This window comes from Labrus mixtus, chromosome 18 (genome assembly GCF_963584025.1).
Source record: "Labrus mixtus chromosome 18, fLabMix1.1, whole genome shotgun sequence".
Lineage (NCBI taxonomy): Eukaryota > Metazoa > Chordata > Actinopteri > Labriformes > Labridae > Labrus > Labrus mixtus.
In genome coordinates, this window is record NC_083629.1 from 20601531 (window position 1) to 20662478 (window position 60948).

Genomic DNA, 60948 nt, shown 5'->3' on the forward strand with positions numbered 1-60948 from the left:
CAACCAAGATGACAAAGTAGTTACTGCCATACTAAACAAGTTCTCTGCACCTACACTATTAATTACAATCAAGCATGCTCAATACTGCTAAATTCCTCCCTGTATCTGTAAGTCAACAGACGAGGATTTAAAGACACAGTGCACCTGCTGGACTCACAACCACAGCATGTATTTGGACAGATGAGTCTAAGCACCATGGGAATGTTTTTTTTTTTAATGTTGTTTTCTGTTACATGGTGATGTAACTACCCCCAAACTTTCCACTCAATACAAGTCTGCTACAGTAAATCTGCATTACACTGTATTTTTGTGTGATAATGTGCTAAGCCACAGCCTATTGCTCTTCCAAAGGCTCTTGTTGATATAAATAGACTGCTTACAGCCCCGCCACTCTTAATCCTTATTGCCTAGAGACCAGGATGGAAAAAAAAAAAAAGAAGAGGAAAGAGACATGGGGATAGGAGCAGGACGTAGAAGGAGATGAAAACACTGGAATAAAAACCAGCAAAACTGAAGTTACAGTAACGTGCAAAGCGCTGTTACAGGTGTGAGGATGAGACATGTTGTCAGCGTGAGGAGGAGGTGAAGTGAAAGAGAAGAAGCCTTCGAGTTAAATCATCCATGATGTCCCCTCTTTGAACTGCCAAAAGAGCACAAGAGGTCCCTAAGAGGCAAGAATGTTTTAAAACCAACATACTTGAGTTTCTTTTTCAATAAAGCCTTGTTTAAGTGCTATCAATAAACCCCATTGAAAATAAACTCAAACACAGTGTGCTATGCCCAAAAAAAGTCACTCTGTTTCTCCAGCATTACGTTACATAAGTGGAAAGGCATGTCCACATGGTTGTTATTCTTTACATTTATCTGTTAATTTGATCCTTTTAAAAAAAGTTGCATATCTCCTGGCTTACCTCCCATGTGGACTTTAAAAGCAAACATAGCAAGAGTGCACATGTTTTTTGTTTTTCACGCATTAAAATGTCTGTGATTCTTACCAGAGGGCTTAGATATTTTGGTTTCTCCAAAGGGAATATGATTAGGAGTATCCGATCATATTGCTTCTGCTAAATTATCTCTGACAAGCGTCATTAATCATGTGGATGTGCTTCTTGTTTGAAGGTGAGCTGGCACTACAAAAAAAAAGAGAGAGAGAGAGAGAGAGAGAGAGAGCTTGTTTCAAAGCAAAGTTTTTCCGTTCCCTCTCTGAAGTGATGCGTTGACCCTTGAGGAGTTTATACTGACAGAGCTATAGTGTTCACTCGGTCTCTCAGATAGAGTGCATGCCATAGGGAGCAGGTCATGGAAAAGTCTTGAGTTTGACTAAGTGCACTCTCTCTTTTACCCAGTCTGTCTGTCTATCTGACTCTAGTTTATCCACCAACACACACACACACAGGAGAGAACATGTGTATGCTCCCATACGCTCAGGCACATTGACCAATCTTGCACCACATCACTGAATGCTGAGGTAACTCTGTAACAGAAGAACAGCTCATATCTGTGGGTTAAAGAAACAAATGACACATGATAGGATCTACTATAATAGGTTACGTGCGGGGGATTCAGTCAGCAAGTATATCATGAAACTTTGCTTGAGAGTTGAGTAAAACGTTTTAATCTTGCACATTACTTACTGTACATGGGGGTCATGAGGAGGAACATTGCAACATGAGTAAAACTTTACAAGCTCTGAAGAGGACCACTGAGCGCAAAGGAGTTAAGAAACTGACACACATTATCCAATCACGGCTCATCTTTTTAAATCAGTAACATATCTTTAACGTGGAAAATAAGTTAAAGGTGTTCATGTCACAGCAAAAGCAAAGGTTAGTGTCCCAGAAAGAAAGTAGGTTATTAGGTGGAGTCTGTTAAAGCACTGTGAGGCATGCCGGATATTTACTCTTAAAACACTTTGACTAAAGGTCATGAACAATGAACTTTGTGTCAGTGCAGTGTTGAAGGCTGCCGCTGTCATTCTTTTTTCATTTTTACTTATTATTAAAGGAAATCTGTTTAAATAAATGAATAGACGACTTCTCATCTGGATGCAAATATCTGGATGATATAAATCTATACCGATGAACTTTACTTTGTGGTTTTGTTTATTATACACTGAGGTTGAAGGCAGCTGCTTTTAGCTTTATTGTAGAAATAATTATAATTATTGGAAATATTGTGCTTACAACTATAGCTACATGTTACTTTGAAGATAAATTAATCCATGAACAGCTTTTAAATATGATGCATTTTGATCTATCTGACTATCTTCACCGTCACCAGCATTAGAAAAAAAGCTGCTACAAACATCAGGGACATTTTTAGCAAATTGAGCACCTTCATTTTTGATTTAACATTTATATATTTATTGTTCAGGCATATTTGACACCGTAGACTACAACTTTGGTATGGAAATAAAACAGGACTTACACCTATATTTAAGTATTTGCAAAATGTGTTATCAGTGTTTTAAATATAGGCTATTTCAAGATAGAACCACATTAGAATTGATTATTTTTTTCCCCATTTTGTTATCCATTATGGATAATCCTGATCACCCTCTGCACACCCTACTGGACAAACAGCGGAGCAGCTTCTCCAACAGACTGATACAACTCCGCTGTCACGAGGACAGATACAAGAAATCTTTCTAACCGAAGGCCATAACTCTGTACAACAGCTTCCCTCATGCGAGCAGAGAACTGTCATCATGATAATATCTGTCTCTCCATACTGTAATCTGTTCTGCACATGTTTAAATTTACAAATTATCCCTGCACTCATGTACACTTCATTTGTCTGTCTACTCGCAGTTATATTGTATAGTTTCTGCTTATATGTCTACACTCATGCACTTTAACTTATGTCAATACTGTCCATTTACGACTCTGTTTTTGCACATTTACATTCAATCTTCCATATTTAATTTACAACCATTTACGACTCTGTTTTTGCACATTTACATTCAATCTTCCATATTTAATCTTCCTATTTAAGACTAGTAATGCTTAGTTAAATCCAGGTTGTATATATTCACATTCTTAGTTTTGATATTTTTAGTACTTATTGACTTTGTATTTAATATTATATTGTGTTTAAATTTGCTAACATTGTGTTTTTTGCTCATAATCTTCATATTTAAGACTAGTAATGCTTAGTTAAATCCTGGTTGTATATATTCACATTCTTAGTTTTGATATTTTTAGTACTTATTTACTTTGTATTTAATATTATATTCTGTTTAAATTTGCTAACATTGTGTTTTTTTCACTCATATTGTGTGTTTGGACAACCTGCTGCTGTAACGCCACAATTTCCCAGTCAATAAAGTAATTCTATTCTATTCTATTCTATTAGAATTGATTATTTTTTCCCATTTTGTTAATGTCCCTAACACACCCTATAATACTCTCATGAGTGCTGCTAATTTAACTGCTTGAAACACAATAAAAACATCAACTAAAGGTACAAACTACATGTAAAATCTACATAGAACTCAGTATGAGGGCTCACCAAAGATTTTGTTTTTTTTAGTTGAGTCTGCGGTTTGACATCACCATCCTCCATGTGTGTAGCTTGCACGAACAGCGCCCCCTGTTGACGTGAGGGTGTAACGACAGGTGAGGGGTGAGAGGTCGTGTTAGCAATACGGTGAGGCGGTGGCTACACTTGTACTGCACTGTTAGTTTGTAGAGGAAAAAGGGGCAATCAGGTGAGAGACTCGCCTAATATCTAAGTGAGAAACAAATCAGTTTCCGGAGCAATTTTTGGTTTTTTTTCCCGCGTTATCTTTGAGGGTTTAGTGGAGAATTTCCGCGCGTAATCTTTGCTGTCACTAAGCTAACGTTAGCAAACTGCTAGCATGTCGCAACCAAGTGTTTGGACTCAGTGGAGCTAACACAACTAGCTCGCCTAAAACAAGCTTTTATTCTGGAGAGGAAACAAACTGAAAGGTGGGTATATATTGATACTGAAAGTTTGTTTTGCACTCATGGCAGTAGCTTTAAAACAAGTCGTGTAAAGATGCTGTGTAATGTCAAGATTAGACTCGCTACGTTCACGTTAGCATGCACGTTGTTTACCTGGATTAAACGTGAATTACCCGGATGTAGCTTTTCTTGTTGTTGTGGTTGTGGTCGTTTTACCTTTTAGTGTCTGTACAACATTATGGTTAGGTTAACGCATGATAGTTTTCTTATCTTGTAATAAGATGTAATATATTCCTCTGTGATGTCTGCCCATGCACGTACAGTCTGTCTCCTAAAAAAACAAACTTCGGAAACATTATTTGGGTGACTTATTTCGCCCCTTTAATAATACTAATCGGTGTTGTATGTTATATCGTTGGAAAGCCTGATTAGTCGCCTTTACAACGAGGTATAACTTGTAATGATTGTGCATTCGTGGATTGAGCAACACAGCTAAATGTGTGAGTAGCGCCCTAAAAACAAAATGCCAAAATCCCCTGCAATGTTCTCCTGTTGGGATTCACTCCTGTTTTGAGTTTCTTGGTGGAATTGATGATTACACTCTCCCACAGTAATAAGCTTTTTACACTTTATACCAAGGATGGGCAACTTTGGTCACAGCAAGGGGCCACATCCATTTAATTCTCACTGCCAGGGGGCCAAATTGTAGAATACAAAAACGATTACAGTCAATTTTTTCTCAAATTTAATAATAATAATAATAATAATAATAATAATAACTTTATTTATATAGCACCTTTTAAAAACACAGGTTTACAAAGTGCTTTGACAAACAAGAACAAACTAAACCAAACACAGAAGAACATAAACATAACATAACAGATGCAAAATACTAAAAATAATTAAATACAATTGAACAGAAAAGAACCCAAAGTGCACGATACCCAACAGACATATATAACCCGACCATCACAAGAACCATGATAAGAACCCAGGCAACACAAGAACACAACAACACGAGCTGAGAACAAGAGGAACCAAAGATTTAAAAAGATGTAAGAAACTAAAAGAGATAAAAGCAAATAAAAAGAGAACAGCAATAAGAAGGTAAGAGCAGTAAAAGAAATAGAAACAAGTGGTTAAAGGATCAAAAAAAAACTATAATATTAATAAAAATAAAAAGTAAATATAAATATGAAACATAAATAGACAAAGTAAGTAAGATAAGAAATTACCAAGTTAAAACATAAGAGGAGATTAAGATATGAGCATAAATAAATGAACAGGAAGAAGTAAAAGAAGAACTCAACATATATCAGTGATCAAATATTATTATGGACATATTTCTGGTTTTCATGATTTCATGGCAGATTTAGTCATGTTTTCTTCATGTTCCCAATTAATTGATGTGTAAAAATTGACCTGAGGGCCACGTTGAGGGTTGATGGAGGCCGCGTGTGGCCCCGGGGCCTCCAGTTGCCCACCCCTGCTTTATGCATTTCACACTGTCAGGGACCTCAGTAGCGTGTGGAAGATCCATACACAGCCGCAACAGCTTGGCCCCTCCTCCTCGTGCTGGTCACCAGTCTGCTGTGAGATGGCATCCCACTCCTCAACCAGGAGTTGTTGAAGGTCAACCAGCGTCACTCTGGCATGAACAGCACGCCCAAACTCATCCCTGTCAATTAGTTGCCAGTCAGGTGTCAGTCATACACCTGTAACTGGTACACACCTGGCAGCACTTGAAGCTCGAAACAGGAGTGAAAACCAACAGAAGAACATTGCAGGGGATTTTGGCATATATTTTTTTTAGGGCGCTACCCACACATTTAGCTGTGTTGCACATTCCCCACGAATGCACGATCCTTACGAGTTATACCTCGTCGTAAAGGTGACTAATCAGGCTTTCCAACGATATAACATACAACAGCAATTAGTATTATTAAAGGGGCGAAATAAGTGACCCAAATAATGTTTCCAAACTTTTTTTTTGAGGAGTTTATAATGTCATTACCTTTCCAGTAACTTAACTGGTTCATTTTGACACTCCTTCATCTCACTGTTGTTTTAACGTTACCTGCTGGGCTGTCATTTATTTGCATACGGGACATGGATGCATTATTTACGCACGGAGAACCATGCCAACTAAAATAAGCATTTAAAAACAGAGCAAGGCAAAGTCAAACATTACACAACCGATTGGGTTGTGGTTACATTTCCTGCGTCGCTCCACCTTGTGATGATTGAACGTATGTTGTAAGTGTACCAATTAGATATCAGCTGTTTATTAGTCTTATAATTACATTGCATAAACGAGGTGTGGCAGTTATTGTTTATCTGAAAAATGTGTATGGTAGACTGGGAAGGATCTTGAAGCAGACATGCACCTTACTTCAAACTCACGACTTAAACATTAACTTTATGTTCAGCTGTAGCACAATGAGATCAAAAGTAAGAATTAATACAATTTCTTCCATATCCAAACACTGGATATGAAGCACAAAGATATGCATCACTATGGCGTCAAAGATATGCTTATTTATATATTTGAATTAAAAAACAAAATTCCGAGCCCGACCTCCGATGTAGATCCCGGTCAGGCTTGTTTTTTAAATTTGAATAGCAAATAAATAAGTATATCTTTGGGAGCCATGGTGTTGCGAGTCTTTGTGCATCATATCTACCTTTTCATTTTCTGCCTGTTTGGGTAATAAGTTGAAAGAATGCACAACAAATCAACCCTGATACCTGCCTGCTGGGCTTGTGTTAAACACTTGAAGATGCAGCCATGGCGAGATACTTCAGAAAATCTTTTTATCATCATCATCAACGAAATATGCTTAAGTTAAGTCCTTTACAAAAATATCAAATTATCCCATGAGGTTGACTTGTGAAGCATTTCCAGCTCTAAATGACCTCCAGTAGTTCAGTTGAAAGGGATCCCAAACATGCAGAGTTGTAGTGTTTGTTTCCTTACTTGTATAATGAAGAAGAGCCATCTTGTTTTGACATTTTTTTATATATTTGCAAATTTAAGAGTTTGGGAGGTGGCTCCAATCTCAGACGTTTGAAAAGTCTTGCAAAAGGACTGTTTTTGTTTTCACAGTGAGTTGGAGAATAGTACGGCACAGTTCAGAAGGAGGACGGTTCTCTAGAGATGTCCCTCAGTTTGTGAAACAGCCCTGCACTTAAAAGTCTATTTGCAATCATTTTGCAGCATTATCTACTTTTCTCCCTTTCCCTTTCCTTTGTCCATCTTTCACTCACTCACTCACTCACTCACTCACTCACACACACACACACACACCACTGAAGCTCCTTGCTCAGCCTAGACATGCTTGACCTCTTAACTCTGCTTTGCTCTGCTGGGATGTCTGGTCTTGGCTTAAAGTAAGGAATGCTAAATGTCTGCCAGAAACTTTAGAAGTGGAATAAGAGGCTGTGTAATGCACGACGGTTGTGTTTGGGGAAGTGCTCTCAGGTTCATTTCTATGGTGATTACATAAATGTTTAACGAACCCAAATAGAAGGGACTACAACTAAAACAAACTCACAAAAGTGCTTGCTCTGAAGAATGGAAACAAAGTGTTTCACTGTAAGCCACATATTTACAGTGTTGTATCCCAGGTGTCCATGCAAACCAGAACAAAAACATGTTTATTTAACACTTCAATATCGTTCCATTCACTTCTCACATCTCTGGCTACAGATGTGTCATACCTTTCCAATGTTTGCATGAGCAGACTCCTCAGATTGTTCGTGCAGCCACCCAAGGGTGTGTATTCTGTGTTTGTGGGGACGTGGCATAATTGTGGCAGTTGTGCTGAGCAAGGCTGTTGTCTCACCTCTCTCGTGCTTCACATTTTCCGTTGTTAAAAGCAGCAACCCTTAAACCCTTATTGCTGGGATAATCATGCACGCAAACACGTTTGCATCTTTTAAATGCACCTTCAGCCGCTTCAGTGGCCGCCGTGAGACGTGCTGCGTCATCGTGCCGCAGAGGCTGTCGATGAGGGAGAGATGACGGGAGTGTTGGGAGATTGGTGTGAGCTTCGGGCTTGTGCAATCATAACAGTAATTGAGGTGGAAAGGTGTGAACCGCAGTTCAAATACGAGATGAAAAACACCTGCTGGATGAGAAGGGTCCCTGTAGCATCAGCTCCATCTCTCTGCGTCATCAAGGCCAGGGCCTTATTAAATTAAGACTCACTGTATTTCCCCTTTAACCTTTGTCTCAGCAGACTTGGAAGTAAAGTAATACTTTCTCGAGTGTGAAGCTTGATATAAGTTAATTTTATTTTTGGTGAAGGTTGTTTGGAAAGACTGCTTTTTTTTTTTAGTTTTTCTGAACATGCCTTATAAAGACACGACTTATAACTAAACACTTCAATGTTCTTCAGAAAGTCAGATCATGTTTATTTACGTAGTTGTTCATCACAAGTGCTTCAGCATGTACACATGTAGTATATCAAAACGTTTGCCATTCAAGTGACTTGCTCAAGGGAAATTTGACTTGATTGTTTCTTGGAGAGTGTTTTTCTTCCACTCGGGTTTTTGTTTAACTGCGTGGGAATAAATAGGAATGTTTGGGCATGTTAGTCTCAGAGCTCCCCAAAACATGTCTGTGAAGTTTCTCCCCAAAAATCCACTCTGATCATGTCTATAAACCCCTCTATTTCAGCCCTGCTCAGAACAGGCTGTTTCTGTGTCTGTAGCTTTAAATGCAAATGAGCTGTGTCTGACCACGCCCCCTCTCTGGAAAGGCTTGGGTGGCTCTGGCTTTCTCGCTCCATGTCCTATTGTTTACGGTGAGAAGGCAGACTCAGAGGGCAGAACAAACACCTAGCTCTGGGGGAGAGTCACCCACTTGGGGGAGGGGTTACTGCCCTTTGTGATGTCATGACGGGAAAATCTCCAAACGGCCTGTTTGAGCACACGTTTTCTGAAAAGTGGAGCAGGAGAAAACAGAGAATGGACTTTTCTCATAATTGGGGGGTTTTTAGACGGACAAGGCACACATTGTTAGTGTCAGAAAAACATGTTAAAGCAGTATTTTGCATAATATGTGACCTTAAAAGGCCCTGAAAGACACAGCTAGTGTTTAAAAGTTGTCAGGCTACTCAAGACTTTTAATTAAGTTTATGGATAATTTTCCTAATTTAAAACTATTCACATGTTTGGTCGAGCCTATCTAGGAATTACAGGAGATCACAATGTTCTTATAAAGTAAAATATCTATAACAAAACAGACAAAAGGGAGAGGGAGAATCTCTTCAAACACATAGTTCTGAGATGAAGTCTAATCAGTGTGTGTACAACATGTAGAGATATTCAAGTGGTACATGCCTCACAAGTATACCATTACCATTGGAGGCCAAAGTGGTCACCACTGATGTCATTGAATGACAAGGGATCCCCCTTTGGCATCTCCAGATGAGCCCCTTTAAACTGTCAGATGTGTCATTGACAATTGAAGGTCCCGCTACTTGGGTTTGAATTTCAGAAGGATTACAGGCTCAGTCCTCTTCCTGCAGGGATCTAATGAACATGTGGTATTTCTGCTATGTCTCGGCTACTGTAACAAACATGCCATAACCGTGTTCAGTCTACTTAAATCCTCTTATCCATTATGTTCATCCAGAGCAATGATGTCTGTCTGAACTTACTATGTATGACATTTTATTTTAAACAGGTTACCACATCAGCTGCATTCAAAATATCTAGTAACACACACACACACACACCTGTTAATGATGTCTGTGTGCTTGTAATGCATCAGAAAGAGAATTATTAAACTAAGCTTGTACTATAATTATTCATGTCTTTGTTTAAACTATTGTATTGAAAATCTGCTATCAATATTGTATCATGGTATTTCATAATATCACATAATGTTATTGGTAACCTGAATGATTCACCTAATGCTTATTCAGTGGCTAATTTGGGTTATGTTGCATCAATTTTCCTTTTTTAGTAAGAACATCAGAAAATGTTTTTGTCCCCGCTCAGTCTGCACCGACAGTGAATAATTTGGAAGCCACAGCTACTCCTGATTTAGTGACCACCCACTGACCGGCAATTTGTCACCCACAGTCTGAAAGGTTCCCCTATTTACATTCCCCAGTAGGAATGTCAACCCTGGATTTTCCACTGTTTGTGGGAAAATATGTCAGAGGAACAAGAGAACAGCAGTGTTTGCTATTGATGAGGCGGCGGATAACCCCGTTTGTTTCATATTACAGAGTTACTCCTCTTAAGCTCTTTTCCAGAGTGGAATTCCAAAACAGGAATAAATTCCCACGTCATCATGTTTCATCCTTTTTTCTTAATACTTCAGATCAACCCTTTCCACTGCTCAATCCCATTTGAGTAATGGAGCTCTAATTCTGGTCTCCTGTTTCCGCAGATGGCTGTGTCGGTGCGGGGCCTGTACTTTGTGGTGACCCTGTTCTTGGGCAGCTTCTTTGGAAGTGTCTTCATGCTGGGTCCAGTTCTGCCCCTCATGCTGCTGTCTCCTGCTTGGTACCGCTGGATCACCGACCGCATCGTGGCTACCTGGCTCACCCTGCCTGTGGTGTGTACATCAGCTTAGCCTTTACTTAGCCTACTTGTGTGTCTGCCAGATGGTCTTAAGGTACCTGTGTTTACACCGTCACGGCAACCTGCGTCATCTCAGCCTTATTTATGCCCCCTCTGATTAATACGATTTTATTTTTGTCAAGTATCATTTGATCACATCGCCCTGGAGAGCAATTATGCAAATCTTGTTGACAGTGATCAGATGAATTGATGGCATTATTAATTTATGTTCCTCTCCGTCTCTCACCTCTTTTTTACATTTATTCCACCACCTTTCTCCTTCCCAGTCCCTCCTCTCTCTCTCTACATTCTTTACATATGATCCATCTTTTCTCCCCTCCATGTCATCCACCTCTCTGTTTTACTCCCTTCCTTTGCCCCTTCCCATCCTCCCCTTCCTTCTGTTTCTTCTTCATCCTCCCTCCACCCCGGCAACCCCTCCTCCTCGCAGTCCTTGCTGGAGCTGGTGTTTGGGGTGAAGGTGGTGATAACAGGCGATGGCTTCATTCCCGGGGAGCGAAGCGTGATCATCATGAACCATCGCACCCGTCTGGACTGGATGTTTCTGTGGTGCTGTCTGCTCAGGTACAGCTACCTGCGTCTGGAGAAGATCTGCCTCAAGGCCATCCTGAAGGCTGTGCCTGGTTTTGGTGGGTAAACAGTGGGTGCAATTTTCTCAGCACAGACACACACACAGACTTGTAATCTCTGCTCTGCAGACACATACAATTATTGCAAAGCTGCTTCATTCCACAGTAGGAGGTAATAACAATGCAGTCAGGCAAAAGTGAATATATAAAAGGAGCAATATAACCCAAGATTAGAGCACGTCTAAAAAGTTGCAAAAATGCAGAATTGTTAAGAAACCAAATCAAATGCAGTGTATTACAAAAATCATGCAATAAATCCTCACTTTGTGGGTTTAATCATATTTTGTAAAAAAAAAAAAAAAAAAAAAGAGAGAGGTGTTTTTCTGGTTCTGTTATTGACACAAAGTTGGTATCCAGACTTAAAGACACAGTATGATGGCATGAAAATAAACTTCCATGAACTGCAGCTCATAGTGCAAAGTTAAAACACACTAAACATGATGACCTTTGGGATGGTGGGGTTGATTACAGGTCTGTTTTATAACAATCCATTTTTTCTGAATGACGTTTTTAATAAACTCTAAACTCAATGAAGTTTAACATTTAAAAAAATATATATTCTTACAAGAAGACCCAGGTTTGACCCGCCTCAGGCTGCGTGTTTCAGAGCATTGGTAAACACGAGGACCAATGACAGATGCTCTTCCTGGAAAACTTATCCCCTGCCTGCTTTGAAAATCTGAGAGAATCTTTTGTAAAGTAATCAATTTCATAAGGGAAACATTTTCTATTTTCCAGGCTGGGCGATGCAGGTGGCCGCCTTCATCTTCATTCAGCGTCGCTGGGAGCAGGACAAGAAGCACATGGAGAACATGCTGGACTACTTCTGTGACATCAGAGAGCCCCTGCAGCTGCTCCTGTTCCCAGAGGGCACAGACCTCACAGGTGAGACATAAACAGTGCAACAATCTGTCTATTCAGGGGACAATTTGCCTACATGTCAGTTGTTTTTCCTAGAGTAAGCTACCCACCAGACCACCGTGACCCTCCACCTGTCATACACCTTTGCACTGACAGTGTTATGCAAACACAATTTCGAAATGACAAGATGTGGTCATATCCCCTGAACTACACCCCTCTCTCATTTCTGTGGGAATGCTCTGATCTCCCAGCCACAACAACAGCGACACCAGTGTCCAAAGCCATTGCAGATCTTAATTAAGCCAGTCAAAGTCCAGAGTAACTTAATAAGGGGAGGCTTAACTTCTCTTTACTAACCATGATGTCATGAGAGTGGGTAATGAGAGTTGCATCATAATTGGTCAGCAGATTTAAGGCTTTAAACATGGGTTCTGTTCACGCCTCTGCATGTGTTTTTATCTGCAAGTGCACACACATACGTCTGTGTTTAAGCCACTTAGACCTCTAGGATTAATTTGACCTAAGAAACTAGGGGAAGTGAACAGTATGTTCTGTCTTTACACGCCTAATGCTTAATCTCGAGACAAACACACAGACCCCAATCTATAGGCCGTGTCCTGGGTGTTAAGTCTTAAGTTCCTCTCATGACCCTGATTGAAACTTGCAAAGGACTGAATGAAAAGCACTGTCCCACTAGAAGAGCAGAGGCCTGACCAACACGGGTCTGCAAATATTCCCTTTGTCCTACCAGTGGGCCTGAAGCAGCTTCTTGTTACATTATATGATTGATGAGTCATGATAGAGTTTTCATGTTCCTGCACTCATGAGGAGTCATGAATCTGGTCATATCCCGAGACAAACATTGTTACAGATTTACTTCACTTTTCCTATTTAAAATACTCTGTAATTTTCTTATCTGTTGTGATCAAGATTCTGCAGTTTTTTTTAAATATTGAAACCGTATCTGCACTAATTAGTGTAGCACACATTAAGAAGGGAAAGTGTTTGTTGCTTGTGGCTTTGTCTCACACTGACACGAGTTTAAAGAACTAACGGTTTGAGTCCGTGCCTCTTGGTTAGTGGTGTTTTACAGGGTGTTGAAGAAGGTTATATAAAGTTATTCAAAAGTGCACAATTACATGTGTCTGGAGTTTCCACAATGCTCGTCGTCTATTACAAACTACACATCAACCTTACAGAGCGGCGTTGTTTTATCACACATGTTCCTCATGTTAGTGTTGAGTTGAGAGGCAAAAGGGAAAGTAGGAGCTCGGTTACAGCAGGCATCCATTCATAGCACAAGGATAAAACATGTAACTTAGCAACCCAGTATATCTTAAAGGTACATTCCACAATTTCAACTGTTACACAAGAGTTTTGAATTTAACATTGAAATGAATTTTCTTCTTGCAGACAATACAAGAACAAAGAGTGATGCGTTCGCGGCTAAGAACAACCTGCCGAAATTCGAGTACGTGCTGCATCCTCGCACCACCGGATTCACCTTCATCGTGGACAGACTACGAAAAGGTCAGTGTCAGCTATCCACGTCGGCTGTTTCTGAGGTTCAAGATGACACTGATCATGACAACCACCCATGATCCAGGGTTAGCGTTAGTTGGTAGTCAAACAGCTGAGTGTGCTGTAAGTCACCACAGTGATGGAAATATTCTATCACCCAAACCAAAGGGAGAAAACAACACACTGTCATGGTGATTGTAGTTAATCCACTGACGCTGTTTGTGGAACAAACGATCATACCTGTTATTCCTCAAAGTGTCAGACCTTTGCCTCATCCTACCGCCAGTCATTACAACACCCACGAGACTCTCATGTTTCCCTATGAGCTAATTCTGGCAGTCCTCCAGAGTTCTTAAATACCACCTCTGGGCCTGTTGTCTCGTCCCTCACCCGCCCTGGATGCTGAGCATGGCACTAACTCTCCAAGCAGGTGTTGTGAATCAGTGTGATGTCATCACACTTGGCAAATTCTCCTCTCCCTGTCGCTGCACCGCTGACTGACATGCTGTGCATGTTGTTCTTTGTCCAAGTCCACAGTGCCCCTCTCAGCTCTATTTTTACCGTGGTGGAGCTGAGTTATACAGAAGCAGGCGCTGGCAGGTGTCATCCTGTCCACTTGTTATTTAATTCAGTGTTATCTATCTGTTGTAAGGACACCGCAGAACTGTCATGTTGATTTGGGCTCGTGGTACTTTTAAAGGTATAGAGCTGCTGGATAATTAGTGATACATATGTGATGGAGAAAGAGCCGGTATATTAAACACAACTCCACTGACATGTAGATGTTGAACAAAGAAAATAGTTTCCTTGCAGTATTATGATGTGAAAACCGAAACTACTGGTTTACATGAAGTGAAGAGTTTAGTTGAATGTTATTTTGGATTTAATTATGAACTAAGTTAAAAGTGCGTCACAAAGAGAGCCGAAAAGAACGGATAAGTCATCAAATCATCAGGTTAAAAAAAGAAAATAGGATGTCAGTAAGGTGCTGGTGACAAATAGGAAATTATGATATAAAAGAAAAACACTTCAAAGAGAATGTGTGTGTGTGTGTGTGGGGGGGGGGGGGTATAGAGGTCAGAGATTTAGCAGGGAGTAAGGCCATCAAGAGCCTCCAAATTAATCAACAAAATCCTAAAATACACCCAGAGCCAGCGTGAAGAAGCCAAAGCAGTCGAGTGTTGTGATCATTTTGTCTGATTTTGGTTCAAATCCAGACAGCTGAGTCCTGAATCGTCTGGAATGGATTGAGAGATATTTGATTAAGGAGATAAAAAAAGGCTGTGGCAGCAACTGTGATATAGGATTGAGACCAAAAAAAAATGAAGTATGCTAAGCTTCATTTTTGATGGTTCAAAATTGTGTCCTGTTTTTTCATAGGAGACAACCTGGATGCTGTCCATGACATCACAGTGGCATACCCCAAGAACATCCCTCAGACCGAGCGCCACCTCATCCTGGGTCTTTTCCCCCGTGAGATCCACTTCCACGTCCGCCGCTACCCCGTGGACTCGCTGCCCGCCGCCTCCTCCGACCTGGAGTCTTGGTGTCGCGATCGCTGGGCCGAGAAGGAGAGCCGTCTGCGGGACTTCTACTCAGGCCAGCCCCGGGCCTTCGACAGGGAGGGCGTTGCACGTGTCCCGCCTTGCAAGACGGAGCTTCGCGTGGCTCTGATCAAAACCGCTTCGCTGCTGTACTGGACCAGCTTCATCGCTTTCTGCTTCACCGGCCTGTGGCTGTGGGCTCAGTTCAGGCTCTTCTTCATCGTCATGGTCGGAGTGTATATGGCCCAACAGAAGCTGGTCGGAGGGGTGGAGCTGCTGGAGCTGTCCTGCCATCGATACTGGAAGTCCGTGGCTGCTGATGTGGGGGAGAAGAGTAAGGTGCTGGAAGAGAAGATGCAGTGAGGATGGAAGGATGGAATGAATGTCATGTTTTCATCCACGCTCAGCAAGGACACTGAGAACTCAGTCATCTTGAGAGCTTAAGGATCCCTCTGAGGGACCCGACGCTCCATGCCTTAGAAAGGGAGTAATGAGTTCACCTCCTGACAGTCTGCATGGCTTTAGAGGAAAAAAGCTTACCTTTCAGTTTAAGAAGAAATCAGAGGAATGTAATGTACGTTTAGCTGTGCTGGATTTGACAAACGCATCCCACAAGATGTGTCACTTCCCCTGTGATTGTCCCTCCTTGTACATATTGCTGTTAATGAGCTCACTGTTTGTGCATTTTTATTAGTTCATGTTGTTGATTATAATTGTTGGTTCAGAACCTCAGTGTCGAAATGTGAGAAAATTCTGTTATTATTAGTTTAACTATTGCCACGTCTTAGAAACTGGTTTTATTGTTTGTGTTGCCCTTTGTTTTATATCAGTGTCATATATTCTGGAGCAGAGCCATAGCACAGAGCACCCGTACTTATGATGACTTGACGCTCATCGATATTCAAATCAGCACTGTACCGGTCTTTTGAGACTAGTTAGTATAAGTGGTCTCATGTCTAGCAAGGAAAGCAAAGGAGTGATATTCCAGAGAAGGACTATACAGGTATTTACAGTATGTGTACCATTGTTTACCTTTATGGGGTATCTTTACCCTTTTATACAAGTTGGGGGAATGGACATTTCCCGTTTAGTCAGTCAGAGAAAGCCTGTCGTGATTTTTTTTAACTGTATAACTCATTGTGTTTTTTCTGCTTGTTTCTTCAAGTAGCTTGTGCACATGAAAGCCAAAGGTGGGAAAAGTACAAATGATTTACCAAACAGAATGTAGTTTGTCTTTGTCAGGTGAGAGAAGCCTCGACCTCCACCTAGCAAGGACTGCAGCCACACTCGTGTAACACTCTGTAGTCATCAACTCGTCAAGATCACAGATCTGACTGAGATGTAACGTGTGGATAAGTGTAGAAGTAGATGAGTTTTGTGCCCTTTCAGGGACTGAAGGGACGGCAGGATGTGTGGTTGGTGCTGAGGGTGGGGGCGGGGGGGGGTGGAAGAATGTCCTGTTGGGACAACATTACCCCTCCATGTGTAGGGTGGCAAAGAGGACCAGACTTGGAGTGGAAAACTGGCCCTGAACTCGACCTAATCCAAAAAAGCCCTGTAATGCCCACCTCTGCCCGTGTCCCTCTGTAGAGGACTGGCATTGATGCGCCTGCTAAACTCAATTAGCAAATGACAGCTGAGAAAGCTGCTCCAATTGTGCCAAAAAAGGACCGAAATTGAAACAAGATTGGAGCGGCTCTTCAGCCACACTTTTAGCCACCGACTCTCCTTCCATCCAATGACGTTAATTAAGGGAGTTATGAAACATTTGTGTCTGGGACAGTCTGTAGCAGTTTCTGTAACACTGTGCAAAATGTATTCTAGCCAACCACTTGAAAATGTCCTTCAATTTCAACCTCACTACTTTTTTTTCTTTTCTTTCTATGAATCTAAAGCTCCTTGTAGTTTAAGGTCTGAAGGGGCTGTTTCCAGTCACTGTGATCTTGCTGTGTTAATAACTTTATCATCAGCATGTGGTAGTAGTTTACCAAACATGGTTTCCTCTAGCATAAACCAGCTATATTCCCAACGTGATACCCTCTCACTCGTGCTGTTTTCTGTTGCTCATAGTACAATCACTCTTTGATGCTGGACCTCTTTAAAGTTTCTGTCCTCAGGTAAACACAGCAGACACTGTTAGGAGTTGGTTTCTTAAAAGATGAAATGTGTATATATATATAGCTGTATATATATATATATATATATATATATATAAATAAATATACTATATCAACTCATTAATGTTTCCAGTCTTTGCTTTCAACCTCTCTGGAAACAACTCGTAAACACACCTGATCTGTTGATAAATGATGTAAGAGCTCTCATGTTTGAACTGCTCATGGAACAGTGGCAGTCGGTTTTCTCTCACTTATTCATGCATAATAACACTTCACCTCCATTGTTGTCTCATTTTACCACCGGAGAGCGAATGTCTCTGAGGTCTTTTATTTTTCTAGAATGTGCTGTAATATTCACTACTCTGCAGCGACTGAGTCAACAAGACCTTGGATGCTCATGTTACACAACACTAGAGCCCCCGTTTGTCTCTTACACACACACACACACACATGAGCACACACACATTCTCGTCTACCGTGCACAACCAAAAAGGTCAGGAGCTTTGAAGGTGAAGTGCAGTCTCCATAGTAACTAATGTTGACTCCCCTGTCTCCTAGCAACGGGATGTAGAGTGATGTCAATGGAAAGCATGCTATTTTCTCCTGCTGACAGAATGATGTCACTCCTTTGTGTGTGTGTGTGTGTGTGTGTGTTGCAAAGAGAGAGAGGAGTTTATTTCTATATTCTATATCTCAGCTCTCCTGAGGGCGCGCACAGAGACGGAGAGGTGGGCGTGATGTTGACACCCCATGGAATCAGAAGACAGACAAAAGGAGAGGATAAGCAAAAATAGCTTGTCCAGGGGCGATGAATCACGGGCCAATTAAGGGTTGCAATTACACTCCTGGTTCTTTTTTTTTTTTTAGTCTCCTCTCTCATTCCCAGATCATCCTCTGCATCTGAATATATCTCCAAATTTGCTCTGATAGCTTTGACAGTGGGCGGAAGAAAGACAGATGATGCATTGGGACACATGAGCGCATCACTTCAGCAGTGCGTCTACATTTTTTTTTTTCCCCCCCTAATCTTACATTCGCACCTCAAAGACTGCAGCAGGTCGTGGTGGCAGAAAAAAAAGTTTCTGGCCAACAGTCATGAGAACTTGAACAACAGTCTTTTAATAATTAAAATGCCCCGAATATTCCTGCAGAAGAGCGTCGCTGAAGGGCTGTGGAAAAATACTTCCCGCTGTGGACACACACGTCCAGACTGTGTCATATCTAGCTTTGTGCCACATCTATCCAGTTGCACATCCACTAATAGGATCAAGACACCAGTGTAATTATCCTTATCTGGCCCATTGGCCTTTTCAGTATCAGAGAGTAGATAATCCTGAGGTTAAGCAGGGACAAAGTCAAAGAGTACAATGAATTATAAAGCAGGACAGTGAGCTCTGGGGAGACTGAGCCTCCTCTTTTTCCCCTCTAGTCATGATCTCTAGATTCTGTCAGGAAAAACATCAATCTTTCTGTTTAAGCACCAGATCCTTCAAAACAAGAGCAAGTTGCCACAGTGGGGCGAACATAGCTGTGACCACGACTCTGTGTGTGTCCATGAACCTAATTAATATTTGTCTGTGCGTGCATGGTGCAGGGATGTCTCCAGGAGTGACTGCAGGGAGGCAGACCCCTCGCTGTTGATTCCACCGCTGTGACACAGACACACTGACAAAGAAACCTTCCAACAGGATCAGGGCTAAAAATAACTTTACGGCAGCGCTGCAATATTAGTGGGAGGATTAGGAGGGAGTCGTCACTGCCTATTTATGAACCTAATGCAGTCAAACCGCAGTGGAAACTGAACAAATAGGATTAAAACTGAATTTAAAATGTACAGTACATGCAGCATTTTTGTCACAGATGTTCTATTTCTTTTCACCTCTAGTCTTCACTCATTCAACAGGGCTCTGTGTTGAGCGTTTTATCTACCTGCTTACAATGCAGTACACTTCATACAATTTCATGCTCCAGAGAGTAAAATCATTGATATGTATTTTCAGACTGCAGTGAAGCTCTGTAGAGACTGCCAGGCGAACGTCAGAGGAGGAAGGCAAGGGAGTAAGCATCAAGCAACCGAGGGGGAAACATCCTCAGAGATCCGCCCGTCTCTCTCTCTGTGTCCTGCTGCCACCTAGAGGTCTGAGCGTTTTGTCTTACTCATGAGTCACCTCCACTCACTTTATTTAGGTCCCTTTATGGAAGTTAACATAACAATATTTACATTTTAATTAAATCAAGATGAGCTTATTTACAATTATTCGACTATTTGTGTTTAAAATACAACCATCGAAAAAGAAATGGGACAATATCGATTCTCTAAATGTGATTTGCATTTGCTGAAAGAAAATAAATAACAAGCTCCAAACAAGATAACAATGTTGAAAACGGAGCTTTGGTTTAGCTCAGTTGGTAGAAAAGGCACCCCATGGCCGCAGGTTCAATGCCCCAACGTGTTGCTATTTGGTGCATTTCATATCAAATACAGTCATAGATTTGATACAACCAACCCAAAAAAAGACATTTAACCCAGCGAGACGAAATGTTTATTTAGAAATCACATCAAAGAAAACCTTGCTATAGCATACAAGAAGTTCACTTTTTCCAACCTCTCATACATAAAATATTCAGTAAGATAAATGTATCCATTAATAAAATAAAAACAATAATAACCAAAAGTAAAGCAAGAAGAAGCTATGGCCCGCCAATAAAATGGTAAAAGAAAACAAAATGATCATTCCAATCTGCCATTGACTGGACAGTCGAGTTGAGTCGAGATGGACACACCACTGACTTGGGGACCTTTACAAAGTCAGGCAAGAAAACTCAAAACAGTGTCAGCAGTGGAGGCTGAAACCAGTGTGGTTACGCCTGCAGGCATGCACAGTCTGAAATGGCACAAAGTCTCACCAGGGCCATGACGCTACAACCCAGTCCAAGAATCAAATGTCACACAGATTGAGATTGGTTTGTTCAATTTGACATTTTGGTTTAAATCTTCACATGGTTACGTACACATTTTTTTATAAAATTGAGACTCTGGCATTGTAAGAGATGACAGAGTCCACTGAAGCGTCTTTTGCTTTGAGTGTATAAGAAAGAAGTCATCTCATGACCAAACGTGCCCTAAAACGAGGATTATAAAAAGATGTGTGACTATCCTAAAATGAGTTTAACACAAGGAGATGTTTACTGAAGTTCAAAGAAATAGAGTTCCAGCAGTCTAAGGCTTGATTCAAACACATTTTCAATGTTCGTTTTTTTTTAAACAGCATAGTAACCGATCACAGGGAAAAAAATGGTAAATGGATGTCTGCGGCTAACTGTCTGTTAGCTTTTTCGCCTTGCACTGTCGTCATCCTGTCTTTATGACAGCAGAGAACATCTCACACATTTCTCCTCCGCCACACTGGAGTGGAGACACCTGACAGAAAGGTAAATACTCCTGATCATAAGACACCACAGTGACATGTTGCACAGCACACAGGCATGGAAACAATAGAACCAGATAGAGAGAGAGAGCACTTTAACTGAATAAAACTGCAGGATGACTTTGTATGATTGTCTACTGTACACTCTGCTTCCACACTAAATGCTGCATTAATGTGACACTTATATCACCTTATGTTCACTTCAAGCGAATCAGGTCAATCAACATAAATGTGAGCTAGATCTAAATTGAACTCAGATTATCATCAACCACAACAATGAATACTCAAATATGACATCAATCTGTGCAGTCCTTATGATATCCTTTCACATGGGAACAAAGATTTTAAACACAATTACAATAATTTCACTACTGGCTAATTACAAAGAAACTGATATAGCAATAATAATCATGGTCTTAACTGCATTCAGTGTCCACCAGTGACAAATACACTGACACAAAGTTGACGACACAGAAGCCCCATTAAAGCGATATGCAGATTTACAGCTCGTTTAGAATAATGCGTAGGCTTCGCTTGATGACGGACACACTCAGCTATTCTACCTGTTATCTAAATGAACCAAACAACCAAGTGACGCTGCACCCTGTCGTATATCATGCATGTGTTTTAAGAACTATATGAGAAAAGTGTGAGGAGCATGCCTTGTGCAGAGACGTGAAAACTTGTGTGTGACCGTGCAGAAACGCTTCTGTGCTCCCAGCTGGTAAGGATGGTGCCCTGTGGTACATAAATCAGGAAGTATTTTAGGGCATAGAAAAGAGCCAGCGTATCAATCTTCTAATTAGCAGAGGTCAAAGACCAGAGCGAGGGAAGGGGTGTGGCAGGTGAAGCTAAAACTTCACTGAGCTCTAAGTCTGCAGGTGGAGGTGCGCAGCGCAGAGGTAAAGGGAGAGAGGAGAAGGAGGGAAGGAACAAACAATCCCCTGGTTAGCGGCTCACGAGTTGTCTGAGGGGACGTGCTCCTCGAAGCCCTCGCTCTCCCTCACCAGCGCCCTCTCCAGGATGACGCGTCCCTCTTTGTACCGCTGACTGTCCTCGGTAGCAAACTCGTAAATCCAACCCAGCTTGCTGTTGCAGTTCTTGCAGCTGACGTCCCTCACCATGTGTCTCCCAGTCAGCATCACCCTGTCCTGCACCTCGCTATACTGCAGGTTCACCACCTGTGAGGGTAAAACACAGGTATCAACACACGGTTTTTAAAGCGGGGAAATACAATACTGAACGCATTTAAGCTGAATCTTCACAACTAGGCGCCGCTAATGTCTCCGCACCTTGTTGAAGAGGAAAGCTCTGCCCGTGGCTCCTGTGAAGCGCGTTGAGATGAGCTCTGACCTGTTGGTCAGGATGGTGTCACAGTTGGCACAGGAGAAGAGGCGTGTTCCACCAATGTGGTCCAAGAAGATGCGTCCCATTGTTAAATCTTCTTGGTGTGACTAAACTACAGCTGAAGAAGAGAGACAAACTGTTATACTGACATTCTTATCTATGTTTAATTATTCTTATGATTACTTTGCTACAGAAATCAATCAATCAAATACAAAACAAAATAAAACGTAAATATCTTGTATTTCTGGCTTGATAGTTATGAGGTAGAAAACCTTTTAATCAGATGCAGTAGAAACTGGTAACGGTTACGGTGTTGTCCAGTTAACCTTAAGGATAATTTATTTCTCTATTTTGTGTTATAACAACTATGCAGATTGGTTTTATGGCGGCTACAGCGTTTATCATTGTCATTAGTCTAAAAACAACCCTAGAACCTAAGGGACTTTTTTCAGTTGGAAAAATAAAATGATGACACTTTAAATGATCATAATCTATAGCTACTAGGCCATTACCGTAGAGTTTGCCTTCAATAACCTCATAATTACTGCCTGTTGATAGTAAGTTAGGAAGTTGTTGGACATGAATTATGATATAATTATTATATCATAATTCCTAACTTTCTATCAATAAGCAGTGATTAGGAGGGTATAAACTCTTATAAGCGCACAATGATGACTAATAAGCAGCCAGTGTGCTACTAATTAACATTCTTATAGGCAACTAGTTAATTGTGAATATTGTGAGTATTACCAATAAAATCCTTCAAAAAGGAGTCAAATTATTGATTTTTTAGGTTCTCCATGTCAGCCCTGAGCAAATGAGATAAGCACAGATGCAGACAGCAGAGTGTGAAGCATATTTTTAAGTGGTTGAGCCATGTTCTCAGACGGTCATTGGTGGATCAGAAAGTGACTAGGGAAAGAAATCAGGCGTTCAATATGCAATATCAGGCGTTTATTATCCGCGCTACATTAACAGACGTTCAACACATCATGATGTATTAACCTTCTTTGTCTCTCACGTTTTCCGGTAAACATGTGTCTTCATAATTATTTTAGAAATACTTGACCGGTTTTGAGACAAGTAGTACCACAGTACAACTACAAGCACCATAGCAAAATGAAGCCTCTAGCACAGGGACGGGCAACTTCGGTCACGGCAAGGGCCACATTAAATTAATTCTCCCTGCCAAAGGGCCAAATTGTAGTTTCCAAAAATCAATTATGAATCAATTATCCAAAAAAAAAAAAAATCAATTATGTCTCAAATTTAACTCAACATATGCCAGTGATCAAATATTATTATGGAAATATTTCTGGTTTTCATGATTTCATGGCAGATTTTGTCACATTTTCTTCATGTTTCTAATTCATTGATGTGTAAAAATTGACCTGAGGGCCACATTGAGGCCCCCGGGCCCACCCCTGCTCTAGCATATCTGATATTTATCAAACTGTATTTGGAGCTGTCTTCATCTCCTCTACCTCCATGGTGAACATTTTCCTGAAGTACTTTTTGTTCCTGTCATGAGGACTGTTGACTGTAGATGGCAGCTGATCGTATAATGGAAGCCTACTGGGGGGAAATAGGATAAATATATCACCAATAATTCAAAGCTTCCTACAAAACTAATACATATGAACTGATTCGCCGGTCCATGCCATTGTTGTTCTGGACATTTTGTTCTTGTGGCCTGGCACTGTCTAAACAAGTCAAAAGACGCTATCGTGACGTTAGCCTGAAGCTAACAGCTGCTGCAACAACAACAAAACAATTATTATCGGTAAACTTAATATAATGACGTCATACCTTTACAAAATATGTTCCAGTGGCGGAAAACGTCCCCACATGCGATGATGTCACCGATATTTAAGGTATACAGACGCACATCTGTTGTTTGTGGCGTCGTCGGTCGTCGTGGCTTTGTTGTTCTTTCTCAGCTGTTCCTGTCTGCGCTGTGTGGCTCCGAGAGCTGGTATCAACATCCGGTTGTGACGTAGCAGGCTGTGCTGATGAAGCGAGTAAGCGGCTCGTGCGTGCTCCACAAGGTGTCAGCAGAGCGAGAAAAAAAACAACTTTATTTGAGCTATTACAACAAATTTATTAATGAACAGTAAGTAATATGAGTAAATGTCGCTGCCTGCTATATAACACCTTTTGACAGTTCTTTAGAGCAGTGGTTCCCAAAGTGAGGGTCGCGGCCCACTTGGAGGTCGCGGAACACTGTTGGGGGGGGGGGGGGGGTCGCGAGATTCCTTTCAAAAACATATAAAAATGGTTTAAAATTGGATATTTCACCCATTAATTTGAAAATACAGTAGGTTAAAAAAGTAGTTTCTTACAATAAATTACAAAAATAATATGATGGTGTTTGAGCTATTGTTTGCTGTTTTAATGCCAGTGTTTTGACCTAGTGCGTCAAATGTGGGGTCCCAAGTATCTATCGCCGTCATAATGGGGGTCGCAAGCTGAAAAGTTTGGGAACCCCTGCTTTAGAGTATACTTACGGTTGTTTTAAATTAAGGTTCACAGAATTAATCGCTTAAATATTTGACAGATATGCCAACAGTTTTGGGAGTAAACGCCATTACCCTTTATCAAAACATACTCACAAAAGACCGTCTTGTCAAATTCAGGTGTGGCAGTGTGTATTCCAAGTCAGGCCAGCGTGTAATATTTAAGGTTTGGAGGTTAAATTAAGTTTTGCATGACCTATAAAGTGGTTAGAATAGAATAGAATAGAACTTTATTTGTCCACAATTTGGAAAAAGTGTCTTTGGCTTCACAAGACAGAAAAAAAACATCATGATAAACAAGACAACATTCAAGCACAGCGGGAAACCAGGAGAGCGCCTGTAGTCCTCGACAACATCACAGTCATCATGGTTCGTGAATTTAAAATAATAATTTAGTATAATAATAAGCCAGAGTTTTAAGACATTTCATAAAGTTATAGGTTTCATAAAACAATGTGCAGTTAGAGTTATCAAAAATATATCTATCTGGATGGATGTTCTTGTACAGGAACATATCAAACGTGCAAAGTTTGGCTCAAAAGGGCACTGAAAAACTTTTTTTAGAAACATTTACTGAATGACTAACCGGTCATGCACGGACTGTAGTGATTGATAAACACAGTAAAAACAGTGTAGGCCTATTGGTAGATGTAGCAGTTCCACTTTGACTATAGAGTAGTGTGTGCCAAGCTGAATTTTCAGGTGCAAACACTTGAAACTTTTAGTCCTCTGGTTGGAAAATGCAGATACATGACAGATTAAATAAAAAACCTAGACATTGTAAATTCTCTTTTGGCTGCTGGAATATGTGCATGCATGTAATTTACCATAACTTGATAAGATATGAACATTTCCTGCTGCATAATGGCAATCTGAAAAGAATCACAACATCAAGATAACCTGTTGCTTTACCCTGTTGTACCTTTAAGGCTCAGGCAATCTGCAAAGCCAATCTAAGGACAAACTCATAAAGACGTTTAGCAATCTTATCAAATCTCATCACATCTCCAAAACTGAACCTGGGCAGATTTATAGACCCCTAGCTGGTCGTTAACAAAGTCTTATGTCACACTGGTGAAATTTAAAAACACCAGGAAGTTTCTCGTGAATGAGCATACAGTAAATCAGTGCCCTGGCTCTGAGTTAAACAGCAACATATTAAAAAATGATATGAAATGAAAGTGCGCATCCATAAGATTTAAAAAACATCTGTCAACATTGACAATTAGATCTCTCTGTGGGCTGAAAAACTAAGATTTAACAGGCTGATGAAAGCAGAAAAAAAGAAGTTTGTTTGAGCTTTTAAAGCCAAGTGAGCTTTACTATGACGTACTGTATATGTATTGTCCTGGAAAATCTCTGTGGTTACTATCACTGTGTCCACAAACTGTCCTGTTGCTCATAATGATTCTACCTCTGAATGAGATGATTATGTACAATTGTATAAACTACAGAACACAGAGGACTGTAACCCTCACGAGATGATTGCTAAAGATTTCCAACCACAAAAGTTTTTTTTAACCAATGAGCCAGTTTGTACATTGTTATGTTATTTTGTACCTACATAGGTAAGATATAGGTATGACAAGATATACCTGTATGTTTTCCATCTAGTGGACAAAAAAATCCACTTGTACACAAACTATGATAAGGTGCGAGTTAATAAAAGATCATGTGTTTGGTCTTTTTCAATCATTAAATGTATGATGTGATTTACTGATGATTACACTGAGAGCCATAACTTAACGTCTCAGTGACCTTCTGCAGTGTATACATAGGTCTGTTACAAAACATGTGGTTGTCCTGCAGGTTTACAGGAAGAGTTGCTGGACACAGACACACATAGAGATAAAGCAGAGGTGATATAACTGTAGTCAGGTTGATTGTTATCCAGATAAACTGATAAGATCGAGATATGACGGAGAATAAGAGAGGATGAGTGCGGGGAAAGTCACAGGGTTGATCCCTTTTCATCTCATATGAGAAGTGGCTTCCCTCCTTTTTTTTTTCTTTTTTTTTCCTTTTTGCCTTATTCCTTTGCCACACCCCTCACAGGTACGGGGCACTTCTACACTCTTTCTTTCTCTGAGGGGAAAAAGAGGTGGGCATTACACAAACCCCTCAGCGCGGAAGGTGTTCAGTATCTCAACACATCATGAACAGCAGATCTGCCCTCCTGATTCTTGCAGCCATTGTTGGAGCTTGTGCACAGATTGCAGGTAAATCTTTGTCCATTGCCTTTTCATTACAAGTTGTTGGCTCTCTGTATGATGATCGTATGATGTGAGAATTGTATTTTCTGCAGTAGGTTGAGTTTCAGATGCAAACATGAAATGAGTAAATACCACAGAAAGTATTTTAGACTCTAGTTTATCACAAGGGTTGAGCAAACTCTGTTGCCACAAACAAAAAGTCAAAGTAACTGACCATTAAAGTAAAGCAAACCAAACCTATGACAACTTAATAAAGCTATGAAATATCATTTTTTTAATACATTTTAATATGCTTGTTTTATTTCATGGTCAAATGATAAACTCCAAGAAGGCTGACTAACAGTCCTTTTATTTCTACTTGTTAACTTCTAAGGCTGTATTTCATTATTCTTCAACTGAAATGTGAACTCTTTGACATCATTTTGAGTTTTTTTGATGTTCCTTTTTGTCATGTTTAGATGCCTTAATTGTACAAAACAATGAAGCATCAACAGACGAATCGGAGGAGGTACTGTGTGTCAGAAACATATGTCTTCTTTTGAAAACGTAATATTGAATAGTAACCTTTATACATATATGAAATTGTGTCCATGCCCTGCTGAGGAGTTTTGGTTTGTGTGTGTGTGTGTGTGTGTGTGTGTGTGTGCTACAGACAGAAAGCTACAGGCCATATCTCTGCTCACCATTACCCGCCCCCTTAACCCCATCTTCTTCAGGTACTGAAATCTGCTTTAATCACCAATAATCTTGTTTATCAATGATCATTTTCATGATCAAATTTGAGGTATAAAACATTCCTCCTAGTCTTCTATCATGACCTTGCTAACTTCTCTATTTCCCCCCTCCTGATTTGCCTCCATCAGTTCACGCTCTCAGACCTGCAGATGTCTCGGCTGTTTACGTCCTGGGGTTGCCACCGTCACACAGGTAGAAAAACACACGCGCAGCAAGAGCAAAGATACACTTTTATTTGACTTGATTCATTGGACGTGAAACTGCTCACTTTAAAGTTAACGTCCTGTCATCATGACATCATGCCTTTCTTGTGCATTAGGGAGGAAGCATCCAGAGTGGTCAACAGAGTAGCTGGTAAGCCTATAAACTCTCACAAACTGGTCGTATAAAATATGTATAAAATTGTCTTGGTATCATCACTTTCATCATGTTGAAGTTTTATTTTTATTTTTTTATTATAGTTTTATAAAAATTTGTAAAGTGGTAGTCTTTGTTGTTAATTTCCTAATGTTTACTGCTATAATCTTCCTCTGTCATCGATTAACTTTGCCTGGGATGAAATATAAAAAGAGACCCTTTCCCCACAGTACAAAAGGATTATCCAACCATAAAGTTACAGCATTTATAGAGAACGCTTGGTTCAAGGTCTTAGTCAAAACCATGTCACAGGAAGTGTTGTCACGCAGCTCTCAGAACAATAATCCTACAGTTTAGTCCAGTTTTATTTCCAAAGCATAAGACAGAGGGCCATAAAACACGGGTCAATGACTTTCATATCACAGAAAGCTCAGCAAATTGAATGAAGCGTCCACCAAGAACAACTTTCACAACAAAACCAGCTGCGACGTGTGAATTCAAAACTCTCTGCTTGTTAATAATGATACACTTTGTAGCTTCAGTGTTTACATGTGCGTCTGTGTGTTTTGAAAAGAGTTGCTGTCCATGTTTAACCCTGAGGGCACCACTCAACATGTGGATCAGGACTCACAGCAGCCCAGGTAACACACACACACGTGCACATGACACACACGTACAGAAACACAAACACATGCTGTATCAGGTTCTCTCTGAAGGTTTGTCACATATTCATTTGTGTTGTAGAAGCTTGTTGCAGGAAGCCGAGGACCTGTCACGTTCCCTTTCACTCCAGGTACACATTAACCCATTCAGCTTGCATTTACATATATTGTAAAATAATTAACATGAAGAGAACTTCAGACTAAGTGTGTTTACCCACTAAAATATGAAGGTAATAAAAAGGTATAGTTTGAGGATTTATATGAGTTTCCTAAAAGGTCATCTCAAGGAAACTTTAACCAAAACTAGAAGCAGAAGTTAAGTGTTAGTGTCAAACCATGATTTACTATTTAAAGAAAAGATGCCACTACCTCTTTGTGGTTGATCTTCAGTCTCGTGATCAGTTACATAAACACTTTTGGTTGATTTTTAACTTTTCTACAGTATTAGTTCTTATTTAAGCAATGAGTAAACTTACAATTTTCAGTTGAAGGCACAAATAATTAAAAATAAAATACAGAACAGATTATTGTGCGAGTCTATTTGATGGCCATTATAAGATGTCAGGTATGGACGTACACTACACATGGAGTAAACAAAGTAGATGAAGAACATGCTAATCATTTTTTGCCCTTTTCCTAGCTGCTTCACCCTGTTTTAGTGTGCTATGCAAAGCTAAGCTCTCTCAAATGTTGAATTGTATATGTCTCAGGTTCAAGCAAGTTTTTAAAAAAAAAAAAAGAAAGAGAGAAATTATGATTTTGAGTTTCACTAAAAGTAAAAAGCTAATATGCCCGTCAGCATAAACAACGTTATATGTACAGCGTTTTGAAACTGAATCAGGTTGCTGATATCTCTCTGGTTATCACTGTAGAGTCACAGTTTAGTTTGAATCACCTTACTGTCTACTTGAGAGGCATCAAGCAATTCAATTTTTAAATCCAGATTAATTGCTAAATTTCAATAAATCATTACAATTAATCGCATTCTTAATGAAATGTTTGAAATCCCATTATTAGGCATTTAAAAATAAAAAATGAAAGGCTTTTATTTTTTTATTTTGTGTACTGTCTTAAATTGATAGTGAGGGGATATTGCAAAAAATCTGGGAATACATTCCATACCAAGAAATTTCTTAAATGTGTTCATAAAGGTGTCGTGAAAAGATTTAAAGTCAACTCCGGTAGGAAAATCTGTTGCTCGAAGTTGGGGTACCCAGAACCTTATTGGTGAAAAACTAAAAAAACAAAAACCTGAAGTAGCTTATGAGGGGCAAGCCAAGTTCTTTTCAGGATTCTGAATCCATTGCAAGCATTAGTTTTGCACAAAATCCACTCTTTGGTGGTTAACTGCCACGCCCACTTTTACATGTAAATTGAAAAGAAGCTTTATTTGTGGATTTCAGTATCTTAAATGCTTTCTCTTTTTTTATATATCTTTGTAGGAGACAGAATGGAAGTTTGTGCTGCTTTATGTCCCGGCAGATTCCCTCTGTGCCTGTTCCCCACATGTAAGATTCCTTCTTAACAAATCATGCTCAACGTCGTCTGCGTAAGAGTTTCAGGATGTGAGGAAGATGTGAAACTGTTACTTTGGGCTTCAGGTGGCTGCAGATGTTAAAGCTGCTGTGCAGGAGGTGGAAGCAGCTCTGAAGTTGTTGCAGAAACAGGTACTCAGCTTTTCATGAAATATAAATCAGCCGTGCGTAGATTAAAGGTTTGAAAGAAAGCTGAAAGGAGTTTTGTATTTTTTGCAGGTGCATCACACTTTAGTTCATGTTGTGGTCTGGAGTTATCAAGAAGAAAAGTGAGTGTTTAAAATGAAAAGATTGAAGTATTTTATTTTGGTAAATGTACATTTCATGTGTCAGTGACATGCTTTCTATATGTTGTTTCAGGTGTGAATGTATGAGCGATAATAACATAAACCGGCGACTACAGACGGCCACTCTCCTGAAAACCCTGCAGGTAAAATACGTTAAGCCGACGGTACATGCATGATCATCTAAATCATATTTGTCGGCCCACTCAATAAATATCCTGATGTCTCATTTTAGGATTCTCTAAGTGATGTCTTGGAAAATCCAAAGTGGCACAAGGAAAAGTCAGACTTCACTGTTGTGCTGCAGTCTACGCCTGCTATCCTTGACCACATCTCAGACTCTGTAAGAAGAGGAAAGCTATAACCAGCTGACACTTATAATCAAAACACAAATTTATGTAATGCAGCCCCTCTTCCAGGAGCAATGCACGAATGACACCTGATTTGGCTCATGTGAGACCGGCCTATGTTGTGTGTTTCTTTGCAGGACCTTAACCAGTTAGCTCTTCAGCTTTGGACAAACATGGTACGTTCTTATCACATCAAAGAGCCTTAAAGGAAAGTTAAATGCTCACTTTTCTGTATGTTTATATTCGCCAGGACGCTGAAAAACCTCGTGCACATATTGTTCTGACGCTCAAACTGACCTCGAGTCTCAGTCGTAAAATAACCGACAGATAAGATTCTTCATAACTCCTCAAAGCAAAACTAAGATGGCGCTGCAAGATTACAGTTTATTGGTCTGACATGATATTAGATAAGAGATGTAAAGATTAACTTTAGGATAAATTTCACCAGCTTATCTGAATCTAAATACACTAGTTTTGTTATCAGTACGGTTACTGTCACTGTAAGGTAATTGGCTGTGCTGAATGGCCCCATCAGAACCTTAAAAACTCAAACCAATCATGTCGTGTCCCTCCAGATCCAGCCATCGACAGACAGTCGTGCAGAGGTCATGGACACGAGTGTTACAAGTATTCCCTGTCCTACCCAGGTGAGGCATGCCCTTCTATCCCCTGATAAGACAGACATAAACAAATCAGTTCTAAATGTGGCTGTAGTGAATTCTTCCTGAGCAAGAATATTACCTAAAAAAAAAAAAACATGATTTCAGCATTTCCTTCTCTAACTTCTTCTCCCAGGAACGGCCTTTCCTGCGGACTCAAAAGAACTCCCCCACTGACAGAGAGCTGGATTCCTCTCCGCTAACAGAATCTGTGGGTCATTAGGTTCATATTCATAAATACAGTTTACAATACCGGCACACACAGTTGAACTCATGTGAGGATGATTTGCTGTTTTTTGTTTGCAGTTTATGGGAACTGAAATCAACTGCACTGACCGCAGTCCATCTCCCCTTACACCCACCTCAGGTACATATTTTGATCCTGACGCAGACTCAGTTGAGTCGAAACGCATAGACACATCCCTGTTTAATAAAGGATTTCAGTTTAGACTGCCATTTCTTCAGAATAAATAGAATAGAATAGAATTACTTTATTGATCCAAAACTGGGAAATTGTGGCGTTACAGCAGCAGGTTGTCCAAACACACAATATGAGCAAAACAACACAATGTTAGCAAATTTAAACACAATATAATATTAAATACAAAGTAAATAAGCACAAAAAATATCAAAACTAAGAATGAGAATATATACAACCAGGATTTAACTTAGCATTACTAGTCTTAAATATGAAAGATTAAATGTAAATGTGCAAAAAGGTGTTTTTTAAACGGTGTTTGTAATCAGGACAGTCATTTATTTATTGTTTAGCTCTTATGCTAATGTTCTGCTAATATATTATTGGAACCATTTTTTTTTAATCTGACTGCGCTCACATTCTTTATCCTCTGTGTAGTTCATGAACTCAGACCTGGAGATGTTAAAGTGGTGGCGGCAGTAGGAGACTCTTTGACTGTGAGTGTTTCCCTTCATCACTTACCTTCCTTTGTCTAAATCTATACGTATCCCAGTAGACATGAGGACAGATAAAGACCAGATAAATAGTCTCTATAAATATAAAGGACATGCATCTTGTTTCACTATGTTTCCCCTCTGCTCTGGTTCTGCATGTGATATTTTCTCATATCTGTTGTTTCTGTAGGCAGCCAATGGCGCGGGTGCGAAGAATGATAACCTTCTGTTAGTGATTAATGAGTACAGAGGACTGTCATGGAGGTGAGATAAGCTACTGAATACCTTTGTTCAAATGTTTCATAGTGTGGGAAAAGAGTTAAGCACGTCTGGTAATGTTCGTATCTTTATTTCAAGCTTACAAGCTGTGTCTTCCATTTCACCCCTCTGTTATTCAGCATTGGTGGAGATGGAAACATTACAACAGTGACCACGCTGCCAAGTAAGACCCCCCCCCCCCCCTGTTATGGTATTGTAAACTATTGTTATTGCATTGCCTACAATGAAATGTCATAATAAGGTTAATGTTTATTTAAATCACATGTTCGGTGTGAGCTGTGGCCTGATACTGCCTCATAATGTAAACTGTGATGACGTATTATTTTCATCATTATTGGCCATTTGCTTGAACTAAATATCTTAAAATGAGTTTAATAATGACTTTTAAAGAGCCACACCTTTTATATGTTAAGAATCAAAACAATACCAAGTGATAGATCCTGCTGTTTGACACACACACACACACACACACACACACACCTCCATGTCTTAGTCAGGAGCCCTTTCTGTATCTATCACAAAACATAAATTTGAGTTGGTAGTTATAGTTTAAACATTTGTTTTTTGTTGTTGTAAGAAATACAAATTCTACAATTTAAATGGCCATACTGGGGCGCCGGTAGCCCAGCAGTTAGTGTGCACACCCCATGTACAGAAGCTGAAGACCTCGAGAGTGACCGGCCCGGGTTGGAATAAGACCTGTGGCTCATTTCCCTGTCCTGTCTCAAATAAAGGCACAACCCCCCCCCCCCCCCCCCCCCCCCCGCCCCACCAAAAAAATACGTCTTTTAAAAAAAGGAGGGGAAAAACACATCTTGTGAAATACTGTGTTCACTTCACTGTCAATCTGATCTCCCTTTGTGCTCTGCAGACATCCTGAAGGAGTTCAACCCAAACCTGACAGGCTTCTCTGAGGGAGTTGGTAACCAGAACACTCCTACAGCCTTCCTCAATCAGGCTGTGGCAGGAGCCAAGAGTGGGTCAGTCATGTCCTTCACTTAATTTCATAACTAACTGTCACCTCAGCAGAACTTGTGCTACAGCAGAACAAAGAATTTGCACCTTTTAAAAAAAATGTTTTACCTTCAAACGTGTGTATTTTCAGCGACATGGTACAACAGGTGCGCGTCCTGGTGGACAAAATGAAAAATGACTCGGTAAGGCTTCATTACAACCAGAGATATGCTCTGATGCAATCTTCATCTCCGTTTTATGTTCCCAATTACCAAATCAACACAGTTGTAACCTCTTATCTCCTTTTACAGCGCATTGATTTCCATAACGACTGGAAAGTGATCACTGTGTTTATTGGAGGCAACGACATCTGTGACTTCTGCACAGACAGCGTGAGCATTCATATTTGTGCACGCAAATTTTGTACGCACTGTGATGTAATGACTTTCTAACTTTCACATGCTTGTTGAGCGTTTCTCTCTGTCTTGGCGAGGACAAATATAAACTACAGATCTGTCAATATTTCTGAAACCTACTTTACAAGATTCTTATTAAAACCCATCTTCTCATTAAGTGACTTAGAAACAGAAATCCATGCATTCATCTCCTCCCAGCTTGATTACTGTAATTCTTTATATACCGGGATCAGCCTGCAGCTAGTCCAAAACGCTGCAGCCGGGCTTCTAACTGGTTCCAAGAAGAGGCAGCATATCAGTCCTATCCTTGCATCGCTTAACTGGCTCCCAATACGCTTTAGAATTGATGTTAAAGTTGCGCTGCCCTGAATAACTTGGCTCCCCTGTACATAACCGAAATGTGACCTCCTCCTTAGCTCTTACACTTCTAGGCCAATCTAGGCCACTAAGATGGTCCGACGTGGGCCTCCTGGCTGTCCCTCGCTCACGGCTCAAGCTCAAAGGTGATCGAGCCTTTGCAGTCAAAACCCCCTTCCCCCTTCCATCAGGCCTGCCCCCTCTGTTGAGTCTTTTAAGTCCCGCCTCAAAACATATTTTTGTATGTTAGCGTTTGAGTCCTCTGGTCCTGAAGAGGCCGTTTCTATCAGGTTTTCTTTCTGCTTTCTTTATTGTTATTTCTTTATTCTTGTAAAAGTTTCTTTGATGCATTGTACAGCACTTTGGTCACCTGCTGCTGTTTTAAAATCTGCTTTATGAATAACTGTGACTTGACTTGTTCTTTTGAAAGACAAGGTGAATTCAAAAAAGTATGTTTTATAGCTGCAAACAACTATTTTATATATTCATATTGATCAGTCTGCAGCAATATTTCATCAGTCACTTGTTCAGTTTTAATTAATGTATTTTTAAATATCACCATCACCAATTTTCCAGGGAGAGAAGTGAAATATTCACATTACAAAACATCATAGAAAAGAAAAGAAAGAGGCAACAAGCAAACATCTGAGAATCTGGAATTTTTCTGCAATATTGTCTGAAAAATAACTCGCCGACTCAAACGATTAATCCGTGATAAAAGTATTGTCAGTATTGACTACCTAAATGATTGAGTGTCAGTTGGAGCTGTGAAGTGTCTCACATCTATGTATGCACTATAGTAACGTTTCATGTTTGCCTCTTGTGTTTATCTTCCTCAGGTTTTCTTCTCACCCAGGAACTTCGTCGCTCGCATTCGCCAAGCTCTGGACATCCTCCACAGTGAAGTATGTTTACTTCCTCTGCAAACTGTCGTAATCCAAATTACAAACAGTTTACTAACTTAATGTTCTCGTACAATCCAGGTGCCTCGTGCCATTGTTAACCTGGTGGAGTTGTTGGAAATGATACCGCTACGTGACCTGCACAATGATCCATCTCTGGGCTGTCCGACCTGGTTTGTGGGGTCAGTGACTTGAAGCTGTGTAAAACCAACATCTGGACAGAAGAAAAAAACTTATTATGTTATCATTAAAACGTTTTAATGTGTATGTTTCAGTTTAGTTTGCCCCTGCATACTGAAGCCTAAAAAGGGGTCATCAGAACTGGAGAAGGTCAACGACTTCAATGGAGCCTATCAGGTACTAAACAGCAGTTCTTTTAGTTTTTCTAAGTGTTTAGAAGTGTGACTGAGGATGTAAAATGATATTAGTCTACCAGCCTATGAAAAACTTTTGATGTTTTTCAACATTTCTGATTTTGTGTTTGGATCATAATGTACTTCTCAGGACCTTTAGTGTCCCCTGAACTGGAGATTATGAACTGATATATTAAGTAGAATTGCCTCTTTCGGCTTTCGGTCGTTGTTTTGATGTGTGTGCTTTCAACCAGGACGCTGATGATTATTTGTTTTACATTTGTTGATTCAGAGCGGACGTCATAATGATGATTGGTTGCAGGCTTGTAGCCACTTCCTGTTTAAGATGTAATGCCTGATTAAGGTCTAGTGCATTGCCAATAAAAAAAAAAATAGACACAGTGTGGGAGTTTACCTTTAAGTTTTCGATGGATACATCGTTCTCCTACGCACGTTTCTTGTGAAATGGATGTGCGAAGGTTTTTTCTATTTTTCTATTTTTCTAAGTGTGCAAAAAGGCCATCATCAGTGACCAGTCAAACACGTATACTCCTATTTCTCACTCTTATATTATTTTTACAATTATTTTTACCGTAGAAAAAAAACCAAGCATATCACTGATGCTTTGTGCATACAATTTTAACAGTATGGAAATAAATACAAAGTAAAAATAACAAAATAAAACAAAAAACAAAGAGAGAACAGCAATATACTAGAGTAACGCACAATTTAAAAATATTAAAAAGAGAAAAATCACAGCATAAAAACACCAGTCAATCTCTAATCTTAGTTCAGGACCATCACTAATAGAAACAGTATGACATCACAGTTGGAAAGTGCAACAGGATGCAGATTACATTTAGATCCAGGTACCAGAAATGATATCAGTTGATGATCAGTCATTACATTGCAGCTGAGGTATGTTCTTTATCTTCTTCTTTCTCTGTGTCCAGTTCGGTATGAGAGAGCTGATCGACTCCGGGCGCTACGACACCCACAACAACTTCACCGTGGTGCTGCAGCCCTTCTTCAGAGAGGTTTTCCTTCCCTTTTTAGAGGTAGGAGAAAACACACTGGAGACATTGACTATTAATATTGCATTTGTTTATTTCCTTTAGTTTTTCATTAAAGGTCACATGTTATCCTCCTTTTCAACAAGTTTTAATAAGTCTCAGAGCTCCGAAAAACATGTGTGTGAAGTTTCTTGTTCTAAATCCACTCTGATCCTGTATTTGATCATGTCTATAAACCCCTCTATTTCAGCCCTGCTCAGAACAGACTGTTTCTGTGTCTGTACCTTTAAATATGTAAATGAGCTGTGTCTGACCACGCCCCCTCTCTGGAAGGGCTTGGGTGGCTCGGGCTTTCTCGCTCCATGCCCTATTGTTTACGGTGAGAAGGCAGACTCAGAGGGCAGAACAAACACCTAGCTGTGGGAGTGTCACCCACCTGGGGGAGGGGTTACTGCCCTTTGTGATGTCACAAAGGTAAAATCTCCAAACAGCCTGGTTTAGCTGGGTGGAGCAGGCAAAAGACAGAGAGGATGGACTTTTCTCATAACTGGGGAGTTTGTAGACCGCCAGGGACACATATAAGCGATGGAATACATGTTAAGTGTATTTTTCATAATATGTGACCTTTAACACCCACCACTCTGTATCTTCTGTATGTAGGACGGCCGGCCTGATCGCTCGTACTTTTCGCCCGACTGTTTCCATCTGAGTCAGAAAGCTCACACCCTGATGGCTCGTGCTCTTTGGAACAACATGGTAGGCTTTACTTTATCAGAACACTTTTATTATATTGTTATATGTAATGATTCAGACATGATCACTGACTTGTTCTTTCTCTTAGTTAGAGCCGGTGGGCAACAAGACTTTTACACAAGACTTCACCGTTGGCATCGACTTGAAGTGTCCGTCTCAGGTACATTTTTTATTCAAGAAAAACTCAACATTACCACATTTTTGGTGTTGCTTTAATTTATTCGATCTATTATAAGTTTGTGATTGTTTTTTCCTCATTAGAGCAACCCATTTATAAGGACTGCCATCAACAGTAACTACACCTTCCCAGGCCCTCCCCCTACCCCTCCTCCTGTCACAGTACGTCAACGTTTCTGTCTCTCAAACACATCACAGCCTCGGGAGGGAAAGTCACTTTTATTTATCCATGACACCAAGATAAATAATTCAAATATGTCTTTGTGACTTTTTTAGAATTGGGGAACCGACTTTTCCTGTCAACACACAGCACCGTCCAACACTGTACCCACTTCAGGTAGGCATTCACTGTGTTTCTACTGGGTTTAATGAAGGAAATAGAAAGGATAGATGTAAAAAATGCATATGTTGATGTTTTTTTTTTTTTAGCTCACAGGATACGACCAGCTGACATCAAAGTGGTGGCTGCTCTGGGAGACTCCATTACGGTAAATTTGCACACAATAACGTTTTTTTTGTAATGGTGGTCTATTCATTTTCACAGCTTGTACATGGTTGAATGAAAAACATCCTTACTGAAGGCCACGGTTTAATTAATCCCATAGTTTTATCTTGATAAACTTATGTCTTTATTGTTGTCTTGTGAATCATTTTCAACACACTATTTCTACTTACTCCAGTATGTCATATTCTGTATCATTGTGATCTTCTCTTAGATCTAGTAATACAGTTCTGTCCGTTCAAAGTGCAATAAGCACCCCTTTCATTCATAATCACGTACAGTGAAAAATCTATTTTTCTCAAGATAAATCAAACTAATGTACAAGAGAAAGTATCGTTATTTTTAAGTCAGAAAGAGAAGCAGAGGACAAGAGTCTAAAATAACAGATCTTTTTCTGCATGCAGGCCGGCTTCGGTGCTAAAGCAAAGAATCTTCTGCAGCTGAGGACTGAGTACAGAGGGGTGTCGTGGAGGTTAGTGACTGCACACCAACTCAAATAAAAAATCAGAACATCACATTTTTTACTCATTACCAAACTTCTCTTTTTATGTGTAGCATTGGAGGAGACAAACAACTTGAGACTGTCACAACGTTACCGAGTAAGTCCCCACATGAGTCTGTGCTGCACTTGTCTTAACATGTTGTGCACGTTAGCACCACTAGATAGCAGAGTTAGACTATGAAAAAGAAATTCAAATTTGGTCTCCTCTGAAGTAGTTTTCCTACTTTTGGTGTTCCCCCCCCTTCCCCCCCATCAGATATTCTGAAGAAGTTCAATCCTAATATCAAAGGAGTGTCGAAGGGGCAGGGGAAAAGACAGACTGGCTTTAATGTGGCTGTATCAGGAGCTAAAATAGCGTGAGTTTTTTTTTTCTCCTATGGCTTTGATCTGTTATCAGATTTGACTGGCTCACTTCACACATTTTGTTTAAGGCGTTGAAAATACTCTTATGTGATACAGAGGAATCCCAGGGCAGGTCCGACACCTGATTGATCTCATGAAAAAAGACTCTGTGAGTTGATTTTTATCGTGCTAAAAATACAGTACAAGCAAATTATATTAAAGTGTATGAAAAAGGTGACATATTTCCATCCTCCTAATTATCTCTTCCTTTTTTTTTACATAAACAGACGATGGATTTTCAGAATGACTGGAAGTTGGTGACCCTCTTTATCGGAGGCAATGACCTGTGTCAGTACTGCAATGACCGTGTAAGTGATTTCAAGTAGTTGTCCCGGGACATGAAGCACAGTCCATGAATGAGGGGCAATATCAAAGGCCTCCATTTGCTGAAAATCTGTCTCCTACCACATCACAGTGCCGCAGCAATCCTGCGTAGTGTTGTGTGATGCTGCGTTTAGAGCCGTCTCATGATATCACTCGCCAAACGGGACAGCGCACTGGAGCAGAATAATCGGGCTTTGTGATCAGCCCTCCTCTAATTGTTTTATTGTGTCAGAGTAAGATGAGAGCAGACACGGTTTCTTTTCAGTGAGCACATTCTGTCACTTCACCCCTCCGACGCAAAACAGCCTCCCCCCCCCCCCCCCCCCCCCGTCCTCCTCCTTCTCCCCTCTTTCTGTTTCAGCCTCTGTCTGCATTAAACAATCACAGGGGCACAGTGACTGGCCTTGTTCTCTAAGAGGCATAAACAACGCAGAGGTCAACCCAGACTCTCTTCATCCTCTCTCTCTCTCTCTCACTTTCTCTCTCTCCCCCTCTCTCTCTCTCCATTACGCTCCACTGACAGGGCAGTCTCTCTTTTAATGTTTGTGCTTTGAAGCAGAATATCAAAGCGCAGCATCAATTTAAGATGAGCTCTGAGTCTGTAGTGACAGCGTAGGGTTGGCTGTTGCTCGTGCGCTCATGCATGTTGCATGATGTCGGCCCTTTTGGGTGATACGTCCTCTTTATCCAGGTTTCCTTTAATTGTGCCTTAATTATGGCCTTTTTCGAACCACACAGAGCATATGTGTGGGACGAGAAAGGGAATGCCTGTACATGTGTCCACCATAAATTACTTAAAAGCTGACCTGTGACTTGTGTGTTGTCTTATATTGCCTTTTGTTTTTTGAAACTGCAGGCCACTTTGTCACCTCAGAACTACAGCCACCACATGATGACAAGCTTAGACATGCTTTATGAAGAGGTAAAAATGATGTTTTCTGTTATGAATATGTAAATATTACCAAAAAATGTGCAGTTCTCTTTCCCAGATTTAGAGGCACACATTTCCCTCCCTCCTCGCCCACTGATAAATGGATGAATTCTCCATTTAGTCTCTGAAGTTGTTTAAAGATCGTGCTTCTTTGCTCTTTGGCCGTAGGTTCCCAGGACGATTGTCAACGTCTTGGATATCCTTGAAATTGAAGGTCTTCGCAGGATCAAGAGGGACAGTCTGGGATGCAATGTGTTGCAACAGTATGCTCATCCATCCACTCATGCCGGATCAATTCTAAAAGACTCAAACACCACTGAGGCCCAGGAACATTACTCCTTTGAAAACAACAACACTTCTTATAACACTGATCAAACTTGTCTTTTCAGAAAATAAATGTTTCAAAATGAGTAGTTACTCAAAGTACACGTTATCCCAAAATCACCTGCAAAGTGTTGTGTATTACTTAATCAAATATAATTGAGATGTAATTATTTCACTAAATCAGCTGTGTATCTTCTTTCACACTTTATCCTCAGGTTCATCTGCCCGTGCTTCTTGTTGCCTGGAGAGGATTCCCTCGAGCTGGCAGAAGTAAAACGGATCAATCGGGAACTACAGGTCAGCAGACAGGACAAACTGTGTGACCAAAATCCAAGTTCAAGTCCCCTTTCTCTTAAACGGGGAGGCTGGTCGTATAGCTCTTTTTCACTCAGATGTTTGAGCTTTACTCTGCAGAAAGATGCATCAACAGAGTTTGATTTTAGAAAGTTTCTCTGTTCTTCACTTAAATCCGGCTTGAAGATGTAGACACACCAGCATGATCTGTGATGTTGGCCGTAACATTCGATTTTCATCACATTAATCTGCCAAATGAAGTGAGTAAAGAATCAAAAAGTTGCAGAATTGCCGGATTCGTTATTGATAAATTGAAAAGAATGCTAATCACAACTCCCAGGAGGTTAAAGCAAAACTTTTGTCCAACCAGCAGTCCAACAAGCCGAGACTCATCATGTTCTCTTAAAAATTAAATAGAAAGGGGTGCAGGTGGACAAGTGGTTCGTTTGCACGCCCCATGTACAGAGGCTATAGTCCTCGAAGCGGGCAGCCCAGGTTCAAATCCAACCTGTGGCCTCTTACCCACGTCATTCATCACTCTCTCTCTCTCTCTCCCCAATCTCAAACTCTATCCACAAAGGCACAAAAAGCTCAGAAATAAATCCTTAAAAAAATGACGAAGAAAATCATGAAAGAACCTGGGAGCAGCTCCAGTAATGTTTGACATTTTGTTTGAAAAATGACTTCAATGGTGAATCATTTATCAAGAAATGTCAGGGATTGATTTTCTTTCAATGGTTGATTCATTGCAGAGCTATAGAAGCCCTTTCAGTGAATTGGGAGACATCTTTTTGCACAGCAATTGCAATTCACGTTTTCTGTTTGTTTTTTAAAATTTTAAAATACGATACCAAAGTGTGTTATGTGATATTTTAACCAAACTATTAACATACCAGGAGAGGATTGTGAACAGTTTCCACAAAGCACCATCATAATATGAGCCTGAATAACATGTGCAATGATGTTTTTTTCCTTCAGATTGACACAGAAAAGTTGGTGTACGGAGGTCGCTATGATGGCAGGGAGGACTTTGCTGTGGTCGTTCAGCCGTTTTTTAAGAACACCGTTGTTCCTTTGAATGCTGTAGGTCCACTGTGGGCATCCAAACCTCCACATATACAAACATAAACATCTTAAAGCGAATCATTTCTAAAAAAAAAGTAATGTTTTTTTTTCCTCCAGGATGCCAGACCTGACGACACATACTTCTCTGAGGACTGTTTCCACTTCAGTGAACGGGGTCATGCTGACATGGCTACAGCTCTGTGGAATAACATGGTGAGCTATTTAAAGGCTAACTGTGTTTGACAGGGGAAAGGGTTTGGATAAGTCTGCCTAAGTAACCACATCTTTAACTGCAATTGAGTCATAGACTGAGCAAACATGTGCTCTGTTTTATCTCTAGTTGGAGCCGGTGGGTAAAAAACAGACGTACAACAATTTCAGAAACAGCAGAGACAGCCTCAAGTGCCCCACCGAGGTAAGGAAGTTGACTCACAAGGACTTCTTCAGTGACCCAGTTTTGATTTATCTGTACAGTATGACACACACAGTTCATTGAAGAGAATGTAATCGTTGTTTCTGTGTGTTTCAGGAGCATCCTTTCATCTTCACAAGAGTGAACAGCTTACCCAGTGTGACCACCACCCCAGCACCCGAATCCGACGGCACAGACATACCTCACACCTCCCCAGCATCCAATACGCACGGCACAGCCCTGCCTTTCCCCCCTGATTGCACCGACTATGTGCCTGGATGGCTCGCTGCTGTGCTGGCCATAACGGGGCTTCTGATTGGCTGGGGAGTCACCTGGTTCCTCCTCTCCTGCAGAGCCAAGAGAGGCAACAGAAAGATGAATTCTGCAGTAGAGATGAAGGGAACAGTGTTTTAAAGTGCTGCTTACTGTAGCTTTGGACTGGAATATTTAAGGGAAGACATCAACATATTTAAAGAAAGTGTTGAGCATGATGAAGCTGTTTTTATGTAATGAGACGTGAAGTTTCCTCAGTGCAAAGCAGGAAAAAATACACCAATCTCTACTTAACTAAAGCAATAAATAAGACGAGCTGTTTTTGATGCATTATCCCATATTTATATGTTGTAGCTGGCCTTACAACCGACTTCATTTAGCAATGCAATTATCAACCACTACAATACAAACCCTGTAGATTTGATGGGAAAAATACAGAATTTACTTACACACATTAACTTATTGTTGCTGCTGTAATTTGATTCAACAAAAGATGCACCGTCACGCTGTGAAGGAGAGTTTTCCGACAAGAATTGTGGCGTACAATTCAAAACTTGCCTGAAAACATTTTTTGAATGAATTGCTGAATGTAAAGTCATTGGACTTGCGATGCATGTAAATACGAATCTAACTTTACGTGACCTTTTTTTGTGTAGTGACAAAAGTCAGGAAATACAATGTAATTAGCCATTATTCTTTTTTTTTATTTTGTGTTTTTTTTTTTTTTTACATAATTCAAATGTATTTGATTGTAACAATGTGTTTTTTTTTAATAAAGCTTGTGCAATCATTTATATTAACTTTCATCCAGTGTAGCTGCTAAAGCGGCATCCAGACAACTTGACACCAATTATTCTCTGAATGTTGTGGGCTGCATTTCCAGGAAACTATCACCATTTTGCGCTAATGGGGGTTATATAAAAATCCCCATACCATAAACTACAACAGCATAAGTGTGTAATGGCAACCATTATCACCAGTGACATGGATGGCTGATAAAACATTAAAGGATTTATTTTACGACCTCTTTACAGTGATGAAAGCCGCCGACTGCTCCTGTTAATAATGTTTCAAGCATCACAGCGCTGGAAAGTACATTTTACCAAAGTTCTGATGTAGGCTCTTTTATCTGGACTTTGATTACTTTCATTTTCTGCTACTCCATTACATTTAGGAGTGGTTTAATAACTCCCCTACTTTTATTTGATTGCTGATTTTTACTAAGAAAACACTTGATCACTTTGTGAGATATGATGTATTGATACAAAAAAAACACTTCAAATGATCTCAACCTGAAGTGGCTTCGACATTTAAATTCCTCTTTAAAAGTGTACGTGTCTCTTTGATTCAACAAATATAAAAATTTGTAAGAAAGCAACATTTTGAAAGAATCACAAAGTTTAAGATAGCAAATTTCAATTTCTTTAGTGATTGCTACTTGATGATACGCTCTAATTTATCCTCCCACCACTGCAAACATGAACAGATATTGAGACTTTTTTGATAAAAAGAAGAAAAAGATGATGTCTTTTATTGACTCCATGAGGGGGAATTACTTCTACACTCTGTCATTGAGCCATGCCACACATAGGCTGAAATACAAACACTGCACAAACAGATCCTATGGACATGCACTAATGGAAAGATTTCAGAGTGAGGGGCCTGCACATGAAAGAGCGCCTGAGCAGTTGGGGGTACTTCGGTGCCTATAAGCTTTAATCAAATCAAATCAAATCAAGTTTATTTGTATAGCACATTTAAAAACAGCTTCACCTGACCAAAGTGCTTTACAGGCAAAGCGTAAAAGCAAGAAATAAAAATAAAAACATTAATCTATACATATGCACATACATACATACATATATAAACACATATACACGTACAAATAAAAAAATAATAATAACTTTATTAAAGATAAGATAAGATAAGATAAGATATACTTTATTCATCCCAGCAGGGAAATGTAGGTGTTCCAGCAGCCAGCATACATACAAACACACAACACAACACATATATACATACATATCCCACCCATACAAAAAAACATGAGCCCACAATACAGTTTGATATATCTATACATATGCACATACATACATATATAAACACATATACACGTACAAATACAATTAAAAAATAATAAAAAATAATAATAACTTTATAATATGCTGGATATAGGTTACTGTAGAATAAAAAAAAGTCTGCCTAACCGCATTAAAGCAAGAATAAAATCATATTCACAGGTGGATAAAAGTGTGTTTACCCCTTTATGATCTACCGCTATTGTGTTGTTGATAACAGCGCCCCCTGGTGTCTGCAGGGGGAATCGAGCCGGCCAACACTGTACAACAGCGGCAGTTTGAAGATGGCGGAGGGTGAATTGAACGTGGACAGCCTCATCTCTCGTCTTCTGGAAGGTGAACAATTTAAAAAAAAAATAGTCTTTAATGAGAAATGTGGTTTTCTTTTCGTGTTCTCAGTGTCCGGTTGAAGGTTGAGTTTCGGGTAGCGCAGCGGGGAATGTATTAGCGGTGTCGGGCTAACTGCTGCCAATAGTAACGGTGCGTTCCCCCCCCCCCCCCCCCCCCCCCCCCCCCCCCGGCTAGCTCCGGCTAACGTTTACTGTTAGCTGGTCGTGTTTATAAACATTCAGCGGTGAACGCCTACATTTCTCAGTTTTCGCAGTGAAAGCCAAGCTACGTTACTCTTTCCAAGTTGTTTTTTTTTGTGCCGTGGGCTTTGCCTGAATGTTGACTTGAACTTTCTGCCTGAGGTTTTTGTCGTATTCTGCCTCATTTATATTTTATTTAATGTACAGTACAGTGTGTGTTGAGGAGGAGGGGCTGTCCTGTGTTTTATGTGGCATTGCTTAAAACGGGTTTAACTGCTACACACATTACAATAAGGTTATTATGATAAAATACGATATAAACACAGATTTCTACCTATTCACCTGCCCTCTGCATGGTTAAATCTTACTCTATATACTGGGTAATATAAGTTGCAATTATGATGACATTAAAATTTTGGCAAATGGGTTTTTCATACACCACATGGTATTGCATATCCGTATTAATTAACCCAAAACAAACATGAAAAGGCTGCAAGTTTGCTTGATTTTTTTTGGTTGTTAACTCAATTTGTGGCTCACTTTTTCGTGGTTTGCACTTGCAGTTGTTGTTGTTTGATCAGTAGCCTATAAATCAGATTTATTGGCCAGGTATGCTCACACACACAAGGAATTTAACTTCGGTGAACTGTGCTCTCTTATGTACAGGTACAACATAGGGCTGGGTAATATATCGAGTTTTTAAGATATATCAATGTATTTTCAAACAAGATATAGGGTAAGTCAATATCGTTAATATCGATATAGTTTATGTTGCATTAAAATAACGTTCTCGAGGTGCCAGGTCACCTTTTTCTCATCTCACTGATGATGACTGACTGTCTGTCTCTCCCTCTTAACCCTGCTCCTCCTCTCTCTCTCTTTTATTGTATTTAAGGAACATTTTTATTTTATAATATTACTTTTTTAAATTCACAAACAGGTAGTTTATTTTTCCATGTGTTTTCACTATTAATAAAATACATATCGATATATATCGAGTATCGCCATTCAGCTAAACAATATCGAGATATGAGTTTTGGTCCATATCGCCCAGCCCTAGTACAACATTAAATATCAACAATAAACATAATAAGAAAAGACTAATATTTACATGATTAAATATGAAACAGTGCAGTGGTGCATAGTGCAAAAGATGCTGAAGTAACATGATAAGTGAAATGCAGTTATGTGACAGATGGGTCAATTACAGTATTTACATAAATAAGTGTGCGTTTGTTGATCATTTAAATTAAATAATATATATATGTGTATATTCACAGTGTTGGTTGGTTTAGAATCATTTCACCGCGACAGGTCTGACACTCTGTGACTGTTTAGTGTTCATCAGAGTGACAGCCTGGGGGAAGAAACTGTTATGATTCAAGAGATTTTACATTTCCTTTAAATGCCTGTCCTGATATTGTTGATTCAAGTGAATAACAAAACCCTAAAAGAAGGTTTGCAAAATGAGGATATGAGAAAGAAATGTTTGTATGCACACTCTTTGCAGATAAGCCATAGGACAACATCGTGTGTTGCTGTCCTCACTATCAAATTGTTGCGTTCATACTTGGTAAACAAACGTGTTGTGTGCTGTGTGAGGAACAGACTTTGTGTTTGGCAGAGAAAGAGAAATGAAAGACTCGTTTTGTTTTGGTGATCCACCTGCTTAAGAGAAGGCAAGGACTTTTCTGTTCCCTTGTGAGATCTCCAATGAGTCAGAGCAGACCACTAAGGCAGATTCAGCTGTCCTTGGCATACTTTCCACCCGTATCTGTGGAGGCATGAGAAACTATGCCAGCACTAATATATGAAGGTTTCTCTTTAGAAAAGTCCTTGCTTGAAAAATCTTCCTCATTTTATCTGTTTTTAAATTTAAATATCGCTGTCAAGTGGTGAAATTAGATTGAAATAAACAGCTCGTCGTCTGTTTTCTACTCTTGTGGGTGAGACAAAATGTCTCTCAGCGGGGAAGTGCGTCGATCCTTCACACATTGTGTTCTCTTTGTTATTTCCCTCAGACTGTGGTGACTTGTTGATTATGTTGCTCATGTGATGAATACAAGTTGGACTTCTTTCATAGATTGTCAGTTTAGCTGTGATCTTTGTGGTGCCAGATGGCGACTAGTCCTTTTTATAATTTTTTTTTTATGCTCAAAACAACACATGACTAATTGATTTGGATGTCATTGCTCCATCATAACTTTCACACTTAAGTGTTCAACTCTGGATATATTGGTGTGAAGTTACTCAACAGTAAGAATCAAGCACATGTGAATCATGAAGGAATGTGATTCATTTACATTATGAATCACCATCTTCTGTAGGTGAGATATTTTTACCTTAGTGGTGGCCATAACAGAGAGTTTTGATCAATTCTTCCATCCAGGTCTTACGCCTCAATCTTACCTGAAAAGATTTTTCAAACAACTTATTCTTAAGGATTTAATGTAAGTTAACTCAAAGTACAACTCACACAAAAAACAAAAACAAAGTCTGCCTTTCAAAAGTGTTTAAAATAAAACTTTCATTAGAACCAGCTTTTCTTTTCCCAGCATCTAACTCTTGGATTGGTTTGTCTGTTTTGATCAGAGATGCACCGATAGTGAAATTCAGGGCCGAGGGAGAGGCCAATGTTTAAAAAAATACAACTTAGCAGATTGCAGATTCGGTCTTTTCCATTACTCCTGTGTAATGCTTTATGTCTGTGTCTCAAACGAGGTGTGCTATTTCATGTATTTAAATGGTTTTAGTAGTCGCTCGCCTTGATATGTCTCTGGAACATGCATGTTTCTGATCTGACACTGAGCAGGTGTAACACTCTCACACTACCAACACATTTTTTTAAAACTTTTGTCCGTGAAAACTGATCAGAGTTTGTCCAACAGGTGATTTTTCAAGCCAGTGAAAAATCTGTTTTTTTGGATCAGCAGTTAGGTATACTAGCTTGCCACTAGCATTTCATGTGTGACACAACAAATAAACATCAGCTACTGGCATGAAAAACAAAAATCCAGCGCACTTTTAACACCTATTTTTCATCTAAAAAGTTGGCTGTGTCTTTTACACCACAGCCAGTATAAAATGGAGACACACACGGTCACGCGGTGTCCTTACCACGAGTGCAGTCGCCACCATTACAAACTGCAGCTGAGGTGATGCAGCCCTATAGTGCAAGTGTTAACAAAATTAAAGTTGAATGATAGGCCGTTGATTTAGTTAACTGATAGAGGGGAAAATCACTAAATCATACATTAGATATTACATTACATTTTGATGATGTTTGTTATTTACGATGCAACAAACCCCTTATTTTCTGTTTTAAACACATGCAGAGATTTTTGCTGGCGGTCAGCATAGAGTAACGATACCAACAGATTAAAAACTCTCGGGTGCTGATTTAGTAAACCAGTTAATTGGAAAGGCCTTGAGCCTTTATTTTGCATCCTAACATCATATTATAGCTGACTGTAAGTTTTTGTTGAATGAGAAAATTCGGTCCTCAGGAAAATCCCAGAGTCAATGAGAATGCTTACTCATTGGAATTAAAACCTGACAGGACACTTTGTGACTTTCTCCACGCTTATGTACAGTCACAAAATCCCAACACACACACACACATACACACAAATGACTATATGGTGTCTGTCTGATGGTTGCAAATCCTTGTCATTGCTACATCTTAGCCTTTGCCCCTCAATGATCTTAAGTATATAATCTCTTTCAAAAAGTGCAAGCCCATTGAAAGTGCAAACAGTGAAAGGTTCAGCGCTAAAGCCGAGCAGCTAAGCATCCAAGCTTAACTGTCTCAGCTCTGATGAGGCCTGGCTTCTGAGTGAAAAGCCCTGCTGCTGCAATTTCATGCTTCACACCATATGAAGCAGTGCACATACAGTAGATGGATGATAAGGAAAAAAGTGATGGTGTAAAGCAGCACTTCATTAAGGTTGGTTCCACCCTAGAATAGTTTCTGTCTCTCAGATTCACCATCTGGGAGGATCCATAGTCATCTGCTTTGCTCAGTTCTCTGAGATTTTTTGGTGGGATTTCATGAATGATGAGTCTGTGGCAGTGAGGGAGTGCAGTGTGTGAGAAGCATGCATGTCTTCACAAATGCATATATACCAATCTTCAGGCATTTCTCATGAATACCACTTTAAATCAACTTTGTACATCCTGCTGTTTTGCCTCCTAATTTGCCAGTAAGACCATAACACTCATGAAACTCACATCCAGACCAACACGCAGTTGTTTCACTTGGCTCAGCTGTTTTTTTTGTTCAATCAATCAATCAAACTTTATTTATATAGCACCTTTCAGACAAATTAAATTGCAGTTCAAAGTGCTTAACAAGAGTGCAGAAAAGTTATTGACGAAAAGTAGTTTATAAAATCATTGAGAGACCAATGCACACCAATAAGAATTAAAAATAAAATATATGTATAAAAATAAAATACGACACATAAAAGCAACAAGATATTAAAATAAATATATAAGAGGAAAATATATAAGCAGCATCGCCAAAGGTTTTTGTCCTGCTCTGTGGAACAACTAAGAGAGAGGAACTGGAGGATCTGAGGGGCCGTACTTGTTCATAAGCTAAAATCATATCTGATAGGTAGTCTGGTGCAAGGCCATGTAATGCTTTATAAACTAATAAAATCATTTTAAAATCAACACGAAAACTAACAGGCAGCCAGTGTAAAGATTTTAAAACAGGTGTGATGTGTGCTCTCCTTCTGGCCTTTGTCAGTACTCGTGCGGCAGAGTTTTGTAGTAGCTGAAGCCGATTTGTTGTGTTTTTTGGAAGACCAGAAAGGAGAGCGTTACAATAGTCCAGCCTGCTAGTAATAAAAGCGTGCATTAGTCTCTCTGTTTGGCTCAGAGAGAGAATCTAGTTGGAATCTTGTGTGGGCGTCTAGCCCAATCTTGTGTGGGCGTCTAGCTGAAAGGCAATACCAAAATGGTTAGTTATTACGTAATTCCTCAGTCATGGATGTGTTCATCTCTTTTGTTTCTGTCAGCAATGCTTTATCTCCACTTACAGCTTTATCTGCTTTTTGTGACGTCAGACTGAAACCTAAATTAAAGTCACTGTACAGTACAATTGTGGTCCAATACCATTTACTTAATATAGCATTAAAAAAAAACATTGGCACTTATATCGACACCATGAGACGTGGGGATGTTCCAATACCTCCCATAATCCTTCTCACTGAATGTACATACAGCTTTTAAAGAGCTTTATCATTGTAATCTTGTATAGATAAGATATGATATTTATCAATGTTTTATTGAGATAGATCCAAAATAAATGCTTATAACTTTCTTTTATTATCAACTAATTAAAAATAACTTCAAGAATTAAATTTAGAGATAAAAATGGGATTGACTGTGATTATTTTAGGTAATTGGGACCATGGGAAACCAAGCTGACGAGCTGATAACAGCAATACAAGTAACAGCTCTTAACACAGCCCTCCTAGCAGTTTTATATATGAGAAAAGACACTGTGCACACTAACCACTACGCCACAGGCGCCCCCAATCATTTCCCCCAAACAACCCAAAAATCATTAAAAGCTTGATCAATAATGCTAAAACATAATATTAACATATTTTACTACTTGTTGGTCACAGGTGACACCAGGACATTTGGTCACAGTGAATCTCAAAACCCGATATCACAACTTTAAATTTGTTTTGGAAAAACAAGAAGTACAAGACCTTGTTTAGCCTATTGGATTTTAAATTCTGCCTTTGTTTACCTTTAGCTCTATCTGCTTTTTCTTTTAAACAAAGCCATCTTTTCACAAGATATTTCTCTAACCAGACAGTTCAGATCTTAAACCAACCACAAGTATCAGATAGCGAGATGGGACTTAACTTCTGTCTTATAGGAGCCACAAAGAATCATAAGCAAGGAGGCGTTTTTTCTGTTTAATCTCATGATCATATCTCTGACTCTGATAGCTGCTGACGGTAGCCACCAAATACAATTTTTACTCCTCCTTTCAACAAGAAAAATCTGCAACAAAAGCTGTGGCAAAATGCCTTAAAGTCGACTTAAGCTAACAGTGCAAATACACAGCCAATAAACCCACACCATTGCAGAAGATGCAAGCTGTTCTCGTAGTATAAGCAGTGGGCTTCTTAAGTACGGCTGAAAGTAAGCAGCTATAAGCTATAGTCATTACACCCACACTTCATCAGATTTTATGATTGCTTTGTAAATCCGCTGTAAGTGTTTTCTCTTTTTCCCCCTAGGGTAAAAAAGACATTGTATCATGGCCTGAAAGAGATTCACTTGATGGTGTTGGGGAGAGCTTTTTGGAGCTGCTGCGTGAGGACTGACAGTGATGATAACAGTTGCTGACTTCACTAACGGTATCCCTTTCTCTCCTCTCCAGTGCGGGGATGTCGCCCGGGGAAGATTGTCCAGATGACGGAGGCTGAGGTGCGGGGCCTCTGCATCAAATCGAGGGAGATCTTCCTCAGCCAGCCCATCTTACTGGAGCTCGAGGCCCCCCTGAAGATCTGTGGTCAGTGCTGCACACCACTGCTTCTATTTTAGTTCATTATGCTCCCACCATGTGGTTTTTTTATTTTGAATTTGGCTTTTCGGAGAGCGGGTAACCCATCCCATAGCCTCATCCTGGAACAGAAAATGAGTCACTGTGACTCTCTGCATGTTAAATAAATACATATATAGGGGAGATTGCACACACACATGTATACACAGACTGCGCACCAGTATATAGCAAACATAACCTGCACAGACAGTATAGGAGCAAAGCAGTGCACATTCTCAAGCAAACTTCTTCTCAACATTTGGAATGCTAACCCACACTATCCCTATCTCTAGCTGCTGTGCTGCACATCTCTGCACACTCCCACAGGCTTTATCTGGTCCGTGCAGTGCAGTGTAGTGCTGAAGCTGCAAACAACTCTGAGCTGTCTAATGTGGCAGTCCTTGAAAAATACCGTACACAAGCTCCCATATACACTCAGGCCTACACACGGTTCATTTGTTGCTGTCCTCATTCCTCTTCCCTCCCACACACATTTACTTTGAGATGGTTGTATTGCAGGCCTATTACTGTAACATCAGATGGCAACATTACATATACATTTGCATAAGTAATCAATGTGATTGTGGGGAGCAATTAAAAAAAATGGTTTTACCATTTATCTGACATGACATTGGTCTGAATAATACACTTTTTAAAGGCCTCACATGCCCTCAGCTCTGTAGACCTTACCCCAACACATGACTGAAATATGCATGAGGTGGTGTTATACGCCACCGCCACCATGTAAGGTTCCTTTGTCTCCCTTTCTTTGTTTTGTTGCTCAACATATAACCCCAGACTGATTACTTGCCTTTAACCCCATGACGGCAGCTTTCATAGCTCCAGCATCGACTATAAAGACCAAACAGTGGACGCCTTTCATTATTCAGAAGGCCAAATGGATCAGGTTCTGTACTTACTCTCTCTCTCTCGCTCTCTCACATGTTAATCTTCATGCCACTAGCATCATTTTGCCTGAGCCGGCCGCTTTGACACTGTTTGGCTTTAACATCGATTCAAACAGGATAGTCTGAAAATTGGATTTCCAGACACAGTGTTGTTTACGATAATGATATTCAAATCCTCATTGTGCGAATGCGCTACTAGACAGTCATTTTGTTGCTAAAATAAGAGCACCCTGCAATCACAATTCTCTGCATAATTACCAAGTGCTTCATTCAGAATAGGACCTTACTAATTTAGCGCAAAGCGTGATTGATTTGTTGCCTGTAGGATTAGCTGAAGGAAGACCGCAAGCATGCAGTCTTTGTTTACAGTTTGAGAGTCAGAGTCCAAATAGAATGCCTCAAATGACTTTGTAAGTGCAAGTACTGACTGAAATAAACTGTGTGCAGACGAAGAGGATAAAGAAGTACATAAATCTGACTGTGTAATGCCAGTGGTAGACTGTTACTCTGACGTTGTTTGTTAAATTGTTTGTATTTCATGTTATTTTGGGTCTCTGAGTAAGTATTCCAGCACATTATCTATGTTTTTCCTCAGTTTGACGTTCACTGATTCAGTGTTATTTATGTCCAGAAGGTGATATTCCAATATCTTGCAATTAAGCATATTTTTGTATTGTTTTAAATAACAGATAAAATATAATACTGTGTTTATATATTTTTTTCCATTTAGTATTTTTGCACATTTGTCTGGCCCACCTGCCTGCCCCAGTTAGTCAGTGGGTCCTTTACAACAAAACACATCTAAATGCAAGCGTCAATCCATCTCGAACAGCAACACAGAAGTCTTAACAGTCAGGTTTTGACAATCAGCCTGTCAGCTAAGTGTTGTCTTCATGATGAACAGCATTAGCAGCAGCATTACCCATTGATGCTGCTCACGCTGATGTTACGTTTATGTGTACTCGACAGCTTATTGTCTTATGCGTGCGGTCAGGCATGAGCACAGCTTTATTACTCCCATGGTAGACTAATAATGAGATTAATGTTGCATCCTAGATGTTGTATGTTATTGTTTTTCTCATTTCTAATGGTGAGTGTCTGTTAGCCTTTTGCCTTCAGAGCATAGGAGCATGGCAACAAAGATCATATGGTTCACTGCTGTGTCCTTTAAATATCATTATGTTTTGTTGGAGTTCAGTTTTTTATGTTGTGTTGTCTTCTCAGAAAAGTCTGGCTCATTTAGAACACTGGCCTCAGGTATAACATTTTCCATTTGTCTTCCTTTCCCTCTGCTTTTAAAAACGCTTCATCTCTTTGGCTGCTATTGTCGGACTGTTTTGACATTGCAGAAGCAATGCTGAGTAAATAATTCACTGCCGTCCTAAAATTCCTGGTGGTGGGGCAGGCGGAGGGGGGGGGGGGACTGAATGCTCACAAATGCAATCAGTCATGCAGCAACGCTTAGTGCAGAGTCGAGGGTCGTTAGAGTAAACCTTACCAGAGGTGACCTTTCTGAAAAAGCAGACATTTATAAACAGACAGCCAATTAAATAGAAGCAGGCAGCGAAGTCATACATTTTATAAAAACTGACCAAAGACAGTCAACATCGCAGGTGTGCGGAACATAAAAAATAATGTGAACCGACAGAAACAGGGACGGAAAAGATGAGTAATAGTTTAGTGAAAGAATATTATTTTATGATCCATTTCATCCAGGTTTTATTACAGAGACATAGCTCAGCATTGTTAGGCCTGTGGTCATAAAGTTGACCTCCCCCTGTCTCTGCAGTGATTACACTCCAAGTTGCCAAGTCTACACTTTTATCCAAAAGTGGTTTTATTCCTTCATTTAAGTATTTTTTTTGGTCTGACCACACTGACACACAAATGAGCAAGACTAATTGTTTAATGACTGGTGTCCGGTTGTTTTTTGTTTTTTGTAAAGGTTTAAGCTATTGTGTGTGTATTAAGAAACATTGTGTAGCATGTATTGGCTTCAGGCTGCCAAAATGAAAAATAATCTGGCTCGCTGAAATAAGTAATTACATGTTTGAATGTGCTATCTGTAGCTTTGAGGCGTCTTCAGGCCAGGTATAAGCAAGGCGGACTAAAGTCTGACCGATTAATCAGCCAGCGGATAATTCCAGCCGATATTAGAATATCAAGTGACTATTGGTATTGGCTAACCTTATCGCAGATGTACGCTGATTTTACTAGATTTATTCACCAGTCGAATAGCATTTAATTTCAGTATCATTGAATTACACTAGACACGGTGATGCACGTATCTGTTCGGTTACTTTCCAGTTGAGTGACCATCTTGTATTGATTTTAAATCTTTTCCACAAGTGTTTGATAACTGCATTTGAGGGATCAACTCAATAAATGCGTATATCCATCTCTACGGATCAAAGATGGAGCTAAAAAAGAAATCCACCAATATAACAGTATCAGATTTTTCCCCGATATCGATATAGGTATCAGCCCCAAAAATCTTATATCGGTCAGTTCCTAATGTAGACATGCATTTCTTTAATTAGAGCCCAACTCATTGATTGTATGCCAACATCATTGTAAAAAAAAAAAAACTGGTTGGACAATAATATTGGCAGGACACCAAAGCATGATTGCATAATAAACTGAAACACACATGTAGATGTATGTTAAACAAAGTAGCTGGTCTGCAAAAACATGTGGACATACATAACACACAAAGTAGCATGCATGCAGCAAAATGTTTGTGTTGCCTTCATGGGAAAAAATCCAGTTTGTAAAGTTCAAGTTATAGTTGTTGTACCCAAATGAAAGGTTAAAAGCACTATCACACTTGAGGTTGTAGTGAATATAATGCTATCCTATGGCTGAATCAGTTCTGATGTTAAGAAAATTTGTTTGAATAGTCTTAATAAAGTTATTTGTCAAATAAAGAAGCCTTGGAAAACATGTGCATGGTCTTATTGGTGCACAATCCACAATTGGGCTTTTTTATTCAGGCCCAAAATCCACTTTAAAAGCTGCCATATTGGTAGTTGTTGGGTTTTTGTTGTTTTTTTCCCTTAAAATATTTAGAAAAAAAACTGAGGTGGGAAAAGTACAAGACTATTTTGATAGAGCTTAAAGCCTACCGTCATCCTATTACCAAACAGAGTTTGAAAACTTCTACTTACTCTATAATTACAAAGTTTTGAAAGGTTTCATGATTTCATCACAGCGACTCGTTGAGCTGAAACTAACCTGGAGTGTTTTTCTTTTAGAAAAAGATCAGTTTCAAGCTCCGTAGATTTTTACTATATAACTATTTCCTGGTGGCTTTGCTAAACCTCAGTGACAGTCAACTTAATATCTTTGGGGGTGTGGGACAAAATAAGACATTATTTTGAGGAGGCCATCATGTCTTTGGAAACACTAATTAATTCTATCTCCCTCTGACATTCTCAGAAAAAATGTAAAGATAAAAACAAATGACAAAGGTCAAATAAGTTTTCAGGCCTCGTGACCTGGTTGTTGCCTTTAGTTGTATCTAAACTCAGCTGGCAAACTGGGGCTGCGTGTCCTTGGCAAAGAAAATGAAGGATGGTGAAACAAAGCTCAACTGGCTCCGCACAATGTGAGCATAAATTATAATGCAGACATTCAGAGCTCTTCCTTCCTAGTCATTCATTTGCGGGGAAAAAGTGTGCCTTTTTGCCTACCATCCTGAGACACAGGCAAAAATAACTATAGGCCTGCTGTCAAAAAAGTTTGGTGCACTTTTGTGGTTTGGGTTTTGGTGCCTCCAAATACTGCCGGGCACCAGGAAATAGAATAAATCATTCCAGCCATGAGTCGAATCTCCAATTCTTGTCTGTGGTTTTAATCCAAGGGCCGGACGGCTGCACAGCTGGGGAAGGCCTTTTATTTCATTTTAATTAGTATTTTTTGCCAGTTTGTGTTGAATCATTGCCATAAATAGTTTGAATTTGCCTTCAATTTGGTAACCAAAAAACCTGTGATTATTCCCTTGGCTTTTCCCTGCAGTCGTGTGTGTCTGGAGAACTTAGCCCAATTAGAGCAGCTCTTGAAGTTGGTGCTGAGGATAAAAAAAGGAAGCAGGTCTTGGCAAGGTGATGAACGTGATGCTCCCCCCTGCTGAGATCCTGTGCTTTGGTTAGAGCAGCTCCGGAACATTGCTGCTTGACTGAAAACAGAAAGAGACAAGAGTGACCTTGAATCCTGTGAGAGTTGTTACATTAAAGTTAGTTTGTGTGGATATGTGTATGCGCCTCTGTTTTTTTTCTTCCTTTTATATGATTAACCTGGATTGCCGGCATTCTCTCCCTGGGTAGCTCATCTCCCTGGGGCCATGGCATTGATCTGAGCCAGTGGTAATGGCTCATTTTGTGTGTCTATCTCCAGGCATGCTGCTCTAGACCCAGCCATAAATCCTCACCAACATACAAATCTGTTTTTTTTTTTGCATATCACATGGATTCAATGGGACAGGAGTTTATGTGTGTATGCTTGTCTGGGTGAATAGACCTTTGGAGATTGAAAAACTACAAATATTTGCTTTTCTCCTGCTCTTGCTTTTAATTATGTTTTTACATATTTTCATGACCTCGTCTGAATGCCTTTAATATCTTAGCAGCTCCACTTTCTGTTGATTGTAGTGGTACAGTAAAGCAGTCTGTCCCTGTGGCTGAACTTTTTAAAAAAAAATAGTCTAACTAACTACCTCTGTTCCCCTTTTCCTTCCTCACCTCCCTTGTTCAGGTGATATCCACGGGCAGTACACAGATCTGCTGAGGCTCTTTGAGTACGGAGGCTTCCCTCCAGAGGCAAACTACCTTTTCTTGGGAGACTATGTGGACAGAGGGAAACAGTCACTGGAAACCATCTGCCTCCTGTTGGCCTACAAGATCAAATACCCAGAGAACTTCTTCCTGCTCAGGGGAAACCACGAGTGTGCTTCCATTAACCGCATCTACGGCTTCTACGACGAGTGTGAGTAGGATGTTGTGGAAACAATCCCACCTTATACCATGTGGCTTTTTTATGGATACATCTGGAGGGGAAAAAACAGTTCATACATTTTATTATTTGGCTGCTTTGCAATGCCATTCCCCATTGCATATGGCTGACAGTTATCAACCATGGAAACCTTCACTGTCATCAAAAAACTCTAATCTTTGGAGTGTTTTTGCATATTTTGTCTTTTGATGTGTGATAGTTGGAGATAATGGAGGGAGAAAAATTGGACAGCCCTAATACATTCACAGACAAATCATACGTTGTTTGGTTCTAAAAAATATACGTTTATCCCTCGACCAGGCAAGCGCAGGTTCAACATCAAGTTGTGGAAGACCTTCACTGACTGCTTTAACTGCCTCCCCATCGCTGCTATCATTGATGAGAAGATCTTCTGCTGCCACGGAGGTAAGAACACATGCAGCACTTTTTTTCATTCCCATGTCCCAAAAAGGAAACCTTTATTACCTTTTATGACCTTGTTTGAAAAATAAGTTGTGGTAGCTTCAGGCTAAGGTAACTTCTTGATTTTCTATTTTAGGGCTATCGCCTGATTTGCAGTCGATGGAGCAGATTCGCAGGATCATGAGGCCAACAGATGTGCCTGATACAGGTAGAGTGTGTGAATATGTGTCTGCATAAATGTAGGTGTAAGCTCATCCTTCACCTTCTCTGGTGTTAAAGTGAATCTTAATATGATATCACTTAGCCTCCTATCATTAAAGAATGGCTATTACATCACCTTGTAATCTTCTGCGTTACATCAACAAAGTCAGTTGAACTTCTGACAAACGTCTTCCTCTGTTCTGTGTACATGTTCCCCCTCCGACTCTCTCCTGAATCTCTCTGTGTTCCTTTTTTTTTCCATCTCTCTTCTCTCAGGCCTGCTGTGTGACCTCCTGTGGTCGGACCCCGATAAGGATGTACAAGGCTGGGGAGAGAACGACCGTGGGGTCTCCTTCACCTTCGGGGCCGATGTTGTCAGCAAGTTCCTAAACCGCCACGACCTGGACCTCATCTGCAGAGCCCACCAGGTAATCTGGAAGGCGTAGAGAACTGGATATAAAGGATGAATAGCAAGGTCATTTCAATTAAAAGGATTCTGTGTCTGGCCTTTTTTTCTTGGGTACTCAAAAATGGTTGCCTGTGCAAATTTCACAACGCTGGCCTCTATTAGTTTGTGTGACTTTGGCATAAGTAATTACTTTGACTCATGCAAAGATACAGACACCAGAGCTAAACCACACACTTATAGACCTTTTCCACAGACATCATTTATTAAACTCTTAAGCCTTGTGTCCACCTTTTTTTTTTTTTGCTCCAGCATCTATTTTGAGAGACAATGAGGAGAGAGCGTTTGCAGCAGCAGGCGACAGCCAAAAGAAAAACCGCAGCGCCAAGCGTCTTTTTTCTGAGCGCTTCGTCTTTTTAGTGCGGCTGCTCCAAGCGCCCAAGTTGAAAATCTTTCAACTTTTCCGAAAGGCGTTGTTGACGTTACCTACGCTCTTTTCCTAAAGTATGATATCCCCCATATTTTTTCCTCCTACGGATCGTGTCTTGTACCCATATCCTCTTTGCTCCGTGTCTACTAGGGCAAAATGATCTTCAATAAAAAACATACAGTAAAAAGTAACGGAGCCATGATGGTCATACAGTCGCTGTTGTCAACAAACTGTTGTCATAGAGACGGGAGGGACGTCCAGCGCTTTTCTTCTCAGCACACAAACACTCCTGCAAGCGCTCCCAAGTGCACAGCCAGCGCTTTTCTGCCCAGAAATAACGCTAGGTGGACACGGGGCTTTACTCAGCATTCAGATATCAAAGAGATGTTTATGTCCTGCAGAGACTGAGAACCTGCTGACCAAATGAAACGGTTACCAGGATTGAAATGAATTGGCAACAGCTATTTCAGCTCTTTTGTATTGATTGAGGTGTAGGTGGTTTTGTACACTCCACCATGATAGCAAAAGGATTGTGAGACGAGCTGGAGATGTTTCTTTGTATTGATCGATGTAGGCGGAGGAATAATGTCATGCGTCTTCTCACAGGTTGTGGAGGATGGATACGAGTTCTTTGCCAAACGCCAACTGGTCACACTCTTCTCTGCTCCAAACTACTGCGGGGAGTTCGACAACGCAGGCGGCATGATGAGTGTTGATGAATCCCTCATGTGCTCCTTCCAGGTAGTATTAAAACTAAAGGAACACATGTTTGATGCTAATTCTCTGGATCATTTGACATGAATGTAAAAAGAGAAAAACACACTCTCATACGGGTCTTTCCTCTCTCCATGTCTGTGTTTGTGTGTCATTATTTAAAGATCCTAAAGCCCTCGGAGAAGAAGGCAAAGTACCAGTATGGTGGTGTAAATTCTGGCCGGCCTGTCACCCCACCCCGCACCACCCAAGCCCCAAAGAAGAGGTGAACGTCCAGCCTTCCCTCTCCCCCCCCCCTCCTCTCCCCTTCTCACCCTGTCCATCCTTGGTCTGCCATCCTGGCAACCCCTGTAACTCCCCTGTAAAGCGAAGACACAGGGCTTATCTAATTGCCCAAATCTTTCTCCCCCTTTCTCCCTTATTCCACCGCCCTTTCCCCAACTCCACTGACAGCTCTTTTCTTAATGTGTCTGTGTACATAAATTTGCTGTGACCAATCTGTTTTAATTTTTTTTGCCTGTTTGTTGGAATTTTTGATATTATTAACTGATGATTTGTCGTTTTACTTCCAACGCTATCTGAGGTTTTTCAAAGGTTCTGTGTCGTGTAAGGAAAGGCCTTCTCTGTATAAAGAGGCAAAAGCGACTGAGTTAGAGGAATTCTTCTCCAGTTGAGAAAAAAAAAAACAAAGTAGAGATTGAACTTTTTGGTTTTGTTTTTATTGCCTTGACCTCTCAGAAAGTAGAGAGTTTCTTCCAATGTATTCCCGGTGAGACTGAGGTTTCCGTGCAGTGCTCAATCCACGGACAACAAATAACTTTTCTCATGTTCTGGTTCAACAGTTGAAACGCAATGCAGCATGTGCGGTGAACCTTTCGGTTTGTGGTGCACTTTTTTCGTCTATATTTAACCATTTGGAAAAGTGCTCCTCCCCATGAGTAGCAAAGAATGTGAAGAGACTGGCGTGAATGAAATGTAGAGGCTAAATCAGATGCTGCTGGCAGTGGACACGCTCTACCCGACAACACAACGCCCTCTGGGCATCGATTCCTCCCCTCTGTTATGCCTCCCTGTGCCTCGACTCCACACCCACACAAACACATGCCACTTTGCACACAGGGCTGGTATTTACAGTTTTTTCACTGGGTCTGTTTATTATTAGTTCTTATCAAGAAAATTTCAACCACATAATCTCGATTTGTAGTGACAGTTCCAGAGAGATGCTTTTTTTCATTTTGTGCCAGTGGAAAGAAAAAAAATCCATGCTCA

General features: G+C 40.1%; 4 protein-coding genes across 5 annotated transcripts; 3 read left to right on the top strand and 1 right to left on the bottom strand.

Annotated features, from left to right (window-relative positions):
• Positions 1-3686: 3686 nt before the first annotated feature.
• Positions 3687-17318, top strand: lclat1 (lysocardiolipin acyltransferase 1). Its single transcript, XM_061062559.1, has 6 exons — positions 3687-3709; positions 10333-10500; positions 10957-11155; positions 11894-12040; positions 13430-13546; positions 14918-17318. The coding sequence occupies exons 2-6, from the start codon at positions 10333-10335 to the stop codon at positions 15442-15444; spliced, it is 1158 nt and encodes a 385-aa protein (XP_060918542.1). The 5' UTR covers positions 3687-3709; the 3' UTR covers positions 15445-17318.
• Positions 17319-20029: 2711 nt separating this feature from the next.
• On the bottom strand, positions 20030-23950 carry LOC132993558 (protein yippee-like 5). 2 transcript variants are annotated; one of them, XM_061063458.1, is made up of 3 exons: positions 23783-23950; positions 21919-22091; positions 20030-21807 (listed from the first exon to the last, which is right to left on the bottom strand). In XM_061063458.1, exons 2-3 carry the CDS (start codon positions 22057-22059, stop codon positions 21583-21585), a joined length of 366 nt encoding a protein of 121 aa, XP_060919441.1. In that variant the 5' UTR covers positions 22060-22091; positions 23783-23950; the 3' UTR covers positions 20030-21582. The 2 variants fall into 2 exon arrangements, with proteins under 2 accessions (XP_060919441.1, XP_060919440.1); XM_061063457.1 differs by having other exon boundaries at positions 21919-22085; positions 23783-23949.
• Positions 23951-26417: 2467 nt separating this feature from the next.
• plb1 (phospholipase B1) lies at positions 26418-42750 on the top strand. The gene is made up of 43 exons (XM_061063460.1): positions 26418-26708; positions 27161-27210; positions 27355-27418; positions 27566-27629; positions 27757-27791; positions 28369-28435; positions 28539-28587; positions 29899-29964; positions 30058-30123; positions 30211-30260; positions 30352-30421; positions 30511-30618; positions 30763-30801; positions 31201-31272; positions 31421-31495; positions 31591-31651; positions 32141-32199; positions 32387-32460; positions 32595-32638; positions 33347-33455; positions 33581-33632; positions 33741-33821; positions 35042-35107; positions 35186-35286; positions 35380-35461; positions 36411-36515; positions 37131-37226; positions 37312-37383; positions 37485-37562; positions 37677-37737; positions 37830-37888; positions 38307-38374; positions 38458-38501; positions 38661-38760; positions 38864-38915; positions 39034-39114; positions 39987-40052; positions 40230-40324; positions 40601-40682; positions 41658-41762; positions 41862-41957; positions 42085-42159; positions 42274-42750. Exons 1-43 carry the CDS (start codon positions 26645-26647, stop codon positions 42568-42570), a joined length of 3300 nt encoding a protein of 1099 aa, XP_060919443.1. The 5' UTR covers positions 26418-26644; the 3' UTR covers positions 42571-42750.
• Positions 42751-44714: 1964 nt separating this feature from the next.
• LOC132993021 (serine/threonine-protein phosphatase PP1-beta catalytic subunit-like) lies at positions 44715-60180 on the top strand. The gene is made up of 8 exons (XM_061062656.1): positions 44715-44843; positions 51447-51578; positions 57269-57499; positions 57827-57931; positions 58065-58136; positions 58406-58557; positions 59572-59706; positions 59844-60180. Exons 1-8 carry the CDS (start codon positions 44792-44794, stop codon positions 59946-59948), a joined length of 984 nt encoding a protein of 327 aa, XP_060918639.1. The 5' UTR covers positions 44715-44791; the 3' UTR covers positions 59949-60180.
• Positions 60181-60948: the final 768 nt, after the last annotated feature.

What these genes read in the sequence shown, in the direction of transcription:
- LOC132993021 (XM_061062656.1), top strand. Translation starts at nt 44,792, where the DNA reads ATGGCGGAGGGTGAATTGAACGTGGACAGCCTCATCTCTCGTCTTCTG. An exon ending in GGCCCCCCTGAAGATCTGTG is followed by an intron (nt 51,579 to 57,268) that starts GTCAGTGCTGCA and finishes TCCCTTGTTCAG; the next exon opens with GTGATATCCACGGGCAGTAC. An exon ending in GATCTTCTGCTGCCACGGAG is followed by an intron (nt 57,932 to 58,064) that starts GTAAGAACACAT and finishes TTTCTATTTTAG; the next exon opens with GGCTATCGCCTGATTTGCAG.
- lclat1 (XM_061062559.1), top strand. Translation starts at nt 10,333, where the DNA reads ATGGCTGTGTCGGTGCGGGGCCTGTACTTTGTGGTGACCCTGTTCTTG. An exon ending in GAAGGCTGTGCCTGGTTTTG is followed by an intron (nt 11,156 to 11,893) that starts GTGGGTAAACAG and finishes TCTATTTTCCAG; the next exon opens with GCTGGGCGATGCAGGTGGCC. An exon ending in CGTGGACAGACTACGAAAAG is followed by an intron (nt 13,547 to 14,917) that starts GTCAGTGTCAGC and finishes GTTTTTTCATAG; the next exon opens with GAGACAACCTGGATGCTGTC.
- LOC132993558 (XM_061063458.1), bottom strand. Translation starts at nt 22,059, where the DNA reads ATGGGACGCATCTTCTTGGACCACATTGGTGGAACACGCCTCTTCTCC. An exon ending in GAGCTTTCCTCTTCAACAAG is followed by an intron (nt 21,808 to 21,918) that starts GTGCGGAGACAT and finishes TTACCCTCACAG; the next exon opens with GTGGTGAACCTGCAGTATAG.
- plb1 (XM_061063460.1), top strand. Translation starts at nt 26,645, where the DNA reads ATGAACAGCAGATCTGCCCTCCTGATTCTTGCAGCCATTGTTGGAGCT. An exon ending in TAGACATGCTTTATGAAGAG is followed by an intron (nt 40,053 to 40,229) that starts GTAAAAATGATG and finishes CTTTGGCCGTAG; the next exon opens with GTTCCCAGGACGATTGTCAA. An exon ending in GCCTCAAGTGCCCCACCGAG is followed by an intron (nt 42,160 to 42,273) that starts GTAAGGAAGTTG and finishes TGTGTGTTTCAG; the next exon opens with GAGCATCCTTTCATCTTCAC.